Raw genomic sequence first — 72,089 nt, 5'->3', positions numbered from 1 at the left:
CATCGTACCGGGATTCCGCAGGACTCAGGCGGTGGGAGAAGTAAGCGCAGGGGTGCAGCTTTCCTTCCGAACGTTGAGAGAGTACCGCGCCGACACCACTGTCCGAGGCGTCCACCTCCACGATGAATGGTTGGGAGGTGTCCGGGAGGACCAGAATGGGTGCCGTGCAGAAGCGGGCCTTGAGGTCTTTGAACGCCTTTTCTGCCTGAGGAGACCAGCCATAAGATCCACCTGTCCCTTTGGTGAGGTCTGACATGGGTGCTGCCACAGAACTGAAGTTCCTGATGAACTTGCGGTAGAAGTTAGCGAATCCTAAGAACCGCTGAACCTCCTTAACGGACTTGGGAGTAGGCCAGTCCCGGACGGCCAGGGTCTTGGCAGGGTCCATTTGGAGTTGGCCTGTCCGTACAATAAATCCCAGAAAGGAGACCTCGGGAACATGAAATTCGCATTTCTGGGCCTTGGCGAACAGATTGTTCTGTAGCAGCCTCTGGAGAACCTGGCGGACATGGTGGCGGTGCTCCTGCACGGTCTTGGAAAAGATAAGGATGTCATCGAGGTAGACAAAGACGTACAGGTTAATCATGTCCCTTAAGACGTCGTTGATTAGGGCCTGAAAAACAGCTGGTGCGTTGGTGAGTCCGAAGGGCATCACCTGGTATTCGTAGTGCCCAGACGGGGTGTTAAAGGCAGTCTTCCACTCGTCTCCCTGTCGGATACGGATGAGGTGGTATGCGTTCCGTAGGTCCAACTTGGTGAAGACGGTGGCGCCTTGGAGCAGATCGAAAGCAGTGGACATCAGCGGAAGGGGATATCGGTTGCGCACAGTAATCTTGTTCAGGCCCCTGTAGTCAATACATGGTCGAAGCCCCCCATCCTTCTTGCCGACAAAGAAGAAGCCGGCACCAGCAGGTGAGGTGGAGGGTCGAATGAACCCAGAGACCAGGGCGTCTTTGAGGTATTCCTCCATAGCCTTGCGTTCTGGATGAGAGAGGGAAAACAGTCTGCCACGAGGAGGGGTAGTCCCAGGGAGCAAGTCGATGGCACAGTCGTAGGCCCGGTGCGGAGGAAGAACGGCGGCCCTGCTCTTGCTGAATACCTCCTTGAGATCCCAGTACTCTGTGGGAACTTGAGATAACTCGGTGAGATCAGGGGGCTCGGCAGGAGACACAGGAGAGCTAGAGAGAAGACAAGAGGCATGGCATGCAGGGCCCCATTCCACAACCTGGCTTGTTACCCAGTCTATGCGAGGGTTGTGGCGAGTAAGCCAAGGAAGGCCTAGAATAACTGGGAACTCAGGTGAAGGAATCAGGTGCAGGGATATTTCTTCCTTGTGACCTTGAGACTGGAGGAAGACTGGAGAAGTAACTTGAGTGACTCTTCCATCACCTAACGCTTGGCCATCGAGGGCAGACACAGACAGAGGGACTTCAAGAGGTGCAGTAGGTATATTGATGCTTTGGGCGAAGTGAATATCCATAAAGTTCCCAGCCGCCCCTGAGTCTATCAAAGCTTGACAAGAGTGGACAGACTCACCCCAGGAGATGGAGACCGGGATGTAGATTCCTTGGCCAGGGAGTCCGGGAGAGAGGGTAGGCCCCGTCACAACCCTCCCTCGGCTGGACGGGGCGGTCCTTTTCCCAAGAGTTCGGGACATGATGCTCGGAAGTGACCAGGCTTGCCACAGTAGATGCAGCACTTGTCCCTCCTTCTGCGCTCCCTCTCAGATGCGGAGAGGCGAGTATGACCCACTTGCATGGGTTCTGGACAGTCACTGAAGGAGGTAGACGGTCTCCAGGTAGAGGTAGGGAGGCTGGGGGGGCTCAAGGCTTGGTGGCGTTCTCTCATCCTGTTGTCCAGACGAATAGCATGTGAGATGAGGGTTTCGAGGTCACTTGGGCATCCAATAGAGGCCAGACCGTCCTTGATGGGGTCAGACAGACCATGGTGGAAGGCTGACACCAGGGCAGTCTCGTTCCATCCACTTACTGCTGCGAGTGTTCGGAACGAGATGGGGTAATCTGCGACGCTTCTTCCTTGCCGGATGGACATGAGCTTTCGGGCTGCGTCGGTACTGATGTCTGCCTGATCGAAGACCCGAAGCATCTCTTCAGAAAACAGCTGGAAATCAAAGCACTCAGGTCCCTGTCTTTGCCAGATAGCAGTAGCCCAGGCTCGCGCCTTACCAGCTAATAAGGTGATCACAAAGGCAATCTTGCGGCGATCCGTAGTGTAGGTGGTAGGCTGAAGCTCAAAGGTGAGTTGACACTGGGTAAGGAACTCTCGGCACTCACTGTGCTTGCCGTCATACCTCTGTGGTGCAGGAAGGCTGGGTTCGCGAGGTGAAGAAGGCAGCATGGCAGGAGGCACTGGAGCAGGAGTGGGAGCTGGATCAGGAGCAGGAACTGGATCACAGCTGATCAGAGATGTCAGCTGTGCCAGGGTTTTCCCAATTTGCTGAAGCAGTTCCTCGTGGCGAGCAAGGGCCTCACATTGGCTGGTGAGCGTACGTCCATGAGCGTCCATGGTCGCTCCGAAGCGTGTCAAAGCTGCCATAATTCCCTGAAGGTTGGCCGGGTAGACAGTTGAAGCAGCCTCTGCTGAGTCGGTCATGACGGAGTCTTTCTGTTAGGGTTTTGCTGGGATTCGAACCTGGTTCGTTGGTGTGATGATCCAGCAAACCCCCACTAGGCCACCAGGGGAATGACTCAAATGCAGAGGCGTGAGGCGGAAGTAGAAAAAGTAACAAAAGGTTTATTTATACTATGTACACTATATACAATCCAGGGCAAAACAAAAAAACAAAAACAAAGAGTATAATTCAAAAGAAAAAGGCAAAAATGCAAAAGCTCAGAAGATCCACAAAACACAGTACAAAGGAAACTGGAGATAAACATAACAGCACAAAGACTCCGTGACAAGAGGACTGAACTCAGGGGTATAAATACACAAACTAATTAAGGACACAGGTGAAGATAATTAGGACTAACAGGCAATTAACAAAAAAAAAACACAAAACACAGGAACAGTGGCGGCCTCTAGAGGCCAAAATAAACATGACACAAAAAGGAAATAACAGCGGCCTCTAGAGGCCAAAACAGTCCAAGTCCTAACAGCATGCATGAAATGCTAACTATCAATTCAAAGCTAATCAATGAAGCCATCATCCATTTTTCATGAAAAAAATGTAGAAATGTCATTTCCACCACAGTCATTTCCACCACACTGCCATCTGTGGTGGAAAAGACAGTATGTGGTGGAAATGACATTCCAGATTATAAGTGAGTGGTGTAGATTTTGAAAGTGAATATATTCCTTTAATAGGCCCTTACCTTTACTATATAATATACTACTATATACTACTATACTCTCAAAATGTACTTAAATCAATTTATTTTCATCTTTTTTAAGATGCCTCCAAAGACAACAAAAGAAAGATCACAAGCCTATCGAGACAAAATAAAAGCCGATCCTATAAAATATGAGGAGAAACTTAAACAAGACAGAGAGAGATATTTGAGGAAAAAGGAAAAAGGAGTTGTTAAGCCAATCACAGACATGACAAAGCTAGAGCAACGGAAACAGAGGAGACAATGGAGAACATATCAAAGGAACAGAAGAGAGAATATTAAAAAAACTCAAACATTGCAGACGTACCTTACCATTACCACACCACCACTGTCTCCTGAACCTGCCATTCAACATCAGGCTGTTGACTTGAATCAGGCTGTTGACCTGCAGCCCACACCACCATCTACGCAATCTGAGTACCAAAAGAAGAGAGGAAGAAGAAAGGTGGCAAGGCATCGCACGAAGGTGTACTCAGCCCTATTTGAAAGCAATGAGAAACTGCACAGAGCCTTACAACAAGTGGACAAATACCGCCAGCGGTTACATAGACTAAAGAAGAAAATGGAGCAGACGGACTCTCCAAAGTCCAAAGCCAACCACCAAATGGGTGCAGAACCTCCTATCCTCCGGAGAACCTTGGTCTTCCACAACGCTTTGATTGCTGAAATTAGAGTTAAATACAAAAACCTGAAAGCAAACAAAGATAAACGAATAATCTCAACTATAATGGCAGGAAAAGTGTTAAAGAAATACCGACTTCAAAAAAGGGCTAAAAGGGAGGTTGGTGTGTCAAGTAGGGCAGTGCATGAGGAAAATACAAGGAAGAAAAAGATAAGCATGGTCACCAACAAACAAATTCAAACGTTCCTGGAAAGAGATGAGAACAGCCGGTCATCTACAGGGAAAAAGGAAACTCTTACCAGGAAAAAATTAAAGCAACAAAAACGTTACCTGAATGAGCCCATGAAAACACTCCATGCAAAGTTTAAGAAGTTTAGTTTATACTGCAGTTAAAAGTTTTTTGTATTGTTAAGAATTAAGGTCAAGAGTTCATTGATTTCCTCAGTACACACACAGATTGAGAACAAAAAAACAGTTGTCTATGACACTAAAGTTACTGAAATGATCTTTTATTTGAAGTACTGTTGCCAACCCCCTGTTTTTGGGTTATTTACAGCATGTACTGTTACGGTTCTGTGAAAGTTTGAAGATTTTTTGAACAAGCCATAATTTAAATGTTAACCGCAACACTGAAGTGGACAGGTGTGCTCAGTTTTTTCACATGGTGTTGTAAAACGAAGTTGAATGATTGACATTTTTTTCTAATAAATATATCTACGTGTTCTCTATGTGTTAAGTCATTGTCATTTCCACAACACCATGTCATTTCCATCACAGCTTGTCATTTCCATCACCACACATATTTTTCAGAAAATTTCCAAAAACTAGTCAGTTCATATTAAAATCACATATAAATTTCTTGATGGTTTGCCTTACTTTATGTAACAAGACAGATTATTCATTATTTACAAGGACCTCCTCAAAGTAATATTGAATTTCACGCTGTGGAAAATTTACCTTTCAGCATTTGATCCTTAGAACTGTTAATTTACATCATTCAGAAATTAATGATTGTTGTAAATACTGGTAACTGGTACAACTAGTTAAACTAATGGTCCTAGAAGGATCCTGGGATGTTTAAATTATTGCACTGTTTATTTATTTCTGTTAATTGAAATGTGGTGGAAATGACAGTTGTTTATTCCGGGTCAGGTAAAATGTGAAAAATAACAATTATTCTTGTAAATTTAGTTTGAAATCTTATGGATCTCAATACTATAATGGTTATTTAAACATATGAATCTGTGTGAGTTCAAATTGGATAGTCTTTTTTTCACTCAACTTCACAAGGCCAAAGGTGCACATAATCTAAGAATCACCCTTAAATGTCATCAGTGTTGTTTAACTTTAACTGAACTTTGGTGAATTTTAAAAAATCTTGGCACTTCTAAGGTAAAGTCAAACTCTCAGATTATTGGTTTAAACATTGATGACCAGATCTGTTTTGATAAGACCAAGGTAGCAGAGAAATTCAATAACAACTTTTCAACCACTGCATCACCTCTGCAACTGCAGTTACCATCCGGATGTGGAAAATATGGCCCTAATCATGTGTATAAGTGCTATGAACAGGTGCGTCTCTCAGTTCTCATTTGAACCAATCTCTGAGGAATTCATCCAAAAGACTCTCCTCAATCTAAATAAGGCTACTGGACTGGATCAGATTCCCACATGTTTTTTAAAAGATGGAGCGAAGTTCATAACCTCTCCACCCACTCATCTAAATCCATCCCTTTCTACTGGTAAGATCCCTTCTGACATCAAGTCTGCTAAAAATTTCCCCTATGTACAACCCCAATTCCAAAAAAGTTGGGACAAAGTACAAATTGTAAATAAAAACGGAATGCAATAATTTACAAATCTCAAAAACTGATATTGTATTCACAATAGAACATAGACAACATATCAAATGTCAAAAGTGAGACATTTTGAAATTTCATGCCAAATATTGGCTCATTTGAAATTTCATGACAGCAACACATCTCAAAAAAGTTGGGACAGGGGCAATAAGAGGCTGGAAAAGTTAAAGGTACAAAAAAGGAACAGCTGGAGGACCAAATTGCAACTCATTAGGTCAACTGGCAAGAGGTCATTAACATGACTGGGTTTAAAAAGAGCATCTTGGAGTGGCAGCGGCTCTCAGAAGTAAAGATGGGAAGAGGATCACCAATCCCCCTAATTCTGCGCCGACAAATAGTGGAGCAATATCAGAAAGGAGTTCGACAGTGTAAAATTGCAAAGAGTTGGAACATATCATCATCTACAGTGCATAATATCATCAAAAGATTCAGAGAATCTGGAAGAATCTCTGTGCGTAAGGGTCAAGGCTGGAAAACCATACTGGGTGCCCGTGATCTTCGGGCCCTTAGACGGCACTGCATCACATACAGGCGTGCTTCTGTATTGGAAATCACAAAATGGGCTCAGGAATATTTCCAGAGAACATTATCTGTGAACACAATTCACCGTGCCATCCGCTGTTGCCAGCTAAAACTCTATAGTTCAAAAAAGAAGCCGTATCTAAACATGATCCAGAAGCGCAGACGTCTTCTCTGGGCCAAGGCTCATTTAAAATGGACTGTGGCAAAGTGGAAAACTGTTCTGTGGTCAGACGAATCAAAATTTGAAGTTCTTTATGGAATTCAGGGATGCCGTGTCATTCGGACTAAAGAGGAGAAGGGCGACCCAAGTTGTTATCAGTGCTCAGTCCAGAAGCCTGCATCTCTGATGGTATGGGGTTGCATTAGTGCATGTGGCATGGGCAGCTTACACATCTGGAAAGACACCATCAATGCTGAAAGGTATATCCAGGTTCTAGAGCAACATATGCTCCCATCCAGACGACGTCTCTTTCAGGGAAGACCTTGCATTTTCCAACATGACAATGCCAAACCACATACTGCATCAATTACAGCATCATGGCTGCGTAGAAGAAGGGTCCGGGTACTGAACTGGCCAGGCTGCAGTCCAGATCTTTCACCCATAGAAAACATTTGGCGCATCATAAAACAGAAGATACGACAAAAAAGACCTAAGACAGTTGAGCAACTAGAATCCTACGTTAGACAAGAATGGGTTAACATTCCTATCCCTAAACTTGAGCAACTTGTCTCCTCAGTCCCCAGACATTTACAGACTGTTGTAAAGAGAAAAGGGGATGTCTCACAGTGGGAAACATGGCCTTGTCCCAACTTTTTTGAGATGTGTTGTTGTCATGAAATTTAAAATCACCTAATTTTTCTCTTTAAATGATACATTTTCTCAGTTTAAACATTTGATATGTCATCTATGTTCTATTCTGAATAAAATATGGAATTTTGAAACTTCCACATCATTGCATTCTGTTTTTATTTGCAATTTGTACTTTGTCTCAACTTTTTTGGAATGGGGGTTGTACAAGAAACATAGCAAAACTGAAGCTGGCAGCTATCGTCTGATCTCAGTCCTCAGTATTGTTAGTAAAGTTTTGGAAAAACTGTATATGTACAACTTATTAATTATCTCACAGATCACTGGCTCCTATATGAGCATCAGTCAGGTTTCTGATCCTCTCACTCCACAGATACATGTTTGGCATATCTTACTGACTATATCAAATCAGAACAGGACAAAGGCAATTTTACAGGAATGGTTTTATTGGACCTTCAGAAGGCCTTTGACACTGTGGAACATAGTATTTTGTTAATTAAATTGGAAGCTTTTGGTCTTCAAAAACCTGCTGTTAACTGGTTTAAAGCCCACTTTTCTGATAGGCAGCAGTGTGTTGGGGTTGGTGGTGTCACCTCCTCACCTGCAAATGTGGTCTGTGGGGTCCCCCAGGGATCAATATTAGGTTCCTTACTCTTTTTTGATTTATGTTAATTATATGACCTCAGCAGTGAAATGTAAACTACTGCTGTATGCTGATGATTCTGCCCTTCTGGTATTGGGCAAAAACATAGTGGATATTCAGCAGCGTCTGTCTTGTGAGCTTCAATCAGTCCAAGAGTGGCTTGTAGAAAACAAGTTGTCTTTGCATCTTGGCAAGACAGAATCCATACTTTTTGGCTCCAAACGTAGACTATAGTAACGAGTTTCTGGACATCACATGTAATGGTCAAAAAAATTACCAGTAAATCCTGTGTCAAATACTTAGGTGTTGATTTAGACCAGTCTCTTCATGGTAACCATATACAGCGGTGCTTGAAAGTTCGTGAACCCTTTAGAATTTTCAATATTTCTGCATAAATATGACCTAAAACATCATCAGATTTTCACACAAGTCCTAAAAGTAGATAAAGAGAACCCAGTTAAACAAATGAGACGAAAATATTATACTTGGTCATTTATTTGCTGAGGAAAATGATCCAATATTACATATCTGTGAGTGGCAAAAGTATGTGAACCTCTAGGATTAGCAGTTAATTTGAAGGTGAAATTAGAGTCAGGTGTTTTCAATGGGATGACAATCAGGTGAGAGTGGGCACCCTGTTTTATTGAAAGAACAGCAATCTATCAAAGTCTGATCTTCACAACACGTTTGTGGAAGTGTACCATGGCACGAACAAAGGAGATTTCTGAGGACCTCAGAAAAAGCGTTGTTGATGCTCATCAGGCTTAGCCTAGTAAACTAGACCCACCCGCCTAGCGGCCAAAAATATTTTTGCCTACAAGTTGGTCTAGCCTCGGACCATATCAACAACACACCCCGGGCATCAAATCGTGCCCGCCAATCACAATGCAAGGTTTTTGTTTGGATTCTTTGAGTGGGCTTTTGCAGGAGTGACGACAAGGTTGCGCGGCGCTGGAGAAAGTACAACAGGAAAGATGGCTACGGCTATTGAACAGCGCTCATTTGACTCCCCTTTGGAATCAGTTTTAGAAGAATTAGACTTGGAGTTTTCATTGAAATATGAGCAGGAAGAGGCTCTCTGCTCATTCCTTTTCAAGAAGGACGTTTTCGCTGTTTTGCCGACCGGCTATGGCAAAAGTCTGATCTACCAGCTGGCTCCACTGGTAGCCAAAAGGATGGGGCTAAGTGAAAACCCTATGGTGGTAATTGTCTCGCCCTTGGTAGCCCTAATGGAGGACCAGGTGAAGGAGGCAAACAATTTCGGACTCACGGCCATGCAATTGGGCGTCGATGAACCAGCGAAGATCCGAAGGGGCCAGTGCCAGTTGGTGTTCGGCAGTCCGGAGGCATGGCTTTTACAAAAGAATTGGCGCGACATGTTGGGGACCAAAGTGTTTCAAGACAATGTCCTTGGAGTCATGGTGGATGAGGTTCACCTCATTTCCAAATGGTAAGAGGCATACTCTTAACTACGCAATAGTAAAGTGTGTGTAAAGTATATTCCTAAAAGATGACGGCGATGCTTGGTAACAGTTACGCTTGGCCCTTAGCTATTGCCAGTACAACAGGCCGAATGTTGGGACTGCTCCCTTATTTATCCTCCTCAGTTTACGGCCTTTTAATGTTAACTATCTGAAGCCTATGGGCGAAAGATGCAAGTTTACATTAACGCAATTGCTTTGTGATATTGAATGTATTGTCCGGGTGATTTGGAAATAGCACTTAGAAGCTAGATGCTGTTTGTTTACCCTCCCCTACTGCTTTCTGTCACTCTGACTACGTCACAGTCACTGTTGCGCTGATTGGTCAGAGCGTTGGCCTATACGCACAGAGACAGTTTGAAAGACAACGGGTTGTTCCTATCCACACCCTTCGGAAATGTCTACGACCAAGACCAGACTAAATATTCACGTTTAGTCTGGCTTGCCAGGCTACATCAGGCTGGAAAAGGTTACAAAACCATCTCTAAAGTGTTTGGACTCCACCAATCCACAGTCAGAGAGATTGTGTACAAATGGAGGAAATTCAAGACCATTGTTACCCTCCCTAGGAGTGGTCGACCAACAAGGATCACTCCAAGAGCAAGGCGTGTAATAGTCGGCAAGGTCACAAAGGACCCCAGGGTAACTTCTAAGCAACTGAAGGCCTCTCTCACATTGGCTAATGTTAATGTTCATGAGTCCACCATCAGGAGAACACTGAACAACAATGGTGTGCATGGCAAGGTTGCAAGTGTAGGTATCATGCCGCCATCTTGTGTGTAAGAACTACAACTTCCGCGTGATCACGTCACTCTGGGCAGGACCATTCACTCACAGCTCCTCCTGCACGACCCATCTTCTTCCCAAAAAGAGTTGGAAATCAGCCATCTTTCTCTTTTGTGTCTGAACTCCGTAGGGGACGGACCAGAGAAAGAGATTCACCATCGGACCGTCCGAAACACGCTCCAACGCGATTTCCTCTTTGTGTCTGCTCCTGATCACGGCAGATACCGGAAACACACGAGCTTCAACTCACACGAGTTAAAACCCGGTTTTTCCTCCATTTTCTTTTAAGAGCGCGCCACTGCAAGTGAAGGCAGTTTACTGAGTTTTAAAGAAGAACGGCGGGTTTCCACTTCCTTAGACTTGTGCACAGAACTTTCTTCTCACGAACTACGAAGCTTCTCCAAAGAACCTCTCCAGGCTCCTGTGAACATTTGATTCGTCAGAGATTCTCCGCTTTCTACAGAAAGGCGAGACTTTTGAATTAAGGCTGGCACTGGGCAAAATAATATTAGTCTAGTCAGTAATTAATTCACTAAGTGTGAAATTATATTCAGGAATAACTGTGCACACTGTATTATTGTTGATTCTCTATTATTTGGTACTATTGATTTTAATTTGGTTAATCAATAAGTTCTTGCATGTTATCTCTCTCCTAACATTCTAATTTCATTTAACTCACTCATATTTTGACCTTATTAAGATTTCAGTGATTTTGATAATGTTATGAGTGTGGAATTTCTTTGTTAGAAAACACATGCTCATTAAATCATGAGGATTCCCCTCCTCCAAGATTGCAGATAGCACGTCCTGGTACGGACACATTCCAACTTCGAGAGAGACGATCTCTCTCTCTCTCTCTCTCTCTCTCTCTCTCTCTCTTTCTGCGCATGTGCGGTGCGAGTGGGTGGAGTGGAACGTGTGTGAGTGAGTGCGTGCTGAAAGTTTGGCCGCCGTGCCATAAACTTTTGTCCCTTTTCTATCTTTTTTTCTATCTTTCTATTTCTTTTTTTTTGTATACGGTTGTTAGTTTATTGTTGTTTGAATTTTGTTAAAAGTGCACGCGCCAGGCGTCTGCTTCCTTTTGGAAGTATGGCGGCGCGAAGTGCACCTGAGCAGCGTTTTGGCTTTCTAACGAGGAAGCATGGTATTAAAATAGATTCACCTCTTTCAGTGGAGGAGATCAGTTTGGCTGTGGGAGCTTTAATTGGTCATGACAATGTTTTGTCTACGTCTCGCATGAACAGGGCAGTGGTTTTATTCCTTGCTTCTGTTGATTTGGTAAACGAAATGGTGGAGACGGGGGTAGTGGTTGAAGAGGTCTTTCTCCCCGTTTTACCTTTGTCGAGCCCCTCAAGAAAAGTAATGCTTTCTAATGTGCCCCCCTTTATTAGCAACGATGTGCTTACAGAGGTCTTATCTCGTTACGGAAAAGTAGTATCTCCCCCAAAAATGATACCGATGGCAACCAAATCTCCGCTTTTAAAGCATGTTGTCTCGTTTAGAAGGTTTGCTTATATAATTTTGAAAGACAAGGGAGAACTTGAAGTCTCTCTGAATATTAAGGTGGATGATTTTAATTACACGATTTATGTGACCACAAATACGATGAAATGTTTTGGATGTGGACAGCTGGGGCACCTGGCGCGAAATTGTCCAGATAAGGTGAGATAGAATAATGTGAATTTAAAAGAGGGTATCCCCAGTGATGAAAGATCTCAGGAAACACCCAACACTGAGAATGATGAGGCACCTACGGGTGAGGAGGGTGAAGGAGCGGGTGATGGGAATGGTGAAGGAGAGGTAGCCCCTCCGGCTGAGACACCAGAAGATGGTGACTCAATGGATCTCATTTCGGAATCTGAAATGCCCGCTGCTTCGCAGGGTAGTTACACAGATCTAGTGGAACAAATCGTTAATATAGTTATTAATGAACATAACCCTCCTATAGAAACTGAAAATGTTTTTAAAATGCCGTCCAAGAAAAGGGGTCATCCAGGCTCTAAAGGCAAAGCAAAGAAGAAGAGTCTGACAGTTGATGTGCCTGATAGTGAGAGCGATTATGCGTCTGACTGTAGTGTTACCTGCAGTCTACGCACAAGCGGCTTTTCTCAACAGAATTACAGTGTTGAAGATATCAAAGCGTTTTTAACCAAAACCAAACATGCAAGGAATGTAAGGATTGATGATCACTTTGCAGATGTTGATCAGTTTATTGCAAAGACCAAACTGTTTATGTCAGAAGGGGGATTTACCGATCAAGAGGGCTTCCGTTTAAAAAAGATATTGGGCAAGTTAAATGATAGTGATGTTAAAAATCAATTGTAATTTTTCTTTATGATCATTATGTATCTTAAGTTCTATATTTTATATTTCCTTATGTGTGAATTTCAAATTGCGTCGTTGAATTTAAATGGAGCAAGGGAACGAAATAAGAGAGCTATTGTGTTTGAAACTTTTAAACAAAAGAAGATTGATGTTGCGTTTGTTCAAGAAACTCACACAGATGTAAGGAATAGTGATGACTGGGCGAGTGAATTTGCAGGTGTATCAGTTTTGAGTCATAACACCTCAAATAGTGGGGGTGTTGGTATTCTTTTTATCCACAATTTTATTCCATGCTCCTATGAAATTAATGAAATTATTAAAGGTAGGCTTTTAAAAGTAAGAGCCAAATATGATGGTAACACGTTTGTTTGTTTGTGTTTATGCACCTACCGATGCGTTAGAACGCATATTTTTTCTACAAACACTGGATGACGTTCTAAAAACTTGTGATTGTGAAGACATCTTGCTTGTTGGGGGAGATTTTAATTGCACGGAGAATGGCATAGATCGCAATCATATAGAGCCTCACATGCCATCTCGTAAAAAGTTAGTTGAAATTGTAAAGGTTCACAATCTTGTAGATGTTTGGAGAAGTTTCCATTTAAATCAGAGGCAGTATACATGGGTCCACGCATATAACAACATGCTGTCCTTGGCAAGGCTAGATAGATTTTATGGGTTCAAACACCAGTCTAATTTCATTAGGAGTTGTAACATTGTACCAGTTGGGTTTTCTGATCACTGCATGGTAACATGCAACATATTTATTAGTACTTTTAAACCAAAGAGTGCTTACTGGCATTTTAATTCCAGTTTATTACAAGACAAGCATTTTAGGGATGTTTTTAATTTTTTTTGGGATCAGTGAAAGAGTACAAAGCCTGTTTTTAGGTCAATACAGCAGTGGTGGGATTTTGCTAAGGTCCAGATAAAAATATTGTCCCAACAGTATAGCTTCAATGTCACGAGGGACATCTCCAATCGTATGACTGCCTTAGAGATTGAGATTTTGAATCTTCAAGGGGACACAACGGGCAATGTAACGGAAAAATTGAAAATTAAAAAGAACTTACTGGCTGAGTTATTAGGGGTTAAGGCTCAAGGAGCTCTGGTCAGGTCACGTTTTCAGTCTATTGAACTCATGGATGCGCCTACCAAATTCTTTTTTAATTTGGAAAAGAAAAACGGTCAAAAAAAGCTAATGCAATCTTTGTCGTCAGAAGATGGCACTATTCTGTATGCTCACACTGACATTCGTAAAAGAGCACGGGCTTTTTTTGAAAACCTTTACAAGAGTGAGATCTCCTATGAGCAGGCTCCAGAGAATGTCTTTTTGAACAATTTACCCCAGATGTCCAGCTCGGCAAATGCAATCCTCGGAGGGGTGATAACCCTGGAGGAAGTGTTTACAGCCCTCCAAAGTATGGAGAGTGGAAAGGCTCCGGGGATTGATGGTCTACCGGTTGTATTTTACAAAGCTTTCTGGCCTGAAGTAGGCACAGATTTGCTGGAGGTGCTTAGTGACAGTTTAACCAATGGGTGGCTGCCACAAAGTTGCCGAAGAGCTGTGGTGACGCTGTTGCCAAAAAAAGGGGATCTAAATGACATAAGGTCATGGAGGCCTGTCTCTGTCCTATGTGTGGAATATAAAGTGCTCTCAAAGGTTCTGGCCAATAGGCTTAGAAAAGTGGTAGGAGAGGTCATCCATCCTGACCAGACTTACTGTGTGCCTGGAAGGTTGATTTATGACAGCATTTGGTTCATTAGGGATATTGTGGATGTTGGAAGGCGTCTAAATTTAGATTTTGGACTTATCTCAATAGACAATCAGAAAGCGTTTGATTGAATTGAGCATACCTATTTATGGAATGTCTTGGCCGCATTTGGTTTTAATTCTGATTTTATTAAATATATAAAAGTCTTATATCGTGACATTGAAAGCATACTAAAGGTTAATGGTGACTTGTGTGCTCCTTTTAAAGTGTTTAGAGGTATTAGACAAGGCTGTCCCTTGTCTGGGATGTTATATTCCTTGGCGATAGAGCCACTTTTGATTAAACTGAGAAATGAGGTTGAAGGTGTAATGCTTCCAAATTGCACTTTTAAGTTTAAATTATCAGCTTATGCTGATGATGTGGCTATTCTTGTTAAGAGCCAGAGGGATGTGAATGCCATGTTGGGATTACTTAATGATTTTAAATTGCTATCCTCTACTAAAGTAAATTGGGGAAAGAGTGTGGCTTTGTTGATGGGGGACTGGAAGAATGGTCCACCCAGTTTACCTGAGGACCTACATTGGTGCAGAGAAGGTTTTAAATACCTGGGGGTGTTTATCGGGAATAATGATTTTATGCAGAAAAACTTTGAAGGTGTTTTAGAGAAAGTGAAAGGCCGTCTTGGTAGATGGGACTTTTTAATTAATAAATTGTCTTATAGAGGCAGAACGCTTATAATAAACAACCTGGTTGCTTCATCCCTCTGGCACCGGCTGGCCTGTATAGACTGTTAAATACTTAAATACGAGCCCATATATTTTCTTGGTTGCAACCTTGCCTCTGGTAAGGTATTGTATAAACTATGTGTTCTGGCTATGAACAAAAAACACCTAGATAAAAGAATTGACACTCCGTGGCGTGCTGTTTTACAAATCACTGAGGAGGTTAAACCACAATGGAGGGTCTTTCACAAGTCACCAGTACCTAAGAAATGCGGGGACTTACAATGAGGATTGTAAGGATTGGATTTTACATGGGGCAGTGGCGGTTAATGCTTTTATTTCAGTTTTAAATCCTAGTGTAAGTGAACAGTGTCCCTTTTGCACAATGAAGGAAACCATTTTTCATGCTTTCATGCAATGTGTGAGACTGAAACCTCTTTTTACCCTTTTAGAAAGGTTATTTGGTAGTTTTAATGAAAACTTTTTAATGGAAACTTTTATTTTAGGGTTTAAATATTGCCAGAAGCGCAGGTTTAAATGTCAATTATTAAACTTTTTAATTGGACAATCCAAAATGGCTATTTATGTGAGTAGGCGAAATAAAATAGAGTTTGACTCAGGTTACAATATTTTAATGGTTTTTATGATGTTGGTGAAATCAAGAATTTTAATTGATTTTCGTTTTTACAGTGAAATGAATGATCTTGGGGCTTTTGAGAGGATATGGTGCTATAAAGATGCTGTGTGTTATCTGGAGGATGATGCGCTTAATTTTAACAGCCTGTTAGAGGACTTGCAGCCTGATTAACTGTGTTAATTTTATCAGACTTGTGCATTTATTTATTCATTTATTTATTTATTTATTTAAGGCTGCATTTTTACTCTTTTTTATTTTTTAATAACTTTTAAATACTGGTAAAGACTTTGTTTTAAGGACATGGTATGCATGTATAAGCAATTTGTATTAAATGAAGTTTGAAAGTCAAGTCTCTCTCTCTGTTCTCTCTCTCTCTCTCACACACACACACACAGACATAACCTGTTATAAAGGTTTCATTCTATTGCCATTCAGTTATTAAGTTTTCATTTTCTTTTTTTTTTATTAATTTCCTTTTATTATCTTTTTATAATAAACTCCATTATTATTGAAATTGTGTGTGGTGTCAGTCTGCTGTCCTAATACTTTTGAAGTTGCCCAATCAAAATAATTCAAGGAAGGTGTAGACAATTTGTAATATGGTAAGTGATCAAAAATAATTTGATAATATACCATAATCTAGCTGTTTGGTAATTTATCCAGGATTAATGGTATGATTCATTAAATGATTCATTGAACGATTCACTAAATGATTCACAGATTAATTAAATGATTCCTTGATTCGATTCATTGAATGATTCACTTCAACGATCCAAATGAGACTGATTTTATGTAATTATTAAAGATTGATCACTTATCCAAGTCTTAAATACACAAATCATTAATTACACCTACACAAGGAAGAAGCCACTGCTCTCCAAAAAGAACATTGCTGCTCATCTGCAGTTTGCTAAAGATCACGTGGACAAGCCCGAAGGCTACTGGAAAAATGTTTTGTGGACAGATGAGACTAAAATAGAACTTTTTGGTTTAAATGAGAAGCATTATGTTTGGAGAAAGGAAAACACTGCATTCCAGCATAAGAACCTTATCCTATCTGTGAAACACAGTGGTGGTAGTATCATGGTTTGTGCCTGTTTTGCTGCATCTGGGCCAGGACAGCTTGCCATCATTGATGGAACAATGAATTCTCAATTATACCAACAAATTCTAAAGGAAAATGTCAGGACATCTGTCCATGAACTGAATCTTAAGAGAAGGTGGGTCATGCAGCAAGACATCAACCCTAAGCACACAAGTCGTTCTACCAAAGAATGGTTAAAGAAGAATAAAGTTAATGTTTTAGAATGGCCAAGTCAAAGTCCTGACCTCAATCCAATCGAAATGTTCTGGAAGGACCTGAAGGGAGCAGTTCATGTGAGGAAACCCACCAACATCCCAGAGTTGAAGCTGTTCTGTATGGAGGAATGGCTAAAATTCCTCCAAGCTGGTGTGCAGGACTGATCAACAGTTACTGGAAACATTTAGTTGCAGTTATTGCTGCACAAGAGGGTCACACCAGATACTGAAAGCAAAGGTTCACATACTTTTGCCACTCACAGATATGTAATATTGGATCATTTTCCTCAATAAATAAATGACCAAGTATAATATTTGTGTCTCATTTGTTTAATTGGGTTCTCTTTATCTACTTTTAGGAGTTATGTGAAAATCTGATGATGTTTTAGGTCATATTTATGCAGAAATATAGAAAATTCTAAAGGGTTCACAAACTTTCAAGCACCACTCTAGCTGACAATATTATATGTAAGGCCAACGCCAAACTCAAGTTTCTATATAGGCAGGCCAGGAACCTCGATAAGGCAGTCAAACTTTTAACGTTTGCTCTTATCCAATGTCATTTTGACTATGCCAGCTCCACTTGGTACTCTGGCCTTACCAAGAATAATAAGAATCATCTTCAGGTTACACAAAATAAAATTATTTGCTTCATACTTAGTGCTTCCCCCATGAGTCCTATCGGGTATACTGAGTTCAAACAGGTCAACATGTTGCCAGTCTATCTCTGAGTCAAACAGTTAAAACTAAATCATATCCACAACATGTTGTATGGTAATGCTCTGAGATATCTCACATCTTCTATAAGTGTTCGGAATGCCCGCTATAATACCCGTTCAGTTCCCATGTCCCTTTATTTTCCCTCTGTAAAATCATTTGGCCATTCTTCATTTAGGCATATCACGATCACTGCCTGGAACCAACTACCATATCAGCTGTAGTCCATAAATGTTTTATATAGTTTTAAATCCAATGTCACTAAATTCTTATTTCATCAATTCTATCAGCATTCACAAAACTCTTTTATTATGTCCTAGTGAACCTTCTAGTTCATGCCATTTTTTTTTTTTTTTTATTTTGTATACCTCCTGGACACTTTTTTCCTCTCCCCTCTTTTGGCTATAATCCCCTTTTTTGGCACTTGAATTACTTGGACCACAATGGAAATAAGTGTTTCCACTTTAATGTGCTGTCCATTTATTTTAATGTGCACTATTTTGTACAGTATTTTACAAAATAAACTCATCAACTTCGCTTAATTCTGCAACATGACGCAAATCAGAACATTAATACTGACGGCTCACCAAATGTAAAAATTTGAATACTCTTTTCTCTCAGGCTTAAACATTTTAGGCCATGCCGACACCCTTTAAATTTGCCGACGCGTTATATTTTTTGTTCCAACACTCGCTGAAAAATCACATCAGATTCCTACCTTGTGATTTTTGGGGCATATTTTGAAGGAAAATCAGTATTTTGGGCAGATTTGCTGCCATGATGCACTTAGGCAGACCGGAAATACCTCTGGGAAATCTCAAATCACAATAAATGCCCTCAATCACTTTGCTGCTGCACCGGTACCATGAACTTTCAGTGTGCGGGTGAGATCATGGTTTATGGTGTTTGTGTGGTGGGTATACATCTCCACATTTCAGTCCTGCTAAAAAGAGGTGCGAATGGCACTCAGTGCCCTGAATGAGAATAGGATAGAAGAGCCAGAAAGAGAAGAGGAAAGAAGTGAAATCAAATCGGAAGTTTGAAGTATTGAGTAGGCTGAAGTATAAAGGTGCTTGTAACAGTTCCCTGATGAGAGTGGAGTACAGAAGCACGGTAGGTGGGAATTGATGTTCACACATGCTCTTTATTTTCTTTTATTTCCCACTTTTAAGTGTCACACACTCACACTCTTCCAGTGTGAATGAATGAATGAATTAGGACAAATACCAGTGGTAAGCTATAAGCTATAATCCAGCCACTGGGGGTGCATAAGCGCACTCTTGGCGCCAGTCCCAAGCCCGGATAAATGGAGAGGGTTGCGTCAGGAAGAGCATCCGTTGTAAAACTGTGCCAAATCTAACATGTGGATTGAAAAAAGAAATACCATACCGGATTGGTCAGGGCCCAAGTTAACAACGACAGCCTCCAGTACTGTTGGTCAACAGGGTGCCATTGGAAAGTATGCTACTGTTGCATCAAAACGGAGAAGGAAAAAGAGAGGGGGGAGGTGTTTTAGGAGAAAGCATGAAAGATGGAAGGGAAGGAGCTTAGAATTGAGGGTAGGAATACTGAATGTGGGAACATTGGAGGTGGATGCAAGCTGTTTTATTATGGAGTCGATGGAAAGAGAAATGGTGTTGGTATTGTTTTGAGGGCAGAGTTGGCCAACAGTGTGATTGATGTGAAGAGGGTGTCAGAGTGATAGGCATGAAGTTGGAGATTCAAGGAGTGTTAATTAATGTTGTGTGTGCATATGCCTCACAGGTTGGATGTGAGAATGAAGAGAAAGAGTCTTTCTGGGAAAAGATGGATGAAGTGTCAAGTCAAGTTTGTTTGTATAGTGCTTTTAACAATAGACATTGCCCCAAAGCAGCTTTACAGAATCTGAATGACCCAAGACATGAGCCAATTTTATCCCTAATCTAGCCCCAATGAGCAAACCCATGCTGACGGTGGCAAGGAAAAACTCCCCCAGATGACACGAGGAAGAAACCTCGAGAGGAACCAGACTCAAAATGGAACCTATCCTCACCTGGACAACAACAGACAACATGACTGTAACATTAGCAGTTTTAACATGAAGTCAGTTTCATTGATGTTATAAACTCTTCATTAATGGAAACTTGAGTGCAAAACTTTTCATGACAACTGCAGTCTTAAAGTTAGCAAGTCAACTGTAGTCCTCAGCCATAAAAGCATTACTGTAAGTGTCCAGAGCGTCTTCCGAGTGTGACTTTCAACTGTCCATATGGGGCCGTCCTCCACAGGAGCGATGTGATGAGATTCCAACCAGACACAGGGCATCAGGATGGATCAGGCAGGTCCAAGGAGCAGAAGAGGTCAGCATCTCGATCCCAGGATTGACATGTAACACAGAGGGACAGATTTGGGGGGGTGGGAGAGAAGAGAGAGAAAACACAGGTTGTTAGGTATGCCCAATGTCACCTGAATAAGTAGGTACAGTATACATTTTGCACTGAGTACAAGCAGGGACTCTGGCAAAACTAACTATGACAGCATAACTAAAAGGGGAGAGCCAGAAGGTAACACAGGCATGAAGGAGCCCCAGGACATAAAGCAGCCAGCCACTACACTGTCAACAAACTTGAGTAAAGTAATTCTGATTCTGAGTTAGCAAGCGAGTGGGGGACTGACAGCATCCATACATCCCAGTTTACCAAAAAAAACTATGTCTGAGGACCCTCCAGATCTACACCTTTACCTCATAAACACCATTCACAAAAGGCTTGACTAAACAGATATTTTCAGCCTAGACTTAAATGCTGAGACTGTGTCTGATTCCTGAACATTACTTGGAAGGATGTTCCATAACTGTGGGGCTTTGTAAGAAAAGGCTCTGCCCCCTGATGTAGCCTTCACTATATGAGGTACATACCAGCAGATAGCCTGCACCTTTTGATCTAAGTAGGCGTGGCGGGTCATAAAGAACCAGAAGTTCGCTCAGGTACTGTGGTGCGAGACCATTCAGTGCTTTAAAGGTCAACAGTAGTATTTTATAATCAATACGAAATTTGATTGGGAGCCAATGCAGTGTGGATAACAGGGGTGGACTTACCATTAGGCAAACCAAGGCGGTTGCCTAGGGCCCCCAAAATTTGGGGGCCCCTAACAGTCAGCCCCGTCACGGTAAACACCAAACAATATATATGTAATCTTAATTTGTCTCTGATATTAAGTAGTCAACGATATAAATGGAAAAACACACCAAAATAGCATCAGAATATCGAATTCATGTGTATATAGTATTTGTCCCAGCACACACCCTGGTTGTTTTACATTGGACTAGTCCATGATCTGACGACGTAGACAGGTGCGTGACAGAAATTCAAACCAAAGCAGAGGGAACTGTAAACAAGATGAAGCGCAGTTATGAGAGTGGTTGCGCTAAACGAAAAGAAAGGGCACAAAGCAAAAAGAATGCAGCTGCACTTCTGAAACTAACTACATTTTTCAAATCACCTGAGTCTGCTACAGCCTCAACCTCCACTGTTGACTCTGTTGAGGAATGTGTTCGTGTGGAGGAGGTAGAAGAGGTGGAAGCTGGGACAGAGGAGACTGTGGTGGATATTGATGACATTGACGAAGAAGATGACGATGATTTGGTGGTGAGTAGGCCACAACAGTCATTTACCAGCAGCAATCAAAGTGGAGACAATGTCATATTAAGCGATGATCCGGCACTGTGGCCAGCAACGCTGTCAGACTCAGAGAGGCGTTCAATTGTCCACACTTACCCACTCACCTACACTCCATTATGGAATGGTGATGGAATACATGAACAATGGAATTTTGAAGATTAAGGACATTTCAATAATGTACTGGCTGCATCCTTTACAAACTCACAATCCCTCTGTATCTGTCTCTCAACCACTGTATTGCCTGTCACTAAATGGCTCTCTCTCTCACTCATTCCCTCCCTCACTCACTCTCTCTCTCTCACACACACAAACTCTCTCTCTGTCTCTCGTGCATTTATCTTGGCATCAGTCTTATCCCATTGAAATGTAGAGGTTTCGATAGAGTAATATCCATTTGTGTTGTAGTTCTGATAACAGTAAGATCATTTTGTATCTCTGGTAATGTGTATCTGGTAATATGTATCCATTTGTGTTCTACTTCTGATAAGAATAAGATCATTTTATATCTGGTAATATGTATCTGTGGAGTAAAAATAATAATTGGATTTCAGATATCCTTGTTTTATTAAAATATGGAGATTGACTCTTAAAATTGGCTATCTCTGTCTACTGTCTCTTCTTCTGTTGTTTGCCTTGTCGCGCTCTCTTTCTGGTTTGATCTGAGCAATAAACACTGTCAGAATTTTGGCAAATTCTGGAGTAATCTCAAACCTGTTTCACTGTGGAGCTTATTTGGGGCACATTGTTAGTGGCAGTTTGCTATCTTTTTTTTCTGAATTTACAGCAAGGAGATATGGCATGTGCCAAGTAGGGATGACCATTATTCTGTAGGTGTGTTTCAAGACTGACTTTTGAGGGCCCCATGTCTGTATTTCATCTAGGGTCCCAAAATGGCTAGAACCGCCCCTGGTGGATAAGTAGAAGAAAGTATACTGAGGGAGGAGTGTGTGCTGATAGGAGCAGATTTCAATGGACATGTTGGTGAGGGAAATGGAGGAGATGAGGACGTGATGGGCAGATATGGTGTAAGAGAGAGAAATGTGGAAGGGCAAATGGTGGTTGATTTTTCAAAGAGGATGAATTTGACAATAGTCAATACATACTTTGAGAAGAAAGAGCAGCACAGGCTGACGTTTAAGAGTGGAGGAAGATCTACACAGGTGGACTACATACTCTGCAGAAGGGATAACCTGAAGGAGATTGGAGACTGTAAAGTGATGATAGGGGAGAGTGATTGAGTGATCATGTGCAGGATGAGCTTGAAAGTGAAAAAGAGGAAGCGTGAAATAGTGGAGCCAAAGATTAAGTGGTGGAAACTAAAAGAGGTTGAACATCAGAAGGAGTTTAGGGAAGAAATGAGACAAGCATTGAGTGGTAATGGAAGTCTGCCAGAAGATTCACAGCAAAATCCCCAGTGTTGAATTAACCAATTGGACACATATAAACACAGTAAGTAGGGTGTTAAATCAACACTCTGGGTGTTAAGTCGACACTGGGGATTTTGCTGTGTTGGGATACTACTGCTATACTAGTAAGAGAGGCAGCAAGGAAGGTGCTAGGGTGGTCATCGGGAAGGAGGAAGGAAGACAAGGAGACATGGTGGTGGAACAAAGAAGTGCAGGAAATTATAAAAGAAAAGAGGCTAGCAAAGGAGAATTGGGATGATCAGAGAGTTAAGAAAAGCAGGCAGTTACACAGAGAGACGAGACAGAAGGCAAAAAGAGTGGTAGCGAAGGCGAACACAGATGCATACCAGGAGTTGTCTGAAAGACTGGAGACCAAAGAAGGAGAGAAAGACCTGTACAGACTAGCTAGGCAGAGAAACAGGGAAGCGAGGGATGTACAGCAGGTAAGAGTGATGAAAGATGTAAACAGAAATGTGCTGACAAACAAAGAGAGTGTATTAAGAAGGTGGAAAGAGTACTTTGAGGATTTATAAAATGAGGAGAATCCAAGAGAGAAAAGGTCAGATTCATTGGAGACAGCAAATCAGGAAGCAGAGTTGGTTAGTAAGGATGAGGCGAGGGCAGCCATGAAAAGAATGAAGACTGGGAAAGCAGTCAGACCAGATGGTCTCCCGATTGAGGCTTGGAGATGTTTGGGTGAGACAGCTGTGGAGTTCCTAACAAGATTGTTTAATAAGATCCGAGAGAATGAGAAAATGCCAAATGAATGGAGAAAGAGTGTGCTAGTCCCAATATACAAGAATAAAGGAGATGTACAGAGCTGCAGTAAATACAGAGGGATAAAATTGATGAGCCACACCATGAAGTTATGGGAAAGAGTATTGGAGGTGAGATTGAGAAGAGAGGTAGCAATCTGTGAACAGCAGTATGGGTTTATGCCAAGGAAGAGCACGTCAGATGCAATTTTTGCTTTCAGAATGTTAATGGAGAAGTACAGGGAAGGCCAGAGACAGCTACATTGTGTGTTTGTAGACCTGGAGAAGGCATACGATAGCGTGCCAAGAGATGAGTTATGGTATTGTATGAGAAAGTGTGGAGTGAATGAGAAGTGTATTAGAGTGGTGCAAGACATGTATGAGAACAGTGAAACAGCAGTGAGGTGTGCAGTTGGAATGACTGAATGGTTCAAGGTGAAGGTGGGACTTCACCAAGGATCTGCTTTGAGTCCTTTCTTGTTTGCCATAGTGATGGATAGCTTGACGGATGAAGTGAGGCAAGAGTCACCATGGAACATGATGTTTGCAGATGACATTGTCATATGTGGTGAAAGTAGAAAGAAGGTTGAGTTGGGTTTGGAGAGATGGAGGTATGCATTGGAATGAAGAGGAATGAAGGTGAGCAGTAGCAAAACAGAATACATGTGTATCAATGAGAATGGGGATGAGAGTGGTGAAGATGCAAGGAGTAGACGTAAAGAAAGTTGGTGAATTCAAGTACCTGGGGTCAACTGTGCAGGAAAATGGGGGCTGCGATAGTGAGGTGAGAAAGAGAGTGCAGCTAGGGTGGAGCAGTTGGAGAAGGATTTCAGGAGTCATTTGTGATAGGAAAGTCCCAGCAAAAGTGAAAGGTGAGCTGTATAAGACAGTAGTGAGACTAGCTGTGATGTATGGATTGGAGACTGTACCCTTAACGAAGAGACAGGAGGCAAAGTTGGAGGTGGTGGAGTTGAGGATGTTAAGGTTTGCGATGGGAGTGACAAGGTTGGACAGGATAAGGAATGAGCACATCAGAGGGACAGCACATGTGGAGAGCTTGGGAATTAAGCTAAGAGAGATGAGACTGAGATGGTATGGGCACATCCTGAGAAGAGATGCAGAGCATGTTGGAAGGAGAATGTTGAGGATGGAGCTGCCAGGCACACAAAAACGAGGAAGGCCAAAGAGGAGATGCATGGATGTGGTGAGAGAGGACATGAAAGTGGCAGGTGTGGTTGAGAGGGATGCGGAAGACAGGGAGCAACGGAGATGAAAGATCCGCTGTGGCGACCCCTAATCGGGAACAGCTAAAAGAAGAAGAAGAAGAAGGTATGAAGTGGTAAATCCAAACAACTGGCTCAAATGATACCTCAGACTAATCGTATGGTGTACATAGTGTCACAGTTTTTTCATTTCCACCTCACTTTAGTTCCTACCTGCAATTAGTTCCTATGTACTGCTTCATTAAGATAAAATGGGGGAAAAACTCATAGTGGTTTAATTTTAACTGTCATATGATTTCTCATAAAACCTGTATAGAGACATTACAAAGAAAACTAGGTATTACAGTTAGTGCGTGTTGCTCATAGCTAATACAAATATGCGTGTTATTTAATGTACATCACAAAACCACATTTTCCTCACTTTTTCCACTTTAAAAAAATGTTTCAATTGAAAATATATTTTAAAGACAAGTAAATCACATCTTGGAGTAAATTGTGTGGTTGAGGCGACATTTTGTTCAGGACAGACGTGTTGGAGCTGAATGGACGGTACACACCCACCAGCGACAACAGTAGTATTCGCTCCACACCTACAAGAGACGAACTACAAGCGACATGAGTGACTTGTCATGTGCTAATGTGACCATAGGGCTAGTGCTATTAATGTGAAACATTGTTATTATTATTCAATAATAACAACGCTTAATAAGTTGGTATTATTCAACATGTACAACTAACACAATGGAAAATAGTAACAATGTATTAAACAGGGGGTGGCACGGTGGTGTAGTGGTTAGCACTGTCACCTCACAGCAAGAAGGCCCTGGGTTTGAGCCCAGCGGCCGGCGAGGGCCTTTCTGTGTGGAGTTTGCATGTTCTCCCCGTGCCTGCGTGGGTTTCCTCCGGGTGCTCCGGTTTCCCCCACAGTCCAAAGACATGCAGGTTAGGCTAATTGGTGGCTCTAAATTGACCATAGGTGTGAATGAGAGTGTGAATGGTTGTCTGTGTCTATGTGTCAGCCCTGCGATGATCTGGTCAATTGTCCAGGGTGTACCCCACCTCTCGCCCATAGTCAGCTGGGATAGGCACCAGCTTGCCTGCGACCCTGTAGGACAGGATAAGCGGCTACAGATAATGGATCCTCCAAGTATGTCTAATCTCTAATATGATTTTTTTTCTCTTTTAGAGTTGCAGAGAAAGAGATCAGAAGAGGAGCGAAATAGTAAGTACATCTGAGTTTGTGAAACTTTTTAGAACTTTTTCCACCTAAATTTGTGAAGAACTGTGAGTAGACAAATTAGATACATAATGTTTGGGGTAAAGCATATTGTTTTTATTTGCCTCTGCACTCCCACAATTTTAAATTTGTACTGAAACCACTGTCATGCGGTTAGAGTGCACATCCTCAGATTTTCATAAAGGGTGTTTTAATCCTCCTGAGTTTTACCATGTGGACATTACAGCACTCAGAATTCATTGTGCTGCTGCCATCAGCAGTTCCATCATCAGTGAAGATGAGTGAGCCAGTACCTGAGGCAGCCATACAGGCCCATGTTTAACAGATGAGGTGGTGTACTTTGGATCTTGGACAGTCCCTTTTCACCTCCACACTCTGCTCCTGCCATCACTCTAAGACAAGTTCATCTTGCTCTTATCTGTCCACAAGACCTTTTTCCAGAACGCTGCAGGCTCCTTTAATCACTTTTTACTAACCTATCCTGACCCTCCTGTTTCTGTGGCGAACTCGTGGTTTGCATCTTGCAGTGTCGCCTCTGTATTTCTGTTCATGATGTCTTCTGCAGACATTTTTCACTGACAAATCCACACCTACCTCCTGAAGAGTGTTTCTGATCTGTCAGACAGGTTTATGGGGATTTTCCTTCATTATGGTGAGAATTCTTCTGTTATCAGCTGTGGAGCTCTTCCTTGGCCTACCAGACCCTTTATGGTTACTAAGCTCACCCGTTCTCTCTTTCTTCTTAATAATGTTCCAAACAGTTGGTTTTGGTGAACCTAAAATTTGGCCAATGTCTCTTGCTGTTTTATTTTCGTCTCTCAACTTTTTAACGTGTCCTTGACTTTCATTGGCACAACTCTGTTCCTCGTGCTGACAAACAGTAAAAGACGACTCTAACGGTGACGGCACTAATGAAGCAATTAAACACACCTGAATAATCACCAACACCTGTGAAGCCCCGTGTCCCAAATATTATGGTGCCTTGTGTGTGTATGGATAAAAAGTGCTGTAATTTCTACATGGTCAAACTATAATGGATAAACATTTGCTTTATGAAAATCTGAGGATGTGCACTTTAACCACATGTGAATTGTTTGAGTCCAAATTTAAAACTGTGGAGTTCAGGGGCAAATAAAACATCTGCCTTTGTCCCAAACATTATGGGGGGAACTGTATATATATAGTAAGAGGAACAGATTATGAGATTTATATTTTTCTTCTTTCATTACATTCTCTTTTTTAGGGAAAATCTACTGATGGGAATTAACTTACTTTTGTTATTTTAAATATTTGTACTTTGCTTTGAAGTTTTGCTCTGTAGTGTAAATATTATTCACATAATTATTTTATTGTTTTTTTTTTTCATCTCATTGTATTTGTTGAAAATAATTGCTGCCAGCTGAAACATATTAATGACCTCAGTAATTATCCAATCAAAGGCTCTTAAGTATTTGCTAATTTAAATCCAAACTGTGACTTTTTTTGTCCTGGTAGTGTATTTGATGATTTTCTATCATATTGTGCAGCAGTAAGGCACTGTGTGATATTAAATGTGGTAGTGATTGTGCTGAACCCGCACTAACACTGACTCAGTAGTGTTTTATCAACCCCTTCCCCTCAGTACCCAGGACTTATAGAGAGACAGTTTAACATGGTGAAGGTGCAGACCGGGGCAGAGGGCAGAAATTACAGCTCCTTCTCATGTTTATTGAAATGAATGCTACCAGATTATGGGCAGCTCAGGTCATGTATCCAGATTTGGACAACAGGAAGTAAACAGGAAGGAGGTTTATGGAGTGAAATCAGAGTCAGCAGAACCCGATATTATACTACATCATTTTATTACGACCTGAATTCTTGAAACCATAATTTCTGCAACCTTGAATTTCTTCACCTACAGTGCCTTGAAAAAGTATTCATACCCCTTGAACTTTTTCACATTTTTCCACCTTACAACCACAAACTTAAAAGTTTTTTATTGAGATCGTATGTGATAGACCAACACAGAGTAGCACATAATTGTGAAGTGAAACGAAAATGATTAATGGTCTTCAAAATTTTAAACAAATAAAAATCTGAAAAATGTGGTGTGCATTAGTATTCAGCCCCCTGTACTCTGAAACCTCTAAATACAATCCAGTGCAATCAATTGCCTTCAGAAGTCATCTAATTAGTTAATAGAGTCCTACTGTGTGTAATTTACTCTCAGCATAAATACACTTGTTCTGTGAAGGCCTCAGTGGTTTGTTAGAGAACACTGAAGAACAAACAGCATCATGAAGACTAAAGAACTCACCAGACAGGTCAGGGATAAAGTTCTGGAGAAGTTTAAAGCAGGGTTAGGTTATAAAAAATATCCCAAGCTCTGAACATCTCAAGAAGCACTGTTCAATCCATCATTCAAAAATGGAAAAGTATGGCACAACTGCAAACCTACCAAGACATGGCCGTCCACCTAAACTGACAGAGTGAGCAAGGAGAGCACTGGTCAGAGAAGCAGCCAAGAGGCCCATGATCATTCTGGAGGAGCTGCAGAAATCCACAGCTTAGGTGGGAGAATCTGTGCACAGGACAACTATAAGTCGTACACTCCACAAATCTGGCCTTTTTGGAAGAGTGGCAAGAAGTAAGCCATTGTTGAAAGACAGGCATAAGAAGTCCCGTTTGCAATTTGCCAGAAGCCATGTAGGGGACACAGCAAACGTGGAAGAAGGTGCTTGAGACAAAAGTTGAACTTTTTGGCCTAAATGCAAAGCGCTATGTGTGGCGGAAAACAAACACTGCTCATCACCCTGCACACACCATCCCTACTGTGAAACATGGTGGTGGCAGCATCATGCTGTGGGGATGCTTTTCTTCAGCAGGGACAGGGAAGCTGGTCAGAGTTGATGGGAAGATGGATGGAGCTAAATACAGGGCAATCCTGGAAGAAAACCTGTTGGAGGCTGCAAAAGACTTGAGACTGGGAAGGAGATTCACCTTCCAGCAAGACAATGACCCTAAACATACAGCCAGAGCTACAATGGAATGGTTTAGATCAAAGAATATTCATGTGTTAGAATGGCCCAGTCAAAGTCCAGACCTAAATCCCATTGAGCATCTGTGGCAAGACTTGAAAATTGCTGTTCACAGATGCTCTCCATCCAATCTGGCTGAGCTTGAGCTATTTTGCAAAGAAGAATGGGCAAAAGTTTCAGTGTCTAGATGTGCAAAGCTGGTAGAGACATACCACAAAAGACTTGCAGCTGTAATTGCAGCAAAAGGTGGCTCTACAAAGTATTGATGCAGGGGGGCTGAATACTAATGGACACCACATTTTTCAGATTTTTATTTGTTTAAAATTTTGAAGACCATTTATCATTTTCGTTTCACTTCACAATTATGTGCTAATCTGTGTTGGTCTATCACATACGATCTCAATAAAAAACTTTTAAGTTTGTGGTTGTAAGGTGGAAAAATGTGAAAAAGTTCAAGGGGTATGAATACTTTTTCAAGGCACTGTAAATTTTCCGTGTCTGAATTTCACATTTCACAGAATTTCAGTTATTCCATGAAATCAAGTTGTACATGAGCTGATTGCCGATGAGACGTGTTGCACTGAGTTGGCTATAAGCAATGTACAAAGAGATTGAGTGGAATAAATGTTTTATTCTTTCCACATTCACTGGATTTTTAGAAACAGAGCTTTTTTATTTTTGGCAAATTCGATAAATAAAAACTTTACACAAAACTGTCAGTGACTGTGCAAGCCCATGTTTGAAGGCCGCCATGGACTACAATTCCCAAGCACCACAGAACTCTCCCTCTCCCAACTATTGATTGGGAGCACACCTGTTCCACATCTAAGCTCCGTATATAAACACGCCAAACACTCCAGCACATTATGAAGTATCGTTCTGTGTCTGCATACTGGATCATACTGAGCCTTTGTTATTTTGACCTGATTCCAAGTTATTCTGACCCCTGCTACATTACTCACTCAGCTCTGACACTGTTGTTTATCTCTGATATCTCGTTTGCTCATCGATCGACCCTTAGCGCGAACCTGACTCTGATTCTCATCTCAAGATTTGGATTTGTTTACCACCCAGATAGCAGAGGGTCGTTGATTCGACGTGGAATCATCGGCATGTTCTTCGACCTATACGCCGTCGAATCACCGACGTTGATTCAACACCGCTTTGCTCATACGAGTTTCCGTTGAAACGACGTTGAAAAGTGGCTGGTGGTCGACAGAGAATAGACCCCCTTTCACCCTTTATTCAACTACGTATTTCGGTCGATTTATAGTTGAATTTTCGGCGATGATTCATCCAACTTTACTTCCTGTTTTATGTACAACAGGAAGGCTACAAATTAAGCAAAACAGGCTAAATTAAACTAGCTAACAATAAAGCATCGGGGCTCTTGCCTAGGATGAACACACACATGCATACTTCAACCATGAAAGTGAAACTTAATTTATATCAATGTGCGTAGGCTACGTCCTGTTTAATGTACAACAGGATATAAAAATGCATGCAACAATGCACCTCTCCTAATGTTTGTCAAGCTATCTAATGAGGCATAACTTTTAACATTTATAAGGAACAGAACACACTTGAACAAGTTCTTAGAAACATTTTATGATTTATTTATAATTGTGGCCTATTCCTCCTGCGGCGCAGACCTGTACATGGAAACAGAAAAACATAACCAAAATTAATTTGATGCAGCATTGATAAAGAAAGTCAGCAGTAGGCTATGGGTTTCTAAATGCCACCCTACCTCATTATTTGGACATGGGGAAAAACTATATTTAAAATCCAAAGAGGGATGGAGGGAGGAAAATTAAAACAAAAGAAAGAAATGAAATATAGAGTAGAGAATATTTGATAAAATTAAGGATGTTTTTATTCAGTAAACATTTTAAAAAATGTTCTACAACACTCTAGCCTAGTGACTTACCAGTAACAAAATAGACTTGAAGTATTCAGATCCGCTCTGCATAAAGCAAATCCTCTCTCTGTCTCCTGGCAGAAAGCTCCTTGGTTTGCTTGTGTCTCAATCACAGCTGGTATTCTGTAGAAAGACTTCTTTTCACCTTTCCCATCAGCTTTGTTAGAACCCTAACACAGCACAAAAGTTTACCATTGTAGGTTTATGACGAACCAAGTGCCTCGTGGGTTCACATACCGCGCGCTGCCGTTATTTCTCCCTAATCACGAGTTTGTTGGTCTTCCAATGTGGCGCAGGGTTTGTTTACTTCCGGTTTCGGGTGACGTCAGTGAAAGGGGTCTAATGGGGGCATTACCGCCACCCACTGGCTTGGGGTGTAAAGCAGTCTGAACAAAACGTGTAAACATAAACATAGGAGAAATGAACCCGTTTTTCTAACTCGTCCTCACTTAGTCTACTTTTCTTTTTTGATTAGTCTGGATTTGATATTGTAAATTTAAATGTGAATCAATGTATATTCATCGGACATGAACAAATGAATAAATCTTGAGTAATCTTGAGGCGTGTGTGTCCGGGGCGCGGTGTCGCGGGGGGGATCGAACGAACCCTCCGATCCCCCCTGGCTACGGGCCAGTTGCTCCTACCAATGTTGAAAACTGGCCGGCAAAAGTGACGATGGTTCAACGTCGTATATTCAACCTTCTCTGACGGTCGACAGATCAACCTTTACCCACGTTGATTCAACGGTGATAAATCGACCCTCTCAGACAGCGGAGAAATCGATGTTTCACGGCGCCGTTTCAACGTTGATTTTCTGACGTACGACGGAAACCGACCATTCTGACCAAAACTCTACGTCGTTTCAACGATCCTCTGCTATCGGGGCAGTTTGCAACGCACCCGCTCTCCCCTGCATTTGCATCCATAAGAGCCTGCACTCTGACAAAAACGTCTGACAAAATAATTTCCGCTAAGAATGTAAACAAACCAGTGAAATGACAGTAGCAATTTGTGAAAAATGCTGTAATAATAATTCTTGAAAAACAAGAAAAGATATGTTATTACCATCAAATACTTTTATTGCATATTTTGTTGTGTGGGTGGGGTTTTTTTTTGTATTTTTGGGGTTTTGTTTTTATTTCGTCCTCGGTTGGATCAGCAACACGCTCCACCATTTTGTTTTTCTCTACTCATGGTATATGAGCTGACATCCTAGTAGTAGAGTAGCCAATCAGAGCGCGTGATTGCTTCAGTTTCAGATTAGTTTCAGTTTCTACTGACTCTGATTTCACTCCATCGAGGGTTCTGTAAGAAGAGTAGAGACACAAACACATCACTCACAATTCATTAAATGAGTTATCTTCTATCGGAGTCATAACTGACCTGTAACATCATGTTCCACTGTGTGAAGTGTGCTTCATCATTTAACAAATATATAACGTCAGAGGACACTTACATTTCATAACTGCAATCTGATGTGTTGTTCATTTACTTTATCACTATATTACACTGCTTCATCTATTTATACTTTTATTTATATAGAATTTACACAGAATACTCAAAACTATTTTTATGTGTTTTAAACTCAGAGCTTCAAGATGAGAAGAGATTCACAGGTGAGAATAAATTTTTTTGTGCTTTAAAATCATACTGAATAGTTAATTGAATGTAAGATAATAAAGCTCTGTAAAAGGTCTAGATTTCTTTCTGTAAAAAGAAATGGTGTGTGTGTGTGTGTGGTCTGAAAGGAATTACAGTACATACTGTACACACATTACTGATATGAATTATTTTTAAATTTAATAGCTAATATGAATATGCATGTGATGTGATGTACATCACATAACCAATTTTTCTCACTTTTTCCACTTAAAATTTACAATTAAAATAATTTAAAGACATATAAATCATATCTTGTCGTAACTTGTGTGCTGGAGGCGACATTTTGTTCAGGACTCCTTCTCATTGGAGCTGAACAGACGGTACACACCCACCAGCAGTGGCGATCCTAGAGTGATTTACTTCCCGGGCGAAACCCCCTGCCGGCGCCCCCACCCGTCTTGTTTTTTTTTTTTTTCCGGGGTTTTTTTGGGGGGGGGACCTTTTTTTGGGGGGGGGGGGGGGACCGTTTTTTTTTTCGCGCCCGCGCTCGTGCCGCCCCCCCGCGTTGGGCTCTGTATTAGGCAACAGAATGTTAACAGCTTTACATGGTCGTTTAAACATTTCTCGTCGTGTGTTGTACGTCGTGGACACGGCCCGTTATAAATTTGCTGTTACCAGAATGGCAATGATCAAGTCGTAATGTATTCCCAGATAGCAGAGGGTCGTTGATTCGACGTGGAATCATCGGCATGTTCTTCGACCTATACGCCGTCGAATCACCGTCGATCACCGACGTTGATTCAACACCGCTTTGCTCATACGAGTTTCCGTTGAAACGACGTTGAAAAGTGGCTGGTGGTCGACAGAGAATAGACCCCCTTTCACCCTTTATTCAACTACGTATTTCGGTCGATTTATAGTTGAATTTTCGGCGATGATTCATCCAACTTTACTTCCTGTTTTATGTACAACAGGAAGGCTACAAATTAAGCAAAACAGGCTAAATTAAACTAGCTAACAATAAAGCATCGGGGCTCTTGCCTAGGATGAACACACACATGCATACTTCAACCATGAAAGTGAAACTTAATTTATATCAATGTGCGTAGGCTACGTCCTGTTTAATGTACAACAGGATATAAAAATGCATGCAACAATGCACCTCTCCTAATGTTTGTCAAGCTATCTAATGAGGCATAACTTTTAACATTTATAAGGAACAGAACACACTTGAACAAGTTCTTAGAAACATTTTATGCTTTATTTATAATTGTGGCCTATTCCTCCTGCGGCGCAGACCTGTACATGGAAACAGAAAAACATAACCAAAATTAATTTGATGCAGCATTGATAAAGAAAGTCAGCAGTAGGCTATGGGTTTCTAAATGCCACCCTACCTCATTATTTGGACATGGGGAAAAACTATATTTAAAATCCAAAGAGGGATGGAGGGAGGAAAATTAAAACAAAAGAAAGAAATGAAATATAGAGTAGAGAATATTTGATAAAATTAAGGATGTTTTTATTCAGTAAACATTTAAAAAAATGTTCTACAACACTCTAGCCTATGACTTACCAGTAACAAAATAGACTTGAAGTATTCAGATCCGCTCTGCATAAAGCAGCTAAATCCTCTCTCTGTCTCCTGGCAGAAAGCTCCTTGGTTTGCTTGTGTCTCAATCACAGCTGGTATTCTGTAGAAAGACTTCTTTTCACCTTTCCCATCAGCTTTGTTAGAACCCTAACACAGCACAAAAGTTTACCATTGTAGGTTTTTGATGAACCAAGTGCCTCATGGGTTCACATACCGCGCGCTGCCTTTATTTCCCCCTAATCACGAGTTTGTTGGTCTTCCAATGTGGCGCAGGGTTTGTTTACTTCCGGTTTCGGGTGACGTCAGTGAAAGGGGTCAAATGGGGGCATTACCGCCACCCACTGGATTGGGGTGTAAAGCAGTCTGAACAAAACGTGTAAACATAAACATAGGAGAAATGAACCCGTTTTTCTAACTCGTCCTCACTTAGTCTACTTTTCTTTTTTGATTAGTCTGGATTTGATATTGTAAATTTAAATGTGAATCAATGTATATTCATCGGACATGAACAAATGAATAAATCTTGAGTAATCTTGAGGCGTGTGTGTCCGGGGCGCGGTGTCGCGGGGGGGGATCGAACGAACCCTCCGATCCCCCCTGGCTACGGGCCAGTTGCTCCTACCAATGTTGAAAACTGGCCGGCAAAAGTGACGATGGTTCAACGTCGTATATTCAACCTTCTCTGACGGTCGACAGATCAACCTTTACCCACGTTGATTCAACGGTGATAAATCGACCCTCTCAGACGGCGGAGAAATCGACGTTTCACGGCGCCATTTCAACGTTGATTTTCTGACGTACGACGGAAACCGACCATTCTGACCAAAACTCTACGTCGTTTCAACGACCCTCTGCTATCGGGGTTACTTAAGACTCTGTGTAATGTCATAGTAGTGTAGTACTATGGTAGTAAAGTCTTTTTGATGACTAGTACAACGTTCCGCTGGCGGGATTGTGCATATTATGGGGCTACGACAAGTTAGACACACACACACACACACACACACACACACACACTGATGACATCACCTGCGCAACTTTGATATTGGGCTTCCCCATCCAAAATGCCCCCCCCGCGCCCATCTTGTTTGTTTGTTTGTTTTTTTCGGGGTTTTTTGGGGGGGACCTTTTTTTGGGGACCATTTTTTTTTTTTTTCACGCCCGCGCTCGTGCCGCCCCCCCGCGATGCCGCCCTGGGCGGCTGCCCGGTCGGACTGCCCCTAGGACCGCCCCTGCCCACCAGTGACAACAGTAGTGGTCGCTCCATGCCCACAAGAGACAAACTAAAAATTACATGAGTGACTTGTCATGTGCTCATGTGAACACAGGGTTAGTGCTCTTATTGTGAAGTATCGAGGAGCAACAACAGCTTGACCACGAAGTGACAGTCCACACTAACTCCCAGAGCAGGGCTGCTGAGTGCTGAAGCACGTAGTGCAGAAAAACCCTCTGCTGCATCACTCACTACAGAGATTCAAACTGCCTCTGGAAGTTCAACCTCAATACCAAGAAAGCTGGCACACTGTGTAAAGTATAAATAAAAACAGAATGTGAAGATTTGCAAATCATGGAAACCCTATATTTCATTGAAAATAGAGCGGCGGCTACAATTATCGACACCTTAACGATCTTTTGGCCGCTGCAAAAGTAGAAAAGACTTTCAATACATAAATTGTGCATGAATAATTACTCAAACTTCCACTGGAAAAAAATTAGTTGATTCCCAATTATTTTGCGTATGAGATCACATGACACCATTCCACAATTATCGACACCTTTGTTGACAGTTATCGACACCGTTCCACAATTATCGACATCCAGATGATTATTTATAAAAAAAAATCAGTATGTGGTATTAAGTTAACAGAACATAGTTTTTATTTAAAATTAGTTTTACATAGACTTATATTTAGTGCAAAATATCATTTATATAAATATATGGATGTCGGTCCTTTACGTAAATAAGGAAGCAAGTCTAATGTTTGTAAACAAATGAACTGATAATGTTGAACCTGTCAGAAAATCTTTTTGTTCCACTTTCTCAGTATTTTTGTAGATCACATTTTGTTAATCATTCGTTGTTGTTTGTATTAATTTCTAGTTTTGTAGTTTACCAATAAATGTCAACAGGCAATTGACAGTGTAACCACATGAACATCCAGGTCAAAGGTCGCATGTCATTCCTCAAACTAAAACTTTATATATAAAATATCTACTGATATTATAATATGTAGTAAATATTTACAACCAACTACAAAAAAAAATTTCTGAATGGAATAGAAAAATCTGAATATTTCAAGCATGTAATTTTTTATATGTTAGGAATTTAATTCTGCTCTAATTCTATTTATTGCAATCGGATTCCAAATACTCTATAAACATTCCATTCTGTTATCAATCAGAAAAAAAAAAATATTATAAGTCACAGCACTTTTTTTTTTAAGTACTTCATCTACTTCAACAATGTTACACAAGGCAAGGCAAGGCAAGTTTATTTATATCACACATTTCATACATAGTGGCAGTTCATTGTGCTTTACAGAAGTAAAAGCAAAACAGTAAACAATAGAAAGTAAAATTACATAAAATAAATGGGGAAGAAAATTAATAAGAATTAAACAATAGTAGAAATAAAATAATAAAATGAGAAAGTTCAATTTAAAAAAACAGCAGAATAAAATAGAATAAAAGTTAAGTAAAATTTAAAACATGGAGAGACTGTAAAAGTAAAGAGTTTAAAACATGTAGCGATGGCAATATTAATAATTTAGTAGAAAGCATCTGAAAACAGCTTGGTCTTTAGTCTAGATTTGAAGCTGCCAACAGCAGGAGCATTTTTGATGTCCTCTGGCAGTTGGTTCCATAGCTGCACTGCATAGTAGCTAAAAGCTGCTTCACCACACTTTGTTTTAACAACCGGTTTTAATAGTAAATTTTTCTGTTTTGATCTGGTAGATCTGATTGGGTTAGGCCGCTGCAACATATCAGAGAGGTAATTGGGCCCTGTACCATTTAGAGATTTGTACACCAGCAGCAAATAAATTCTGTAGCTTACTGGAAGCCAGTGAAGGGACCTTAGAATTGGAGTAATGTGTTCTGTTCTTTTTGTTCGTGTGAGAACCCTAGCTGCTGCATTTTGAACCAGCTGAAGTCGTTTGACGTTTTTTTTTTGGCAGGCCTGTGAAAAGGCCATTGCAGTAATCAACCCTACTAGAGATGAAGGCATGTATAAGTTTTTCCAGATCATTTTTTGACATAAGTCCTCTTAGTTTGGAAATGTTTTTTAGGTGATAAAATGCCATTTTAGTGATTGCTTTCATGTGCCTGTCAAAGTTTAGCTCGCTGTCAATGAAAACACCAAGATTTTTAACCATTTCTTTTGTTTTAATCCCCTTTGTGTCAAGAATAGTGGTAATCCTGAGTCTTTCGTCTTTTTTTCCAAATAGAATTACTTCTGTTTTATCTGTGTTCAGCTGAAGAAAATTTTGTGACATCCAGTTGTTGATTTGATTGATACACTGGTAGAGACATTCAAGGGGGGCATAATCATTAGGTGATAGAGCAAGATAAATTTGGGTATCATCTGCATAGCAGTGATTATAAAATTGAATTGTTCTTGATAATTTGCCCAAGTGGGAGCACACAAAGATCAATCCATAACAGTTGTAAATGTCACTTAATTCCACAGGGTGTCAATAATGGTGGACACCGGTGAAAGTGATCACTATTATTGACACCTCACGTGACTTCTCAAACACACATTTAGATACAAAATGGTGACTGTCAAATGAAAGAGTAAGAAACAAAGTAGGTTTTGACAAGGAGATCATGAAATATCGGTGAATTTGATCAGTAAAAACATGTCCATGAGCTTTCCACCATGCTCACCTGTGATGATGACGTCCGGGGTTTCCTCAAATTGCTGATCATGCTAAAAAATTCCATCTCAGCTGTGTCATCAGACGATAAGATCAAAGGGTGAGGGGGGTCTTCCGGTTGATTAATTAACCAACAATAACTGTTGGAACTGAAACTCACCTTTGTAAATTTGTTTTTTTTATTGGTAAATCTGAAAAGGTGTTGATAACTATGGACTGTCGATAATTATAGCTACCGCTTTAGTACAAAGACAACATATCAAATGTTGAAACTGAGAAATTTTATTGTTTTGTGAAAAATATATGCTCATGTTGAATTTGATGTCAGCAACATGTTTCGGAAAAGTTGAGACAGGGGCAACAAAAGACTGAAAAAGTTGTGTAATGCTTAACCCTTTGGTAACTGACCCCTTGAAAATGGTTCCTCCAGGAACAATGACGTTTCAGTTGTCAAGACAACGGAAAAACTAAAATACAAAAACAGAAAGATACATCACAATGCTCTTGTGCACAAAACAAAATGCTCTTGTATTTTAGTTTTTCCGTTGTCTTGACAACTGAAACGTCATCGTTCCTGGAGGAACGATTTTCAAGGGGTCAGTCACCAAAGGGTTAAAAAACCTAATTTGGTTAATTGGCAACAGGTCAGTAACATGATTGGGAATAAAAAGAGCATCCCAGGGAGGTGGAGATTCTCAGAAGTAAAGATGGGGAGGGGTTCACCGCTCTGTGAAAGACTGCATGGGCAAATAGTGCAACAACTTCAGAATAATGTTCCTCAATATAAAATTGCAAAGAATTTGGGGATCGCACCATCTATGGTACATAATATTATTAAAAGATTCAGAGAATCTGGAGAAATCTCTGTATGCAAGAGACAAGGCTGAAAACTGACAATGGATGTCTGTGATCTTCAGGCCCTCAGGAGATGCTGCATTAAAAGCAGACATGTGTCTGTAGTGGAAATCACTGTATGGGCTCAGAAACACTCCACAAAACCATCGCCTGTGAAAACAGTTCATTACTGCATCCACAAATGCAAGTTAAAACCAGATATAAATAATATCCAGAAACACCGCCACCTTCTCTGGGCCCGAGCTCTTTTATGATGGTCTGAGGCGAAGTGGAAAATTGTCCTGAGGTCTGATGAATCAAAAGTAGAAATTATTTTTCTCTGTCATCCAGACTAAAGAGGAGAGAAACCATCCGGCTTATCATCAGTACACAGTTCGAAAGCCAGCATGTGTGATGGTATGAGGGTGCATTAGTGCACGTGACATGGGTAGCTTGTACATCTGGGAAGGCATCATTAATGATGAATGATATATACACATTGCAGAGCAATATGCTGCCATTCAGACAAAATCTTTTTCAGGGAAGGCCTTCCTTCTTTCAGCAAGACAATGACAAACTGCTTTCTGCACAAATTAAAACTGCATGGCTCCGTAGTAAAAGAGTTTGGGTGCTAAACTGGCCTGCCTGCAGTTCAGACCTGTCTCCCATTGAAAACATTTGCCACATTATGAAGCACAAAATATGACAAAGGAGGCCCTGAAATGTTGAACAACTTAAATTGTATATCAGGCAAGAATGGGGCAACATTTCTCTTTCAATACTACAGCACTTGGTCTCCTCAGTTCCTAAACATTTACAGAGTGTTGTTAAAAGTAGAGGTGATGTAACACAGCGGTAAACATGCCCCGTCCTAACTTTTTTGAAATGTGTTGCTTACATCAAATTCAAAATGAGCATATTTTTCAAAAAACAACAGAATTTCTCAGTTTCAACATTTGATATGTTGCCTTTGTACTATTTTCAATGAAATATAGGGTTTCCAAGATTTCGCAAATTATTGCATCCTTTTTTTTATTTATGTTTTACACAACGTCCCAACTTTTTGGAATTGGGGTTGTAACATCAGCACATGAAATGTGCATCAGGAGCTTCATGAAATAGGTTTCCATGACCAAGCATCTGCACACAAATTTAAGATCACTATGCGCAATGCCAACTCCATATTAATAGCCATGGTTTTGGAATGGGACGTCCAACAAGCTCATGCACAGGAGGTGTGATGGTCAGGTATGGGCGTCGCCACCATTGAATGTGAAGGGGATGTGTCCCCCTCACATTTCATAATTCTTCGTTTGGACCCCCCACATTTAACATAAAATATTAGTTCACCCAGCGCCGTTTCTATTGCTTCATTAAAGAATCCATTCCACATGACCGATAAGAGAATACACAGACCACTGAAAATCCACTCCGGGTTTTCCGGGCGTTCCCTACAACAACTCACCGCGCGCGAGTGAAGTGAATCTCAGCGCGAGCAGAGAAATGTTGGTGCAGCTGCTGGAAAGTGGAGGAGGTGACGTCAGCCCCATTGCAACCTCACAATGTCTAGCTTTTGCTAAAACCTTATTCTTTTGTTATGTGCCCTCAAAATTAACCCTAGGACACGTTAAATTAATATTCAACTAAACAGTAAAATAAGCTTAGCCTAATGGGGTATTCTTGGTTGATGATGAATTGTTTGCAGTATTTGCTCCTCCCCAGACACAATGGACATAAGGACATTCTTTACAAAGAAGCGGAAAGTCAGTCAAAATTTCCCCACAGGACAGGGTTTTTTTGTCCCAATGGAAATGTTAGTGGAATTAGCTGGCTAGTCAATGTTAGGAGATGTATCAGCTAGCTTAACGTTAGCTATCATTTAATTCAAACCCAGTAGGCCTGCCTTACTGTAATGCCAAGAATGAGGTCAAGTCTGCTCTGATGATATTTATTGATTCCTTGTTTTGTCTGGTCTTTGGCAGTTTTCTGGAAAGTAAGATGGGAAATCAGTGTATGGGGAAGGAATAGTAGAGAGGAAAGTGATGGAGAGAGATGGATGTTATTCCAGGTGGATTGTGAAGGAAAGGGGGATAAAAGTTATGAAGTGGTAGAAATTGTGGTGGCACCAGTATAAGAAGGAGTTCTATCTATAAATCTATTTGTTATACTAATCTGTAAATGCTACTGTAGTACCACCATTGCATGTAGGTTGACAAAACTGCACTTGTTCATTGTGTGAAGTTATCTTTTGTGTCATTGCTTGACCCAGTGTGATTTTGTGTTGTGAAGACTGCATGATGCCATGCCATTTTTGTTATGAGTAGCACTAAATCGGAAAAAAGTAAAATGCACCCACTAAAGTCACTGTTGGTGGTGAACAAAATTGCACCTGTTCATTGTGTGAAGTTATTTTTTATGCGTCACCGTTGCTTGACACAGTGTGATTTTGTGTTATGAAGTTTGCATGATGCCATGTCATGCCTGGTCATTGTGTGAAATTATGAATATTCTTATTTTTAAACATACAGTTGAGTGTCACTATTGCTTGGCCCAGTGGCATGTTGTGTTACATCTAAAACTAAATAGAAAACACAAAATAAAAAGTAAAATGCACCCATGAAGTCATTGTTGGTGATAAATTGTGTCACATTCATCTCATTATCTTAGGCGTAGCGGTGGGTTTAAAAACAGGCTGATGAATATATGGACTAGTTGAATGAGGACTTATTGTTGAGTCTCTAAAATAGTCATTGAATTAAGTGACTTTTGTAGGTAAATTTAGGTGTTTAACAACCTGTTAAAAATACACCAGAATGCAGGAAATGGCATCTAATTAATTAAAAATTTTCTGGCGGAGGACCCCCCGCCAGTGTGTCCCCTGCCAGTGAGAGCCGCTGCCACTCCAAGATGCTCTTTTTATACCCAGTCATGTTAATTACCTATTGCCAATTGACCTAATGAGTTGCAATTTGGTCCTCCAGCTGTTCCTTTTTTGTACCTTTAACTTTTCCAGCCTCTTATTGCCCCTGTCCCAACTTTTTTGAGATGTGTTGCTGTCATGAAATTTCAAATGAGCCAATATTTGGCATGAAATTTCAAAATGTCTCACTTTCGACATTTGATATGTTGTCTATGTTCTATTGTGAATATAATATCAGTTTTTGAGATTTGTAAATTATTGCATTCCGTTTTTATTTACAATTTGTACTTTGTCCCAACTTTTTTGGAATCGGGGTTGTATATAATATTATACATATGAATGCATTCATGCGTTAACCACCATGATTTTACTCTCCATAAAAATGTATAGTAGAGAAGTAGAAATATAAATAAAGGGGACTCTCTTTTATTAAATATGTACAACTAACACAATGGGAAAACAATAAGTGTATTAAACAGTATCCTACAAATATGTCTAATCTGCAATATGACTTTTTTTTTCTCTTTTTACAGCTCTGAGGTTTTTTTTTTCCCAAATTTGTGAAGAACTGTGAGAAGAGATGTTAGATGGATAATATTTGGGACAAAGCATATTGTTTTTATTTGCCTCTGCACTCCACAATTTTAAATTTGTACTGAAACCATTGTCATGCGGTTAAAGTGCACATCCTCAGATTTTCATAAAGGGTATTTTTATCCTCCTGAGTTTTATCATGTGGACATTACAGCACTCAGAATTCATTGTGCTGCTGCCATCAGCAGTTCCATCATCAGTGAAGATGAGTGAGCCAGTACCTGAGGCAGCCATACAGGCCCATGTTTAACAGATGAGGTGGTGTGCTTTGGATCTTGGACAGTCCCTTTTCACCTCCACACTCTGCTCTTGCCATCACTCTAAGACAAGTTCATCTTGCTCTTATCTGTCCACAAGACCTTTTTCCAGAACGCTGCAGGCTCCTTTAATCACTTTTTACTAAACTATCCTGACCCTCCTGTTTCTGTGGCGAACTCGTGGTTTGCATCTTGCAGTGTCGCCTCTGTATTTCTGTTCATGACGTCTTCTGCAGACATTTTTCACTGACAAATCCACACCTACCTCCTGAAGAGTGTTTCTGATCTGTCAGACAGGTTTATGGGGATTTTCCTTCATTATAGTGAGAATTCTTCTGTTATCAGCTGTGGAGCTCTTCCTTGGCCTACCAGACCCTTTATGGTTACTAAGCTCACCCGTTCTCTCTTTCTTCTTAATTTTAATATTAATTAATTATTCTTCTTATTAATTTTCTCTTAATTCTTAATTGATTTTGGTGATCCTAAAGTTTGGTCGATGTCTCTCACTGTTTTATTTTCGTCTCTCGACCTTTTAACGTGTCCTTGACTTTCTTTGGCACAACTCTGTTCCTCATGCTGACAAACAGTAAAAGACGACTCTAAAGGTGACGGCACTAATGAAGCAATTAAACACACCTGAATAATCACTCACACCTGTGAAGCCCTGTGTCCCAAATATTATGGTGCCTTGTGTGTCTATGGATAAAAAGTGCTGTAATTTCTACATGGTCAAACTATAATGGATAAACATTTGCTTTATTAAAATCTGAGGATGTGCACTTTAACCACATGTGAATTGTTTGAGTCCAAATTTAAAACTGTGGAGTTCAGGGGCAAATATAAAATCTGCCTTTGTCCCAAACATTATGGAGGGAACTGTATATATTTAGTAAGAGGAACAGATTATGAGATTTATATTTCTCTCCTTTCTTTACATTCTCTATTTTGAGGGAAAATCTACTGATGGCAATAAACTTTTTTTTTTTTTGTATTTTCAGTATTTGTACTGTTTTGTAATTTTGGTCTGTAGTGTAAATATTATTTGCAAAATTATTTAATTTTATTGTTGAATTTAGTTATTTGGATAAATTAATCTCAAATATTGCTTCATATTTCAGAGTTTATAAAGAATAACTTGTTTTCAGGTAAGAACAATTTGAACTTTTTATCTTCAAGCCAATTAAATAAGAGTCTCTTCTGTTTATATACTATTATATTGTGTGTGTGTGTGTGTGTGTGTGTGTGTGTGTGTGTTTATATAATTACTATAAATAGTATACATGCTATTTATGCCACGTGAGCCATCCTTGGCCAATCGCATGGGAGTCTTTTACTGAGGGATATATTCTGATCAAAAAAATTCCTGTGCAGGGATTGGCCAAGGATGGCTCACGTGACATAAAATAGTTCCACCATTGATTAAGCAATGTATCTCGCAGCGTCAAAAAAAAAAAAAATGGATATGGTGTAAGTCAGTCACAGTATATCCTGGATTTACCATGAACTGACGTCACAATTTCAAGCTATACGGCCAACTCGAGTCATAGCTGTGGCTCCACAAGCATTTCTGTGTGTGTAGATCTACGTGTCCTGATCATGCCTAACGGGGCAGACAATAGCATGGTACATTGCACATGCACAGGTCGAAAGTCACTCCGAAGTAAACAACAAACATGGCTGTTTATTATTTTATTTTATTGAGCTTCGCTTTGATATCATAATTGAAAATAACATGTACAAGAAAACAAAATAATAAGTACAATTACACTTAGGCAGGGTTACCACAACAGTTTACACCAATTACATCCTGGTTAATAAAACAAAAGAAGAAGTGCTGCCTGCCATGTTCAGTTCTGCGCCCCTCAGAAAATACTCCGATGCCAGTCACCTCAGAGAATCCATAATTTCACAAGTGAGCAAAGCAAACAAGTGAAATATTTTTCAACATGAGAAGATAAACTTCATATCTTCAAGCCAACATGTAATATTCTTTATGTTGTATTGACACATCCACACACACAAAAAAAATATGCAAGTTAACGGTAGACTGCCTTTCAGATTTTTCAAGTTTAGACCATAAAAAGAATTTTCCCTGACATCCAGTTATTTTTGTTTAGTGGACCGTAAACTACTGAATTCGAATCACAGACTTCCAATTTTATGTTTGTTTTTTGTTTTGTTTTTTTTAAATAGAAGAATTAATGAATTTAGGGCCACATGACCCTAAATTCTCTGCTATTTTTTCCTGCTTCACCATGACCCAATTCAAGATACTGCACCATGCATCATGTGGTAGTCTTTCCCTGTTTGCACAAGGCATTGTGGGATACAAATTTGAAACATTAGAGGAAAACAGAGGATGTGAGTGTGCGAATGAAACGTGAAAAGACTGACTACAGTAACAGAAAACAAGAAGAAAAAACATTATGTTGCAAAGAAAAGGAAACGCAGGACCAAACTAATAAATATTGGCGGTCAGCGAGCACCTCGGTATGATCAGCTGTTCGTTTAGCGACAGAATGATGTAACTGTCAGTGCACGGTCAAATTTAAAGCAGTAATGCAACACTGTGGATGCCAGCTGCCGTAAAACCCAAAAGAAGAAGAAGGTAAACCTGTGCATTCGCACACGGACTTTCTCTGTCTGCCTGACTGTGTGAAGCAAGCGATTATTTCATGCACATTATTTGCTTGGGAATCCTCTCAAATTAAATAACTTCCCAGCCACAGAATGGCCTGTTTTTAAGACATTATAGAAATGAATATATCACAATGACAATTTCAGAGGAAATTAAATTTCACCCATTTTTATGAAATCGAAAGGCCATCTAGCTTGAAGTTAAGGGACTAGGGAATGCATTACATCAATGAGTGTCCCCACAGAGATAGGTGTGTGTGTGTGTGTGTGTGTGTGTGTGTGTGTGTGTGTGTGTGTGTGTGTGTGTGTTATATATGAGGGCTGAGATGTACTCTGTGTGAAAGTCAGGACATGTTACACTGATGTCTCACACAGAGTGAAGTTTTCCTTCTTGTCCGCAGTGGTGGCCGAAGTACACAAACTATGTACTTGAGTTAAAGTAGAGATACCTAATATTAAATATTACTCCAGTAAAAGTGGAAGTACTCCCTTTAAACTTCCACTTGAGTAAAAGTATAAAAGTATTTGCCTTCAAATGTACTTAACTACTGTCAGCCCTGTGATGACCTGGCGACTTGTCCAGGGTGTACCCTGCCTTTTGCCCGTAGTCAGCTGGGATAGGCTCCAGCTTGCCTGCGACCCTGTAGAACAGGATAAAGTGGCTAGAGATAATGAGATGAGACGTGATGTACTTACTTATCAAAAGTAAAAGTACCTTGATGTATTATGGTTCCAAATGTCCTATTATCATTTTCGCACCAAAACTCTTGCTCAATCAACTCATTTTAGGTGAAAAGACTCATGCCACTCTTGGCACACCAATCTTTAAATAGATTGTTACTCATTTGTCTGACGCTGATGCCTATTAAAATGATCATAAGCACAGAACACTAAAAGCAAACCATTTCCATTAAGTAGAACCAAGTGGGGAGGCCGTTAGAACAGCCTCCCCGATCTGAACCCGAGTGGTGTTTTGTTATTGGACTTCTGTGCTAGTCACGATTTGTCCATAACGAACACCATGTTCAAGCATAGGGGTGTCCATAAGTGCACGTGGCACCAGGACACCTTAGGTCGGAGGTCGATGATCGACTTTGTAGTCGTTTCATCTGATCTCTGGCCCTATGTCTTGGACACTCGGGTGAAGAGAGGGGCTGAGCTGTCAACTGATCACCACCTGGTGGTGAGTTGGATCCGCTGGCGGAGGAGGAAGCTGGACAGACCTGGCAGGCCCAAACATATGGTGAGGGTCTGCTGGGAACATCTGGCCGAGCACTTTATTGGGGAGGTCTTTAACTCCCACCTCCGGGAGAGCTTTTCCCAGCTTCCGAGGGAGGCGGGGGACATTGAGTCTGAGTGGACCATGTTCTCTACCTCCATTGTGGACGCAGCTGTTCGGAGCTGTGGCTGCAAGGTCTCCGGTGCCTGTCGTGGCGGCAATCCCCGAACCCGGTGGTGGACACCGGAAGTAAGGGATGCCGTCAAGCTGAAGAAGGAGTCCTATCGGGCCATGTTGACCTCCAGGACTCCTGAGGCAGCTGACGGGTATCGGCAGGCCAGGTGTGCTGCAGCTCGGGCAGTTGCGGAGGCAAAAACTTGGAACTGGGAGGAGTTCGGGGAGGCCATGGTGCCTGTTCCCAGTGCATGTTGGACTCCGGCAGGGCTGCCCTTTGTCACCGGTTCTGTTCATAATTTTTATGGACAGAATTTCTAGGCGCAGCCAGGGGCCGGAAGGAATCCTGTTTGGGAACCACAGGATTTCATCTCTGCTTTTTGCGGATGATGATGTCCTGTTGGCTTCTTCAAACCAGGACCCTCAGCATGCACTGGGGCGGTTTGCAATCGAGTGTGAAGCGGCTGGGATGAGAATCAGCACCTCCAAGTCCGAGGCCATGGTTCTCGACCGGAAAAGGGTGGCTTGCCCTCTCCAGGTTGGTGGAGAAGTCCTGCCTCAAGTGGAGGAGTTTAAGTATCTCGGGATCTTGTTCACGAGTGAGGGAAGGATGGAGCGTGAGATCGACAGGCGGATCGGTGCAGCCTCCGCAGTGATGCGGTCGCTTTACCGGTCCGTCGTGGTGAAGAAGGAGCTGAGCCAAAAGGCGAAGCTCTCAATTTACCGGTCGATCTACGTTCCGACTCTCACCTATGGTCATGAGCTTTGGGTAATGACCGAAAGAACAAGATCGCGGATACAAGCGGCCGAAATGAGTTTCCTTCGCAGGGTGGCTGGGCGCTCCCTTAGAGATAGGGTGAGAAGCACAGTCACTCGGGAGGAGCTTGGAGTAGAGCCGCTGCTCCTCCACATCGAGAGGAATCAGCTGAGGTGGCTCGGGCATCTTTTTCGGATGTCTCCTGGACGCCTCCCTGGGGAGGTGTTCCAGGCATGTCTCCCCGGGAGGAGGCCCCGGGGAAGACCCAGGACATGCTGGAGAGACTATGTCTCTCGGCTGGCCTGGGAACGCCTCGGTGTTCTTCCCGAGGAGCTGGCCGAGGTGTCTGGGGAAAGGGAAGTTTGGGCTTCCATGCTTAGACTGCTGCCTCCGCGACCCGGTCCCGGATAAGCGGAAGAAGATGAGACGAGAGAACCAAGTGATTATAAAATAACAGGATTCGAGAACAGACAAAGATTCAATTTAAGATGTATTTGTCACTTAGTTGCAAATTTTCACAAATGAGTTTTCCTTTACTACATCACATCTGTATGTCTGTGTGTGAACGTAAATCTTTATTTACCATTACAGGAACTAGTGTTTGCATAAATTCCACAAAATCAGGAACCATAATGTTATACCAGTTTGCGCAGAAGACTATAAAGTAGTATCTAGTAATACTCTGATACAAACAGAGAAGAAAGTCAAAATAAACTACTTAACCGGACATCACAAGTGACGTGCTAAAACAGCAAGCCTAAAATGGCAGTGAGTTGTTAACTAAATGACCTACCTAAAGCTAAAATATTTTTAATTTAGTTTTAAGAGGAGCTGATTCTCAAAATTTGTGGCATCCAACCTTGCCCTCCTTGGACTGAAAATCAGTCCAGCGATGCTAAAAAGACGTTCGCAGGCAGCAGAGGCCGGTAATGCAGTGTTGATTTTCAGAAACAATTTACACACTGCAGGATAAGACTGCAGCATCTCTTTGTTGTCTATTTTTGAGGCAAGGTAGCTTTCTAATTGTTTTATCCTTTCCTGCCCATGAGTTGTCTTCATGCTTGCAAAATAAGTCCTCATCATACGAAGCACTTGAACCACTGGCTGGCGACTGATGTGAAGTCTCTTCCTCCAGATGGTCCTTGATGTAGTCCAGGCCTGAAATGGATATTTCCACAGATGCAAAAAATCAAGTCATAGTAATCATATATCCCTCCATGTTATATCAAAACAACAATACTGGCCCATGTATTTGAAGGTACATTTAAAACTTACGTAAACCCAGTTGAGTTTGATAGCTTTTTAAAGTGTTTTGTTTACTTTGTTTCTGTGAATCTAATTTGAGACACTTTTCTGAAATAAAACTGGCTCACTAAGATAGTCAAACTAGGGATGACTATGTTTTCATCCGATGTCCATGTCTTAAATTTCGGGACAAGGATTGCAGCAGCAATAGACTCTGGTTCCACAAGCATATCTCCAAACTGCTACTGTACAGCATCCACCAGAGGTTTGCAGTACCTGGAATTAATGCGGATTCGGTCGAGCTTTGTGATGAGGAGCATCAGAGTAGGCAAAAGCCATCCCATCTGAACATCGGTTTCAGCTTGAAGAATGTTGAGGGCTTTGAAGAGTGGGCTCGTGGTTCTGGCATACTCCTCCAGAAAGGGGTCATTCCATGCCAAATCAACAAATAGCTGACAAATTTATGCTCGACCATCTCAGATTTCAATAAAATTTGGAGAGCTCAGAGATACTATTAAAAGAAGTTAATCCCCAAAATTTGAGCTTCCTATCTCCAACGGTTTCAGAGATACAGGCATTTGAATTTTTCGATTTTTTTTTTCATTTTGCTCAAAACATACATATTTCAAAGTGCAATATAATCTTTATTATGCAAGATAGAAACCTAAAATTTTGCACAGAGAGACTCAATGTCTTGTACTACAAGCTTCAATTTAGAATTTCAATGGTCATTGTATATTAGATGGTGATTTTAACAAGGAAATTAAAAAGACAAATTTGCATTTTTTGCATTTTTAACTCATTCTGGAAGCTTGCCTGTGGCAGTAATGCTTAAACTAAGAATGTTATTCAAATCTACACAGAAATATCTACCAATTTCAGTTTTACCAAGTCTCCACTATTCCTAGTTTGTCTGTAATAGGGTTTTGAAATTCGCCGATTTCTAAAACATGCCATTTTAAGTAGCAAGAAATCCAATGTGGGATAGCAGTTAGGAACTTGTAAATTTTTTTCAGTCATCCCCAAGACCCATATTTTATATTTCCAAATTTTTGTTCTGTGTCTCTCAAGTATTTTTAAACTACAGGGGTTTAAAAAATCCATTTTCACCAAATTCGAATTTTTGATATATTTTCTATCAGTGTCTATCTTACGCCGCAAGGTGGTCCTTGACATCAGAGAGGAGTTGGGCTGAAGATCTAGCAAGAAAGCTCGAAATGCTGGCTGGTCCACCACACTAAAGGGTTGGAGACTCTGGGTTACAAAACTCAATACCGCACAATCAACATTCCTCTGAGTAACTAGCTTCGTTTCACCAAGCTTCAACTGTCTGGAAGAGGTTGAAAGAGCCACCTGGCTTTCTGATTTTCTTTTCCGTGGGGCTGTCAGAGCATCGTGTCTACCCATGTGACTTTTATGCTTCCTCTGCAAAAAGAAAACATTCCGATCATTAACAACATATCCACATACTAATATCCCTCTTTCTGATAAATACAATGCACATTTCATGAGTTGTGGCATACCCTAGATGTAGGTTACAGAGTATGTTGATATTTTTATCATAGCTCGTCTTTACAAAGTAGGTGATCTCAGTTCAGTAGCAGACTCCAACAGCCAACTGTTTAAGCGCCATAACTTGCATGTAAAACTAGTCAAATGCAGTAGATTTTATGTTCCAACTTCACCTGTTAACATTGAATGTTTATCATTTCAGCATTCATCTACAAATTCTATGAACTGCAGTGAAACAGTAATAAATAGATTACCTGTGAATGGAATTTGAATAAAATAGCTCGAGCCTGCGTTGCTATGTCTCTTTGAGTGGTGTTACTGAGCTAGCCGATAGTTAACTAACTTAGCCAAGCACACAAATACACACAATGTTTAGGCAATGTATGTTTAGTCGTGGCGGCATGGTGGTGTAGTGGTTAGCGCTGTCGCCTCACAGCAAGAAGGTCCGGGTTCGAGCCCTGTGGCTGGCGAGGGCCTTTCTGTGCTTGCACAGAAAGGCAAGTACACTGAGTTTGCATGTTGTCCGCGTGGGTTTCCTCTGGGTGCTCCAGTTTCCCCCCACAGTCCAAAGACATGCAGGTTAGGTTAACTGGTGACTCTAAATTGACCATAGGTGTGAGTGTGAATAGTTGTCTGTGTCTATGTGTCAGCCCTGTGATGACCTGGTGACTTGTCCAGGGTGTACCCCGCCTTTCGCCCATAGTCAGCTGGGATAGGCTCCAGCTCACCCACGACCCTGTAGAACAGGATAAAGAGGCTAGATATAATGAGATGTTTAGTCGTGCATGTATATTTTTAAAATAATTCAGTTTGTTCCAAGCTACGATTAGATTAGTCATTTAGAGAAAATACTCACTAGAATGAAAATTATTTACGTCTCTGTGTTTCTTCAAATTGGATGTCGAATTCTTGAAAGAGGAAATAGTATGATGCTGAGGCAGGCAGAGAAGCCACTTAAAAATAAACGAGTCATTCTTCTTTTCAACTATTCCAAAAAATTCACTCATATAAGGCCACGGGTGTTGTAGCAAGTCAGGGTCAGGTGTTTCTTCCATCATTAAATGAATTATATAGGCATAAGTGCTTTCAAAATGCTGCAGTGATGAAGTATCATGATGGATAGCCAACCTACAAGGCACTGTTCCAACCACAGGCTGTATAAATAACACGTCAAAACAAGTTCAGAGAAAATCGTGCACTGTTTCCTGATTGGTGTGCTTGCAGTGCAGTTGTTTTGACAGGTTACAGTTTTTATCCACTTTGGTAAAAAGGAATGATAGGTTTCGCATAATATAGTGGAGTAAAAACATTTGACTTTGAAACGTAGTGGAGTCAGAGTATAAAGTCTCCCCAAATAGAAATACTTTGGTAAAGTACAGATACACTAAAATGTTACTTAAGTACAGTAACGAATTACATCTACTTTGTTACTGTCCACTGATATTTGAGGATTAATAAATGCTTCAATAAGGCTCAAGTAGGTTAGGAGACATGTTTCTTCCTCAATTTTAAATAAAATTTCAATTAATGCTTAGTATTAATTATTTGTAAATTGATTTTAATCTAAGACTGTGTAACATTAGCAATCAATGACCAGCTATTGTGTACCAGTCAACAGCCAGCCTTATCAATATCAACACAGCACAATAGGTGACCTTTGATACCAGAACAGGTGGCTCATATCTTATAGTTTTAGAGTCTGTAAACTGCATACTTGTTCAGATAACATTATATTGCTTGGATTATATTAAATACATTCTAATACAGAGCACTGAGAAAATTTACCAGTGTTATTAACTGAATGTGTTTCTTTGCAAGGATTGGATATTTTGAATAGTTGACTAGGGAATTTAATTGTAGTTGCTTTCAATTTGAGATCAGTATAAATGAGTTTGTTCTTAGACATCTAGAAATGGCTGAACTTCCTCCCTGTTCTATAGGAATTGGACTAAAGAAAGATTCTGACTGCCATAAACTAACATACAACAGAAATTGTAAGTTAAATACACTCTCTCAGTATAGTTTGGAGCAAATTTCATTAATTAATAAAATTTCATTTTAGAACGTAAAGTTTCTTCTACTCATTGCAGCTTTGCTTTGCCATATGCAGCTTTCTGTTTGTGGCTATACTTGGCAATTTTCAGTGGAGAGCAACCAGTTGACACAAGGCTTTTGTCAAGTGATTCAGCTACCTCACCAGTGTATGTTGGATCCACATCTACACACATGCTCTCTTGTTCTGATTCTGTAGAACCTGCTGAATCTGCTTATCTTAAATGTTCTTTCACTCTCTGTGAACATTTAGAACACAATTTTTGTCCAGGTTTAATATTTTTATTTATCAGTTTTGAAAGTGAATCTGCTGTTTCAGGAAGAAATGAACGTAATTCTGTTTTAACTTTTTTCTTGTGCCTTTCATATGGATCACAACAACTTTTCTGTAGCTCTTCGTATTTCCTCAGAAACAGTTTCTCATGATGCAGACATTGTGTCTGTGCTTGAAATGTTCTCAAGTTCAGTTCTCTGTTTAATTAATGAAATTTGCTCCAAACTATACTGAGAGAGTGTATTTAACTTACAATTTCTGCTGTATGTTAGTTTATGGCAGTCAGAATCTTTCTTTAGTCCAATTCCTATAGAACAGGGAGGAAGTTCAGCCATTTCTAGATGACTAAGAACAAACTCATTTATACTGATCTCAAATTGAAAGCAACTACAATTAAATTCCCTAGTCAACTATTCAAAATATCCAATCCTTGCAAAGAAACACATTCAGTTAATAACACTGGTAAATTTTCTCAGTGCTCTGTATTAGAATGTATTTAATATAATCCAAGCAATATAATGTTATCTGAACAAGTATGCAGTTTACAGACTCTAAAACTATAAGATATGAGCCACCTGTTCTGGTATCAAAGGTCACCTATTGTGCTGTGTTGATATTGATAAGGCTGGCTGTTGACTGGTACACAATAGCTGGTCATTGATTTCTAATGTTACACAGTCTTAGATTAAAATCAATTTGCAAATAATTAATACTGAGCATTAATTGAAATTTTATTTAAAATTGAGGAAGAAACATGTCTCCTAACCTACTTGAGCCTTATTGAAGCATTTATTAACCCTCAAATATCAGTTATATGAAAATATATCAAAAATTCGAATTTGGTGAAAATGGATTTTTTAAACCCCTGTAGTTTAAAAATACTTGAGAGACACAGAACAAAAATTTGGAAATATAAAATATGGGTCTTGGGGATGACTGAAAAAAATTTACAAGTTCCTAACTGCTATCCCACATTGGATTTCTTGCTACTGAAAATGGCATGTTTTAGAAATCGGTGAATTTCAAAACCCTATTACAGACAAACTAGGAATAGTGGAGACTTGGTAAAACTGAAATTGGTAGATATTTCTGTGTAGATTTGAATAACATTCTTAGTTTAAGCATTACTGCCACAGGCAAGCTTCCAGAATGAGTTAAAAATGCAAAAAATGCAAATTTGTCTTTTTAATTTCCTTGTTACAATCACCATCTAATATACAATGACCATTGAAATTCTAAGTTGAAGCTTGTAGTACAAGACATTGAGTCTCTCTGTGCAAAATTTTAGGTTTCTATCTTGCATAATAAAGATTATATTACACTTTGAAATATGTATCTTTTGAGCAAAAAACAAAAAAATTGAAAAATTCAGATGCCTGTCTCTCTGAAACTATTGGTGATAGGAAGCTCAAGTTTTGGGGATTAACTTCTTTTAATAGTATCTCTGAGCCCTCCAAATTTTATTGAAATCTGAGATGGCCGAGCATAACCTCTTGTTGATTTGGCATGGAATGACCCAAAGGCAATTTCAATTGGATTCAACGTAACAGACTTTCAAGGAACAACAATTCATCATTTCATGTGATCACGTGTGTGTGTGGTGGTGGTGGGGAGGGTCATTTTACAAAGTGGCATTGCAAGGCTAGTGCTCTATTTCCACTTTACCTACTGACCACCGAGTAGTTATGCGACAATTGAAGCTAATAGGTTTTACAAAGCAGTTTTACCATATAGATTATTACATACTGGAATGAATTTCAAACAATTTGAAGCCAGACATGAATTTAAAAGCAACTCCAAAAACCACAATTACATTGTCAACTTGAGTGAAGTGCATACAGTTCTGAGTGCCCCTGTGGCAGCGGGGGCGTGGTCAAGCATCGGTCTGTGACCGGAGGGCGGAGTCAGGGAAGGTAAGTGGCAGAATCACTACACCTGTCGTTAATTAATGTGTTTGTGTCTTCCCAGTAACCACACCCTATTTAAGGAGAGAGAGCGAGAGCAGAGGGGCTCTCTCCCCACCCAGACGACTGATGTGTGTGCGTGTGTCTGAGTGTATGAAAGAGTAAATATAGAAGCTGAAAAGCTAAATAAAAAGAGTTTTGTGAACTCAGTTCTGGCCTGCCGTCCTTCTGTGCTCCACCCACCTATACGAATGGTTACAGTGGTGCTGAAACCCGGGAATGAGCACAGAAGAGAACAGCCCCATGGAGTCCTCCCCTTTTGTAGACCTGATCCATGCCCTCACCACGGCCCAACAGAGCCAGCACCAGGTGCTGCTCGCCCTCCGAAAGGAGCAAGAACAACTGTTTGAGGCCCTGGTGCTGGCGCAACAGGAAGATCGTCGGGCGTTCCGGCACCTCCTCGCGTCGGCGGGGTCTACCAACGCTCCCACCGCAGGCCCGTCCCCCCTCACCCTAACAAAGATGGGCCCGCAGGACGACCCCGAGGCATTCATCACGCTCTTTGAGCAAGTCGCGGAGACCTCGGGGTGGCTGATGGATCAGCGCACGACGCGCCTCCTCCCCCTGCTAACGGGAAAGGCGCAGCTGGCCACGCTACAGCTCCCCACCGACCGCCGGCTGGCCTACGTGGACCTTCGCCGGGCCATCCTCCAGCGTGTGGGGCACACCCACGAGCAGCAGCGTCAGCGCTTCCGCGCTTTGCGCTTAGAGGAAGTCGGCCGGCCGTTCGCGTTTGGCCAGCAACTCCGGGATGCCTGCTGGCAGTGGTTGAGGGCCAGCAACTGCGACGCCGAGGGACTCATCGACCAGGTGGTACTGGAACAGTTCATCGCACGTTTACCAGCAGGAACCGCAGAGTGGGTCCAGTGCCACCGCCCGGCGTCGCTGGATCAGGCAATCGAGCTGGCGGAGGACCATTTGGCGGCTGTCCCGATGGCAGGACAGCAGACAACCTCTTCTCTTCTCTCTCTCTCTCTCTCTCCCCTCCTCCTGTGTCTCCTCCTCGCCCCATTCCCCCACCGCGGAGACGGGGGCCGGCACCAACCCAGCCAGCCCGCCGCACCTGCAGTGCCCTTCCGTTTCTCCCTTCTGTGTCTGTCTCTCCCCCCCCCCCCCCCCCCCCCCCTCAGGTGAGTGAGTCCCAGAGCACTAGTGCAGAGAGGAAGCCCGGGCCGGTTTGCTGGCGCTGCGGGGAGCCAGGCCACCTCCAACAGCAGTGCTCGGTAACAGAGGTGGGCACAGTGGTTCGGATCCCCAACGTGCCAGGAGCTGCCCCTGATCGGGCCGGAGCGTATCGCATACCGGTGAGTATTCAAGGGGATACATATCAGGCGTTGGTGGATTCTGGCTGTAATCAGACCTCAATCCACCAAAGCCTGGTGCAAGACAAGGCATTGGGGGGAGCACAATTGGTGAAGGTGTTGTGTGTGCACGGGGATGTTCACAACTACCCTTTAGTGTCAGTCCACATTCTTTTTCGAGGGGAAAAATTTATAGTGAAGGCAGCGGTTAATCCTCGCCTTACCCACTCTATAATTTTGGGGACTGATTGGCCGGGATTTCGGGATTTAATGACACACTTAGTGAAGAGTGGGTCCTACCATTTAACAGGGGGAGGTCCCGGTGTCACTTTGGCGGGAGCAGCTGTCACAGAGCCGTCTACGTCATCTCCGCGTCAGAGTGAGGAGCCGCCGGCTCCTCCTCTCTCTGTTGGGGAATCCCTCGCGGATTTCCCATTAGAGCAGTCATGAGAAGAGACTCTGCGGCATGCGTTTGACCAAGTGAGAGTAATCGATGGTCAAACGCTCCAGCCGAATGCCACCCCGTCCTTCCCCTACTTCGCAATTATGAAGGATAGATTATACCGAGTGACGCAGGACACTCAAACTAAAGAGCAAGTCACTCAGCTTTTAATTCCGAAGAGCCGCCGGGAATTGGTATTCTAGGCGGCTCACTTTAATCCCATGGCTGGACACTTAGGGCAGGATAAGACACTAGCCCGAATAACGGCCCGATTCTATTGGCCGGGGATTCGCGGCGATGTCCGTAGGTGTTATACGGAGTGCCGCGAATGCCAGTTAGTAAATCCAGCGGCCATTTAAAAAGTGCCTTTGCGGCCTCTACCATTAATCGAGACCCTGTTCGAAAGAATTGGGATGGATTTCGTCGGGCCATTAGATCGGTCAACACAAGGGTACCGCTTTATATTAGTTCTGGTGGACTATGCAACACGATACCCGGAAGCAGTGCCTCTTCGCAATATCTCAGCACGCAGTATTGCGGAGGCACTCTTCCACGTCATCTCCTGAGTTGGAATCCAGAAAGAGATTCTGACTGACCAAGGCACCTCGTTTATGTCATGAACACTGAACGAACTGTTTGGGTTATTAGGTATTAAGTCGATCCACACCAGCGTGTACCACCCACAAATGGATGGTTTAGTTGAACGGTTTAATTGCACCCTCAAGAACATAATTAAAAAATTCGTAAGTGAGGACGCACGTAACTGGGATAAATGGCTCGAACCCTTGTTATTTGCAGTGCGAGAGGTCCCCCAAGCCTCCACGGGGTTCTCCCCATTTGAATTATTATATGGGCGTAAGCCACGCGGCATTTTAGATGTGCTGCGAGAAAATTGGGAGGAGGGACCTTCACCAAGTAAAAACGAAATTCAATACATTATTGACCTGCGTGCAAAACTCCACACACTCACACACCTAACCCAGGAGAATTTGCGGCAGGCCCAAGAACGGCAAACCCGCCTGTACGACAAGGGTACGCGCCTTAGAGAGTTCGCACCGGGAGATAAAGTACTCGTATTGTTGCCCACATCGAGCTCTAAATTAGTTGCCAAGTGGCAAGGACCCTTGGAGGTCACATGGTGAGTCGGGGACGTCGACTATGAGGTGAGGCGAACGGACAGGGGTGGGGCGCTACAGATTTACCACCTCAATCTGCTCAAACTCTGGAACAAGGAGGTCCCCGTGGCGTTGGAGTCGGTGGTTCCTGAGAAGGCGGAGCTGGGGCCGGAGGTTCAAAAAGGAACAGTAGCATCACGTACCTCTCCGGTCCTCTGTGGAGACCACCTCTCCCCGACCCAACTCGCGGAGGTTGCCCAGTTGCAGACCGAGTTTTCGGACGTGTTCTCGCCCCTGCCCGGCCGCACCAACCTCATAGAGCACCACATTGAGACGCCCCCGGGGGTGGTAGTGCGTAGCCGCCCTTACAGGTTACCCGAGCACAAGAAAAAAGTGGTTCGGGAAGAACTCCAGGCCATGCTCAAAATGGGCATCGTCGAGGAGTCTCACAGTGACTGGAGCAGCCCAGTGGTCTTGGTACCCAAGGCCGACGGGTCGGTCCGGTTCTGTGTAGACTATAGAAAAGTCAACGAGGTGTCTAAATTCGACGCATACCCAATGCCTCGTATTGATGAGTTGCTCAATCGGCTAGGCACGGCTCGTTTTTACTCGACACTGGATTTAACAAAGGGTTATTGGCAGATCCCTTTGACTCCATTATCCCGAGAAAAAACGGCCTTTTCCACACCATTCAGCTTACACCAATTTGTCACACTTCCTTTTGGGCTGTTTGGGGCGCCCGCTACGTTTCAACGGCTGATGGATAGGGTCCTCCACCCCCACGCTACCTATGCGGCCGCCTACCTCGACGACATTATTATCTATAGTAATGACTGGCCAAGGCACCTCGAACATCTGAGGGCCGTCCTTAAGTCGCTGAGGCGAGCGGGTCTCACAGCCAACCCGAAGAAGTGTGCGATTGGGCGGGTGGAAGTACGGTATCTGGGCTTCCACTTGGGCAACGGGCAGGTGCGTCCCCAAATTAACAAGACAGCAGCAATTGCGGCCTGCCCGAGGCCTAAGACCAAAAAGGGGGTGAGACAGTTCCTGGGGCTGGCTGGCTATTATCGTAGGTTTATACCTAATTATTCGGACGTCACCAGCCCGCTGACTGATCTGACTAAAAAGGCGGCACCAGATCCGGTCCAGTGGACGGAGCAATGCCAGCGGGCTTTTTCTAAGTCAGCACATGCATATAAGGACACAGAGGCTTTGTGAAGTATTATCATTATCACTGTCATGTTTGTTTGTAGCCATGCTTATGACTCTGCTTTCAGTTTCATTTGTGTTTTGTTTTTGTAAATATCACACCTACTAATAAATACTCTTCCTGCACTTAGACCCATCTATCACCACATACCTGGGAGAATACTTCACAAAGTCTCTGTGAAAACAGTGTGCCGATTGCACTCAAATCAGTATCAGGGGTTTCCCATAATGACTGGGTCCCAAGCGTGCACACAACGCACTCCGAAGGCTCCTGAATGTAAAGGCACTTTAAATCTCAGTGAGGCTCTGCAGAGTCGCTGTGTTCCTCATGTTCACTTCACTGTATAAGAATAAGCACCTTGCTGTAGTTGTGAATTTTTTGGGGGGGAATTCTTACCTTCGTGGAAATGAAGTGAGCATACGATAGGGTTTTTAACCTGTCCATTTGACACAAAGCCCCACTGAATGTTTTTTCTTTCCCCCATTTTCCCTTCTAAGATTAGAAATCTCTCTAGATTTTTTCCCAGATGATGAATTACTTTTGGTAAATTAAAAAATTTGATGTCTTTGTTTCATTCAGAACATATCCAAAAATGCAGCAAAACCTTCCCATACCAATCAGGAGCAATTAACTTGGCTGAATGAAGCACTACAAGCATGCCTCATCATGGCGGTGTAGTTACCGTTGGTATGGGGTCATGTGATGGTGCAAAGCCTCCATAGATGACTTGCAACTACATGATCAAAATGTGCTACGTCATGAGCATCCGCCATGATGGTGGATATACAAAGCAACTAGGACAGCAGCCGCAAGCATGTCTGTAAGCGATGCTGAATTTTCTCAGAATTACTACGATTTGAACAGTCAATACAAAGAGAAGATTCGATACAAAGAGAAGATAGATATGTGTGGTTTTGACACATATTATTTAAAAAAGTCAGACTTTTCTTAAGATAAGACGCTTCTAACAACCATCGAGTACGCAGATATCGCGTTCTATCTGGTTTGGCTGCCGAAGACTCAAGTCCGACCTTGGACAAAATATAGCCCATTTTCTGAGTGGGTGCCCAGTCTGGATTGTTTCTATCATATAATTTTGCTGGCGCTCCTAGAAGCGAAATGGTAAAACACATATTAAAATTATAACAACGACCGAGTGAACTATGACAAGAGAACGCTCATTTTATAGCAAAATTCTAGCAACACGAAATAAAATTATTCCACGATATTATTGAGAAAGCTTTTGAATCTCACCTGAGATAAAATGATTACTGCAAACACGAGCTGTTTTGGTTTTAGCCTCTGTTAGATCAGCCCTGCCGATGTTGTTCATCTCCTCTCCGTACTAAGCCTCAGAGTTTCCTCACCCTCTTTCCGAATCACAGACGGAATTCTAAAAAATCAGAACGTGCCACGGTCACGAGTGCTGTTGTGACCACGACCATATACAGCACATGTTTTGTATGGAATGTCACTTGACCCCACATTTGTATATCTACCAACATGGCCGACATCCGGATTTCTATTTTGCTTTGACGTCACTTGCAAGTCAAGGATTCTAAGCAAGGTTTAATCTGTCTTCAAATATGGTTCATTTTTGCGCTGTTTTTAGTTGTTCCAATTGTTCAAACAGAGAAATAGATAAAAGGTATTAGCATCTCCCCGCTATCAAGGAAAATGTTAAAGAGAAGCAAATGCTTCAAGAATAACAAAGAAATGATTGGTTAAAGAGCATACGATGAGAAGAACCAAGCCTAAAACCTCCAGAGAAATTCGCAAATGTATTTAAAATGTTTTATTTTTTAAATAGAAAGTTGTGAGTATGGAAGCGTTTGCTTAAGAATCTCGTTTTGTTTCTGCTCACTTTTGAGTTAGCTTTTTCATGAAAGTGTTTTATCAAAATCAAATGATTTTCTTACAGGTGAAGCAGCTTCCCAGATTGGTTTCAAACAACTCTGACTCAATTCAGTAAAAAACACCAACAAGGAGCAGCATGCGCGATATATCCTGAAAGAACAGTAGAGATTAAGAGCAGAGAGCGCTGAAGTTTTGTTTCTATTATCAGAGGAACCCAGTTCTGTGCAAAATGTCTCCATGGAGTCAGAGTGTAGAAATGACCCTACAGTCTGAGAGAGTTCTACACAAACACACTGAACTTTACAACAGCTGCATGCATGTGAAACGGAAATAAATCGACTAAGGCAGGAAAAACTATCTCGTCTCGTCTTCTTCCGCTTATCCGGGACCGGGTCGCGGAGGCAGCAGTCTAAGCATGGAAGCCCAAACTTCCCTTTCCCCAGACACCTCGGCCAGCTCCTCGGGAAGAACACCGAGGCGTTCCCAGGCCAGCCGAGAGACATAGTCCCTCCAGCGTGTCCTGGGTCTTCCCCGGGGCCTCCTCCCGGGGGGACATGCCTGGAACACCTCCCCAGGGAGGCGTCCAGGAGGCATCCGAAAAAGATGCCCGAGCCACCTCAGCTGATTCCTCTCGATGTGGAGGAGCAGTGGCTCTACTCCGAGCTCCTCCCGAGTGACTGTGCTTCTCACCCTATCTCTAAGGGAGTGCCCAGCCACCCTGCGAAGGAAACTCATTTCGGCCGCTTGTATCCGCGATCTTGTTCTTTCGGTCATTACCCAAAGCTCATGACCATAGGTGAGAGTCGGAATGTAGATCGACCAGTAAATTGAGAGCTTCGCCTTCTGGCTCAGCTCCTTCTTCACCATGACGGACCGGTAAAGCGACCGCATCACTGCGGAGGCTGCACCGATCCGCCTGTCGATCTCACTCTCCATCCTTCCCTCACTCGTGAACAAGATCCCGAGATACTTAAACTCCTCCACTTGAGGCAGGACTTCTCCACCAACCTGGAGAAGGAAAAACTATTTTGAATAAAATTGTTATTGTCCGTTATACACTGATCAACCTGTGTGACTCAGTTGTGCCTTTTGAATGGAGAATAAACGAAGAGGGAACTGAACATTAACTGTTTATTGAAATTATTGATTATAGTTATGATATGACTACGGCTACAACGGGAATGTGCTGATTCTGTTAGTGTTTATAATTATTGTACCATCCACTATTAGATAAAATTAAAATAAAATCTTACAATATTGTTTGAAAGTCTAGAGCAATATATTTTGTTATTTTACAAATAACACTTTGGATATTATTTTAACAAGAATAAGTATCGCTGTATAAATGACAGAGTGCAGATAGCTGTGTAACTAGATGTCCTTAGGGTTGCTGAGACAGAGGGGTGGGAATACCATCTAGCCCACAGTTCAGGTCGGAGTCGTTTGAGAGTAAATGCTTTGGCTTTCACAATATTCTGTTCCCAAAAGCTGATGTGTAGGGGAAAAAGTCTTTACAGAAAGGTTTTCTTGCTTTTGTAGTTTTTTGTTTTGTTTTGAACCTGTTCTTCCGTGTCGGGACTCTTGGGAAAAAGAAGGTGTATTCCAACATGTAGCCAACACTAACACTAGATCACAGATCTGCACCGTCTCCAGTCGTTTCAAGGAATTTTATACTGATCATAACCGTTAATAAACACTAATTCCGCATATATCTATCCTTCACTTCTTTCTGACAAAGATTATCCAAGTAATCCGGTAGTAGAGCTTTTTTTTTAGCTGTAGTTTTCTTTGGACAACAGCAACAGATGCTGGACATCTTCTCTTGGATTCAGTATGTGAACAGTATGTAAACAAAGTTCCCTTTGTCCCCCAGGACAAGGGTAGTGATGGTTGCAAACATAAATGTGATGTCAGTGCAAGCGGTCAACATAATTTTTCATGTCGGGCATGCACATCATCTTATCTGCGGTCAACAAACGTTTTAAATATGATTGAGTTTTTTTTTTTTTAAACCAAGTGTAACAGCAGCACTAGCTGTCGTACAAAAAAACAAACAAACAAAAAAAACACACACAGACAGAATGATATAAAGTGTGAGTCTGTGGGTGAACTCTAATGAACTCAGTGCTGTAGTCAGGTAGCCTGGCAAGCCAGACTAAATGTGAATATTTAGTCTAGTCTCGGTCATAGACATTTCCGAAGGGTGTGGGTAGGAACAACCCGTTGTCTTTCAAACTGTCTCTGTGCGTATAGGCCAACGCTCTGACCAATCAGCGCAACAGTGACTGTGATGTAGTCAGAGCGACAGAAAGCAGTGGGGGAGCCAACTGGTAGATCAGACTTTTGCCATAGCTGGTCGGCAAAACAGCGAAAACGTCCTTCTTGAAAAGGAATGAGCGGAGAGCCTCTTCCTGCTCATGTTTCAACGAAAACTCCAAGTCTAATTCTTCTATAACTGATTCCAAAGCGGAGTCAAACGAGCGCTGTTCAATAGCCGTAGCCACATAGACATATAAACATAGATGCCGCATTGAGCCTGGTGGCCCGTTGCTGGGATACGTCAGAGTGACCGCCATATTGAATGTGGCAAATCTTCCCCGTAAACCAATGCAAGTAAATGGACTGAACTTCATAAAGCCCCTTTCTACAATAATGTTTAACTCGATGCCTTTTATTCACCCATTAAGACACACACGTATATATTTGGGAAACAAACAGGCATCAAAACAACATATATAACTTTTAATGTGATGGTTATAAATAGTGTGCGAAATACCCGTCAATATTCCGTGGGAGGTGTGACCTAAATTTCCTCAACATGCAGCAGGCCTATACCGGAATCAAGCTATCGGAAACTTTTTTTTTTAAATTCTGCTGCTACTATCGTAGGCTACTAACGATATCTACACATCAAGGCATGTTTTGAAGCTCAGCGGGGATCGTGTAGAATAATGTGCTGTGCTTACGCTGCTGAAGCCGTGCCGTGCCGTCTCCGCATCACTTTCATTAAATGCCGTGCAAATGTCTCCAAAAACAATTTTTGCAATATACAGTGCTATATGGAAAAAAAATCAATTAAACCATATTACAATGGGATTGCTCCGTGTGATTGCTTCACAGTCTGACATGCTTCCAATCTCTTCTATTTTTGAGTGTGCTATCACCATCTGACAGCTGATGGTGAAATTGGTTGGGTGGGCTATGAAATAAATTATATTATATTCGTTGTTTGGAGACAGGTTTCACCGAGCGGCTATTATGCGCAAGACTTCATATTAGCCACAAAGTCAGAATGTTGAGATCTTGCAGTCACGTGACCGGAAAGTTAACAGCCGCCATCTTGTTGGTAAAAAACACAGCTGAATACTGCTGCACTCGTGTACAGAATGGATCAATTTCAACCGACGGACTACACGGCTCATTTTTCTAATGAACAGATAACTAGATATATTTCTAAAATAAACGATCTACAGATTACTGACCCTTATGGCTTACCGGACAGAGTTTTCACGACCGTGTCAGTGGATTTTGAACTGCCAGAGGTGGAATACCCAGACGTGTATAATTACCTCATCAACTTTCCCTCGCTGACATTGACTTTGTTAATCAGGAACTGGAAAAGGCTACTGTATTCTTTAAGAAGGCAGTTCTACCTGAACTTGTTTCAAAAAGTATTTTGGCTCCTATCCCAACTGCGTGTACAAGCACAGGCGAGCTTTGGTGCTACTGCAAGGAGCAGCAGTGTGGCACGATGTTGGAATGCGAGTCAGGTTTCTGTTCAATGAAGAAGTTCCACCAGACATGCTTAAAGTTGAAAAGGATTCCAAAAAAGTACATATGCCCATCATGTCGTACAACTATGAACAAAAACAAAAGGGATGCAAAAAAACAGGCCAAGTGAGAAAGCCATTTAGGCCGAAATAAGTGGTGTACTCAGCCTGACAGTTACTGTCAGTTTAAACTGTGTTTTATTTACTCTTGTTGCATTTGTTTTGTAATGCTGTTAAACTGTTATATCATAATATTGATACTTGTTTTTTTTACATTACTATTAGTGGCATGCCTTGATTTGCAAGATCTTGTATAATCATTTTGCTACATGTCATCTACTAGTATTATACAAATTTGCATTTGTGTGTTGTGATAGTTGTGTGTAATATTTGAAGTACCTTAAATATTTGGAAGTGTCTTGTGCATATTTTTTCTGTGAAATTAAAGTTGAGAGTTACTAACCGTCATTAATTTATTAATTCCAATAAATGGGTTACAAGTAGATATAATGTGCAATTGACAATCAACAAAGAACAAAGGTTATAAGATTAAGTCATCACATTTGACTACATAATAACCAGTTGTCAACAATAACAATTCACAAACACATTATATGATTTGAATTTGTAACCTGACATGTACTATAACCAAAAAGCACTGATCACATGTTTATCATCATTTATGATCACAACATACAAAACTGTCAAACACATACAAAGAAACCATCATGATACATGTCACTCAAATGGAACCACAGACTCTGAGACATTTGTAAGTGCACAACAAACTTGTACAATTTTATCAAGATTTGTTACATCATAACCTGGTTCAACATCTTGAAGTTGTGTAGGAAGGGTACTTTGAAGGATTGCAAATTTCTGTCTAACAGTTCCTATCACCCTTTCAACATTTATTCTGACAGCAGCTAGTCCTCTCGTGTTTTCAATGTCAAGAGGGTCTAGCTGTTTTTTGCCTCGCGTAAATGCAGGGATTTTCAATTTAGCTTGATACAATCCAATCGTGTCCCCAACATCAAAGCCCCTGTCAGCTAAGATCAGATCACCTGGCTCAAGTTTGTTTAAGAATCCTAAATTTTCTGTAATATGTTTGTCACTAGTTCTCCCACCCCATCCATTTGATATAAAGGAAATTACGCCTTGTGGTGTTATGCCTATTAAATATTTTATAGTTTGATGAGATTTATAAGATGAATATGACTGTGCACTGGCTAGGAGGCTACGAGGTTTTTCTGTAAAAATTTCAAAACAATCTATTATACATGTACACTTGTTAAATTTACTTCTACGAAAAACGTACGGCAATGTTAATCTAAGTTCCTCCCTATCTGGCCAGAAAACTAAAGATGGTACTAATCTTGTGTACATTACATTGATACAGTGGTGAAATATCCGAGACACAGTCGTAACATGTACACCAAAGTAGTAAGCTAAGAATGTAAATGATAAGTTTAATTGCAACCATAAAAGAGTCAATATAAATTGCTTAAATGGTGACAGGGCGGAATTTGCCTTTAAATGATCCTGAATAATGTAGAACAAGGTCATCAATGCTGTAAAGGACTGAACCCCGGTTAACATCTTCACCTTGTCATCATCATCCTCGAAGTCGGCTTCAAGTAGAGAGAGAGATTTAATTTTATCTTTGAGGATTGAATTTTCATTTCTAAGTGCCTGACAGTCAGTTTCAAGCATTTCTGAGTGAACTTTGAGTTTATCAAATGATGAAGATAATTGTTCAAACGACTGTTTGAGCTCAATGCACTCCGTGTTTTGACACTCATCTGCTGTCATTGTTGCAGGATTATCCTGGTCATCCCCCATCACATTCACAGAATCTGGTGCCAGTGTTGTAGAAATAACTTGCTCAGACAACTTAAGAAGAGCACTGGCAGCCAGTGCCTTTGCGCACTGATCACGACGTTGCTTCTTTGATCGCTCACGTCTTGTGTACGTTTCCATTTCTCTCTTTCGTTTTCTCTTCAGTGGAGAGGAAGTGTGAGCAAAAATGGACAGTGCATAATCTGGAGAGGTCGGGTCATTGCTCTTCTTCCCTGAAAGACAGAAATATACTGACTAGTGGCAATTGAGCACGAGGAATTTATGATTTGATACTTATGAAGTTATCTATCTCTACATGTGACCCCTAAAAGTATAAAATTATTATACATCTAGAGACTACATAGAATGTCACACCACTAAAGACCCAATCCACCCCCCGCCCCAACCCTTTTCTCAGGTTCCCACTTCCTGGAATTTTTTATTAGAGCAAGTCATAAACTTATGTTGCAAATAACCACATGGATATACTGAAATAAATACATGACGAACCTGAGATGAAATGGTCACTGCACAGGCGCCAGTGATCGTTCTTTCCAGTCGGTACCCATGCCTTGTTCTTGTTGTTTGGATCAGCCCGGCTAATAGCAGCAATCCATTTTGCACGCCTGTCAGGGTCCCGTGGCAGCCTATGAAACTTTCTTCCCGATTTCTGACCTCTCCTGTTGTGCCATTTATATGCCATACAACTCTTCGGCATTGTGGCACAGTAATATTTGAAGATTTCGGCGAAAAATAATGAAAGCCAGTGTCGGAAAGACGGCGGAAATATGGCGTTTTACCGACAAGATGGCGTCTGTCTACAATCTGGAGCGGATGTGATGTCACATGCAAGTGCTCCGAAGAATCTCCACTTTGCCACATCCAATATGGCGGCGAGGATGACGTATGATTCTACGCGGAAGGCGGCGTCTATGTTTATATGTCTATGCATAGCCATCTTTCCTGTTGTGCTTTCTCCAGCGTCGCGCAGCCTTGTCGTCACTCCTGCAAAAGCCCGCCCAAAGAATCCAAACAAAAACCTTGCATTGTGATTGGCGGGTATGATTTGATGCCCGGGGTGTGTTGTTGATATGGTCCGAGGCTAGACCCACTCGTAGGCAAAAATATTTTTGGCCGCTAGGCGGGTGGGTCTAGTTTACTAGGCTAGTAGTCAGGGAGACTCTCTCTGCTGCAGGGTCATACAGCCAATCAGATGCAACCGTGTCATGTGACTACACAGCGTGACACGCCCCCTTAATTGTGCACACCAATGAACAAATATATTCAAAGCCATTTGGTTAGAATTCGTAATAGAATTCGTATTATGTCACCAGTAGGCATGTTACAGACTCCGGTATAATGAACGTGAACGACGTGGATTATTTACGCCATTATTTTTTTCTGCTAAAATATGTTTCTCTTTTAGAGCTGCAGAAACAGGAAGTGGATGGAGGTAAGGACATCTGACTTTGTGAAACTTTTCGGGACCCCCCCCCAATTTGTGAAGAACTGTAAAAACAGAAATTAGACACAAAATATTTGGGAAAAAGCATATATTATTTGCCTCTGCACTCCACAATTTTAAATTTGTACTCAATCCATTGTCACGTGGTTAAAGTGCACATCCTCAGATTTTAATAAAAGGTATTTTTATCCTCCGAGTTTTACCATGTGGACATTACAGCACTCAGAATTCATTGTGCTGCTGCCATCAGCAGTTCCATCATCAGTGAAGATGAGTGAGCCAGTACCTGAGGCAGCCATATAGGCCCATGTTTAACAGATGAGGTGGTGTGCTGTGGATCTTGGACAGTCCCTTTTCACCTCCACACTCTGCTCTTGCTATCACTCTAATACAAGCTACAGTGGTGCTTGAAAGTTTGTGAACCCTTTAGAATTTTCTATATTTCTGCATAAATATGGCCTAAAACATCATCAGATTTTCACACAAGCCCTAAAAGTAGATAAAGAGAACCCAGTTAAACAAAGGAGACAAAAATATTATACTTGGTCATTTATTTATTGAGGAAAATTATCCAATATTACATATCTGTGAGTGGCAAAAGTATGTGAACCTTTGCTTTCAGTATCTGGTGTGACCCCCTTGTGCAGCAATAACTGCAACTAAACATTTCCGGTAACTGTTGATCAGTCCTGCACACCAGCTTGGAGGAATTTTAGCCCATTCCTCCGTACAGAACAGCTTCAACTCTGGGATGTTGGTGGGTTTCCTCGCCTGAACTGCTCACTTCAGGTCCTTCCACAACATTTTGATTGGATTAAGGTCAGGACTTTGACTTGGCCATTCCAAAACATTTAACTTTATTCTTCTTTATCCATTCTTTGGTAGAACAACTTGTGTGCTTCAGGTCATTGTCTTGCTGCATGACCCACCTTCTCGAGCTTCAGTTCATGGACAGATGTCCTGACATTTTCCTTTAGAATTCACTGGTATAATTCAGAATTCATTGTTCCATCAATGAAGACAAGCTGTCCTGGCCCAGATGCAGCAAAACAGGCCCAAATCATGATACTACCACCACCATGTTTCACAGATGGGATAAGGTTCTTATGCTGGAATGCAGTGTTTCCCTTTCTCCAAACATAACGCTTCTCATTTAAACCAAAATGTTCTATTTTGGTCTCCGATGTCAACAAAACATTTTTCCAATAGCCTTCTGGTTTGTCCACGTGATCTTTAGCAAACTGCAGATGAGCAGCAATGTTCTTTTTGGAGAGCAGTGACATTCTCCTTTCAACCCTGCCATGCACACCATTGTTGTTCAGTGTTCTCCTGATGGTGGACTCATGAACATTAACATCAGCCAATGTGAGAGAGGCCTTCAGTTGCATAGAAGTTACCCTGGGGTCCTTTGTGACTTTGACGACTATTACACGCCTTGCTCTTGGAATGATCTTTGCTGGTCGACCACTCCTGGGGAGGGTAACAATGGTCTTGAGTTTCCTCCATTTGTACACAATCTGTCTGACTGTGGATTGATGGAGTCCAAACTCTTAGAGATGGTTTTGTGACCTTTTCCAGCCTGATGAGCATCAACAACGCTTTTTCTGAGGTCCTCAGAAAACGCCTTTGTTCATGCCATGATACACTTCCACAAACATGTGTTGTGAAGATCAGACTTTGATAGATCCCTGTTCTTTAAATAAAACAGGGTGCCCACTCACACCTGATTGTCATTCCATTGATTGAAAACACCTGACTCTAATTTCACCTTCAAATTAACTGCTAATCCTAGAGGTTCACATACTTTTGCCACTCACAGATATGTACAGTGGGGCAAAAAAGTATTTAGTCAGCCACCAATTGTGCAAGTTCTCCCACTTAAAGATGAGAGAGGCCTGTAATTTTCATCATTGGTACACTTCAACTATGAGAGACAGAATGGGGGCAAAGAATCCAGGAAATCACATTGTAGGATTTTTAATGAATTAATCGGTAAATTCCTCTGTAAAATAAGTATTTGGTCACCTACAATCAAGCAAGATTTCTGGCTCTCACAGACCTGTAACTTCTTCTTTAAGAGGCTCCTCTGTCCTCCACTCGTTACCTGTATTAATGGCACCTGTTTGAACTCATTATCAGTATAAAAGACACCTGTCTACAACCTCAAACAGTCACACTCCAAACTCCACTATGGCCAAAACCAAAGAGCTGTCAAAGGACACCAGAAACAAAATTGTCGACCTGCACCAGGCTGGGAAGACTGAATCTGCAATAGGTAAGCAGCTTGGTGTGAAGAAATCAACTGTGGGAGCAATTATTAGAAAATGGAAGACATACAAGACCACTGATAATCTCCCTCGATCTGGGGCTCCATGCAAGATCTCACCCCGTGGGGTCAAAATGATCACAAGAACGGTGAGCAAAAATCCCAGAACCACACGGGGGGACCTAGTGAATGACCTGCAGAGAGCTGGGACCAAAGTAACAAAGGCTACCATCAGTAGCACACTACACCGCCAGGGACTCAAATCCTGCAGTGCCAGACGTGTCCCCCTGCTTAAGCCAGTACATGTCCAGGCCCGTCTGAAGTTTGCTAGAGAGCATTGGATGATCCAGAAGAAGATTGGGAGAATGTCATATGGTCAGATGAAACCAAAATAGAACTTTTTGGTAAAAACTCAACTTGTCATGTTTGGAGGAGAAAGAATGCTGAGTTGCATCCAAAGAACACCATACCTACTGTGAAGCATGGGGGTGGAAACATCATGCTTTGGGGCTGTTTTTCTGTGAAGGGACCAGGACGACTGATCCGTGTAAAGGAAAGAATGAATGGGCCCATGTATCGTGAGATTTTGAGTGAAAACCTCCTTCCATCAGCAAGGGCATTGAAGATGAAACGTGGCTGGGTCTTTCAGCATGACAATGATCCCAAACACACCACCCGAGCAACGAAGGTGTGGCTTCGTAAGAAGCATTTCAAGGTCCTGGAGTGGCCTAGCCAGTCTCCAGATCTCAACCCCATAGAAAATCTTTGGAGGGAGTTGAAAGTCCGTGTTGCCCAGCGACAGCCCCAAAACATCACTGCTCTAGAGGAGATCTGCATGAAGGAATGGGCCAAAATACCAGCAACAGTGTGTGAAAACCTTGTGAAGACTTACAGAAAACGTTTGACCTCTGTCATTGTCAACAAAGGGTATATAACAAAGTATTGAGATGAACTTTTGTTATTGACCAAATACTTATTTTCCACCATAATTTGCAAATAAATTCTTTAAAAATCAGACAATGTGATTTTCTGGATTTTTTTTTCTCATTCTGTCTCTCATAGTTGAAGTGTACCTATGATGAAAATTACAGACCTCTCATCTTTTTAAGTGGGAGAACTTGCACAATTGGTGACTGACAATACTTTTTTGCCCTACTGTAATATTGGATCATTTCCTCAATAAATAAATGACTAAGTATAATATTTTGTTTCATTTGTTTAACTGGGTTCTCTTTATCTACTTTTAGGACTTGTGTGAAAATCTGATTATGTTTTAGGTCATATTTATGCAGAAATATAGAAAATTCTAAAGGGTTCAGAAACTTTCAAGCACCACTGTAATCTTGCTCTTATCTGTCCACAAGACCTTTTTCCAGAACACTGCAGGCTCCTTTAATCACTTTTTACTAAACTATCCTGACCCTCCTGTTTCTGTGGCGAACTCGTGGTTTGCATCTTGCAGTGTCGCCTCTGTATTTCTGTTCATGACGTCTTCTGCAGACATTTTTCACTGACAAATCCACACCTACCTCCTGAAGAGTGTTTCTGATCTGTCAGACAGGTTTATGGGGATTTTCCTTCATTATGGTGAGAATTCTTCTGTTATCAGCTGTGGAGCTCTTCCTTGGCCTACCAGACCCTTTATGGTTACTAAGCTCACTCGTTCTCTCTTTCTTCTTAATAACGTTCCAAACAGTTGGTTTTGCTGAGCCTAAAGTTTGGCCGATGTCTCTTACTGTTTTATTTTCGTCTCTCGACCTTTTAACGTGTCCTTGACTTTCATTGGCACAACTCTGTTCCTTGTGCTGACAAACAGTAAAAGACGACTCTAAAGGTGACGGCACTAGTGAAGCAATTAAACACACCTGAATAATCACCAACACCTGTGAAGCCCCGTGTCCCAAATCCAGGGTGTTTCAAAAATGTGATATTATTTGAGATGTAAATATCCCAGAAACTACATAGTCTAGGCAAATGAAACTGAACACGCTTAATGGTGAGCAATATAAAATTTATTCCTCAAAATTTGAATGAGAAATTCAAAAGGTATGTGGATTCCATGAAGGATTTCACAAATTTTCAACATGCGCGCCGCCTCACACACACACAGTTAGCCTTCCTCTTTCAACTTTTTGTGCCGTGTCCAAATCTGCATTGCAGTTGGTGCATTTTTAACGAATTCTCTCATAAATGCACGCTGCACAGTCTTGTTTGACTGTATTCAAGCGTACTCTAACACACACAACACCTTTTCTTTTCCAGTGAATGGCATTTCTACACCTAAAAACATGAAACATAAAATTTTGACCTGTTTCCACACATGCTGTTAAAATTTGAGGTCAATTGAACGAGAATTGGCAAAGTTATTAGATTGTGAAATGATATCAAATTTTTGAAACACCCTGTTTTCTGGTGCCTTGTGTGTCTATGGATAAAAAGTGCTGTAATTTCTACATGGTCAAACTATAATGGATAAACATTTGCTTTATTAAAATCTGAGGATGTGCACTTTAACCACATGTGAATTGTTTGAGTACAAATTTAAAACTGTGGAGTTTAGGGGCAAATAAAACATCTGCCTTTATCCCAAACATTATGGCGGGAACT

The 72,089-nt window shown here is 41.5% G+C and overlaps 2 long non-coding RNA genes across 2 annotated transcripts; one reads left to right on the top strand and one right to left on the bottom strand.

Annotated features, from left to right (window-relative positions):
* The first annotated feature begins 20,871 nt into the window (after positions 1-20,871).
* LOC132870720 (uncharacterized) lies at positions 20,872-67,204 on the top strand. The gene is made up of 4 exons (XR_009651197.1): positions 20,872-21,109; positions 32,294-32,320; positions 43,502-43,528; positions 67,178-67,204. It is a non-coding gene; the product is annotated as an uncharacterized LOC132870720 (long non-coding RNA).
* On the bottom strand, positions 30,376-31,465 carry LOC132870848 (uncharacterized). Its single transcript, XR_009651209.1, has 2 exons — positions 30,714-31,465; positions 30,376-30,435 (listed from the first exon to the last, which is right to left on the bottom strand). It is a non-coding gene; the product is annotated as an uncharacterized LOC132870848 (long non-coding RNA).
* Positions 67,205-72,089: the final 4,885 nt, after the last annotated feature.

Source organism: Neoarius graeffei, chromosome 1 (genome assembly GCF_027579695.1).
Source record: "Neoarius graeffei isolate fNeoGra1 chromosome 1, fNeoGra1.pri, whole genome shotgun sequence".
NCBI lineage: Eukaryota > Metazoa > Chordata > Actinopteri > Siluriformes > Ariidae > Neoarius > Neoarius graeffei.
This window is presented reverse-complemented; position numbering and strand designations above follow the sequence as displayed.